This window comes from Leptopilina boulardi, unplaced genomic scaffold (assembly GCF_019393585.1).
Source record: "Leptopilina boulardi isolate dan_hultmark-lab unplaced genomic scaffold, ZJU_Lbou_2.1 LbouV2_188, whole genome shotgun sequence".
NCBI classification, from domain to species: Eukaryota; Metazoa; Arthropoda; class Insecta; order Hymenoptera; family Figitidae; genus Leptopilina; species Leptopilina boulardi.
In genome coordinates this window covers 176,821-248,909 of record NW_026137738.1, presented here as the reverse complement: position 1 = coordinate 248,909, position 72,089 = coordinate 176,821, and the positions used below count along the sequence as shown (strand labels likewise).

Below are 72,089 nucleotides of genomic sequence, written 5' to 3'. Positions count from 1 at the left end.
TATATATATATATATATATATGGGGCATTCTTTTTCAGTTTTACACCCATGCTGCCCACTTTATATTCAATCCAAAAAGGTTCAAATACCCCTTAAAATTTTCAGAAAAATGTAAGCTTTCGAATGATGTGTGGCAAAATTTTCGAATTTAATATTATCAACATCAAAATTCGAAAAAAATAAAAAAAATTGTCAAATGTTTAATCTTAGCAATTATTTATTGGGCTATATCTTCTTCTTTTTAACGCAGTATTGTCATTTATGTATTTTCACATTCTTTTATGATTAAAACCGTATTGTGAATAAAATATTTTATTTAAAAAATTATTAAATTAATCTAATTATCGGAATTTTGCAAAATTCAATTGAAATATTTTGTGTCACCAAAAAGAAATATGATGTACTCTACGGAGAATTAAAAATAGTTTTTAGAGATTTATTTGTGAATTTTTTGGACTTAAGTACATAAATTTTTTATATAAACCGGTAATAAAAAAGAAATCTTTATAAATTATCAAATATTAAAAATAATAATTGACACCTGTTGATTCTGTCGCAATAGACGATCTGACGATGATTGTCAATTTTTTAAACTTCAAAATTAATTTTCAAAACATTTTAGATCTATCAGAATCATATTCATATTTAGTTAGTTCCATAAAAGAGGGAATATTAATCATATTTTAAAAAATTAAAATAGAGAATCCAATATTTCGGACGACTTTTCAAAAATGCATTGGATTCATTTAAAACTTGTTACTCGGGAATTTAAAATGTCGCTGTTTAAACATTTAAAACTTCTTCAAAATTCCCGGGAATATTTCCACTTGGGTGGTATGACTTATATTGCAGAAATGACCATATAAAATCATGTTCTAAGGCTTATATTTTTAATGTTTCAACAAACCTCTATTATGGTTTTTTTCAAACTGCTTGTAATTACTGTCACCTGTAGAATATTTTAAAATTTACAATGAAGTACAATAGCATATATCTTATAATTAGGTCTGAAAATTTCTTCCATTTTCCATTGGAATTAGATATTTTTTGGATTGAAAATTCTGGAATTTTAATTTCTACATTTTGTGACGACCGTATTTATTGTGAATATGCCCAGCGTACATGGTGACAGATGCTGCTGTTACATCCCGAGCGAAAGGCGAGGTTAATTAATATGTATATTTAGAATATAATTATAAATTATAAGGGAGGCAAGGTAGGCTGATTACAGTCAGATTGGTAAGTTCTGACTATTTATTTTTATGTGAGATCGTTGTTATCTATCGATCCTATGGGGGTCGTCTTTATTAATTTATTTAACAATTGGTCAAACTTTATCCATTATTTATAGGATTTATGAGTTTTATGATTAATTTTTGAATGAAATGAAATAAAACGAAATTATAGTAATCTTTTGATTTATTTTAATAAATTATTTGAAAAGCAAATGATATGAAAAAGTACAGTTTTGATGTGATTACAGGTGTTAAAATTTAAATGAAAATGTAGAAGTTAACAAATAGATAATTGGTACTTTTATGAGGGCCGATAAAAAAGATGAGTCAAGTGGTTAACACTTGAGAATTTTACGCAGCGGCGTTCGTTCAACTGTTATACAAAATCGTTGTTTTAACACTGACTGTTCTTTTAGTTCATAACTTCCGAAATCTTACTTATTTTCAAAAGTTACACTAATTCGACGGTTAGATGCGAATTTTAATAATGTCTCACAATTGAATTTATAAGAGAACTTATTCTTTAAGAACACGAGTTTACTTAGTTTTAGAAATTTGCAAGTTTAAATTAAGTGCATTACCGAAGGGTCTCTCGACAGAACGTTAATTTCTGCACAAATGTCTCTATACGTATTTTGATATGATTTTGCAGATTTTTTGAGAATATACTCGCAAGCCGGGCGACCAAGAGAACTTATTCTTTTGAACACGAGTTTACTTGTACTGTTAGACTTGAAAGATTTTACAATTATCGAAAAGAGCAAATGGTTGACGTATTATTTGACATGAAGTGCGATCTTAGAACCGGAGAACTGACGACGCCCCATGCTAATTGCAGGGTTTTTATACTAGCAAAATCATCCTGCAGTGGGAGAAAATGAGCAGAGATCACGTCCTGATCGAATTATAATTTTAGAATCACGAAGACAATTTCTTGGATCTAATAGATATAGGTCGCTGGTCGGCATATGCATCTACAGTCTTTTCTATAGGGGTATTGTATTGCAACGCGAGGCGAAAGCTACCCTGTGGTCACGTAGCATAAGCTTATGTGCTTGCGCCTCGCGATGCAATATATGAGTCATATATTGACTTCAGTTGCGGATGCTACAATTTTCTAATAGTAATGGTGTGAAAATCATATCAAGTGGCATAGTATAGCTGTAAGAAGACTAAACATTTAGGTCTCTTACTACTAAGAGTATTGTTAAATGTACTTGCGACTTGATATGATGTAAACACATCGGTAGATATTAGCCTATGCAACAGCATAAGACTCATCGTGAGAAAGGAATTGAACAAAGAATCCTTTATTTCAAACTAAAATGCTTCCAAAACGACTCGTAGTAAACATGATTGCTTGCAAATATTAACAGAAGGAATGGGTGAGAACAATGAATTTTCTTATATACACCCGCCTTCTACTAATATTTGATAATTTATATTATTTTATGTATATACGTGTTCTTTATACTTTTAAGGAAAGATTTTTGTTACGGGATGTAACAGTCCTCCCTCCTTAAAAGTGTTCATTGTCCCAAATGAACTTAATATCTATGAATTGTGAGCTTGATTTTTATCAATTGCGTACTCTTTCATTCATCTCATTCATACTCATACATTGTAGTAAAGGTATTTATTTGAAACCACGTTTTGTTTATAAAAGTGAGGACTTTGCTTACTATAAAGGAGGTACGTGCTTACTCTCGATTATGTCTTTATAGTGTATGGTGTAATGTGATTTGTGTTATCAGTTGCGCCTTAGGAGCAGTGATCTCGTAAGTATTATTTCGTCTTCTTCATACGTTAATTGACTTCTAATACGTGCAAAAATCCTTCATCATTTGTTTTTATTAATGGGTTCTCTTCTCTTGAGTGACATAGTGGGGATCAAATCTTCATTAGTAATCGAATTGTCACCATGGAAAGTGGACGATCCTCTGCTGATACTTGGCAATATGACGACTTTTTAGCAGGTAATTTCGAACATTAATTTCTAAATACATTTAACTGGTCACCTTCACACATTGATTAACTATTACTAGAAATTAATAAATCGACACCACCACCACTACAAACAGCATCATCATTATGATGTAAAATTAATTTTAAAAAATCAAGCTAATTTCAACACAAAATACAAAAGTATCTTAATAATGGACATGGAAACAACAGATTGAAAATATAAAGGAATAACCGAAATATTCCTATTTGAAATACCAAAGAAAACATTAATCAATATGCACCAAAACTTACAACATGAAAAAACTTTTATAAAAAATTTTGTTCAATTCAAAAATGGATAACTCCTTCACTTATTGATTAACCAATTGACACTAATGGAACGATCACAGCTCCTAAGGCGACATGAGTGTAAGCGAAAAGAAAAATTTGCTCTTTTTCGCTTACACTCATAACCCCCCCACACCCTCACTCTCGATCTCTCTTTTTTAAGTTGATTCTGCATTAAGCGCGTCGGACGTGGACGCGAACGTGTACCTAATAAGCAAGAGAGGTACGGACATATACCTCTATACCCCTCTCTCGCTCTAAAGTTGGTTCTACAATAGGCGCGTCGGACGTGAACGTGTACCTAATGAGAGAGAGGGGTACGGATATATACATCTATACCCCTCTCTCTTATTAGGTAAACGTTCACGTCCACGTCCAACGCGCCTATTGTAAAACCAACTTCATTAGATACACGTTCACGTCGACGTCCAACACGCTTAAGGCGCTTGTATACCTTACCTATCCTAAGTATACTTGCGTCGTGTACCATTGGAGTAAAAGAGATGGAAATATCTTTTGTCTCTTTTACTCCAATAGTACACGACAGAAGTATACTCGAGATCGGTGAGGTATACAAGCGCCTTTATTGTAGAACCAACTTTAGTACACATTTATAAATTTTTTCCTTACATTTTGAATCGAAATGAAATAAAAAAATCGGACAAGTGCGAGTTACACTCGCATTAAAACCGAGGGTTCCGTACCCTTAAACCTAAAATTTAAGGGGTTAAAGTGTGAAGGCATGTGGAAAAATTCCAATTTTGCTTAATTTTTCCTGTAATGTGAGCATAAAAACACATAGATAGACACATAGTCACATATAACGAAAATTATCAGTTTTTTCTTAAAAACTCTATGATAATCAACTCTAATCGTTCTCGCTATATTTTTTTTGTAATCTACACGTAAAAATACGTAAAAATGTATAAATTTGAATTCCTTAGGATAAAATTTTCTTCTTTTTTTATTCGAAAAATCCATGATTTTTTCTAAAAATATGAGTTTTCCTTAAAAACAATATGATCATCAACTCCAATTGTGCTCGCTATATTTTTCCTGTAATCTACACGCAAAAATACGTAAGTATACCAAATATGAACTGTCTTGGTCAAATAGTGTGTGCGCTAGGTGGATTAAACGCTTTTTTTCAAAATTTTTGATTTTTCCTTGACAACGCTATGTAAATTGATCCGAATCATGTTCGCTATATTTTTCCTGTAATTTTCACGTAAAAATACATCAGTGTACCAAATTTGAGCTCTCTATGTAAAAAGATGTGGCAACCAGAGGGGGGGTACATAGTCATTTTCAGGGATTTTTCGTAAAAATTCATGGTTTTTCCTTGACAACGCTATGATAATCAATTCCTATGAGATTCGCTATATTTTTCCTGTAATCTACACGCCAAAATACATATGTATACCAAATTTCAGCCCTCTAGATAAATTCGTGTGGCCGCTAGGGGGGGGTACATGCCTTGCTTCACTAGTCTCATTAATAGGGTTCCCCCTTCGGGTACGGAACCCTAAAAAAAGAAATTAAATCATTTTTTTTAAATGAAATAAATAAAATGGAATATGAAAAATGAACAGAGGCAAAGAAAACAGCCGCTTGTGGTCGTCAGAGGTGCTAGTTTTAAAAATGTACCCTAAGTACACCGCTTTTCCGCTAGAAGCGTCATAATGGACGATAGGCAATTTTGGAACAATTAATGGTACGGTCACACTATCTCATATATGCGCAATGCATGCATAAAATAGTATGAACGTACCCTTCATTGTTCAGAAATAGGGCTATATTTTTAACAATAGTAAGTGCTTCTACTACTACTTCATAGTGAAAAAGGAATTTTTATTTCTCCGTTATTATTTTAAATTAATTTATTCAGAATAATTAAAGTAATTATTATTAATAATAGTATTATTAATTGATAATTGATTATAAGTGTTTTTGTGTACATAAGTCATCATGAGTTAATTATCTGTGTTTATGTACAAAATAACCTCTAAAGGTAAGATATTTATTTTTAAATGAAATAAATTTTGTTTCGTGTTATATTTACCATATATATATATATATATATATGTAGGTGGATTTTATTTGTAAAATATGTTTTCTTTTAATGTTCTCAATTATTATATCTAAACAATATCCTCAAAAAATACCTAATAATTTAACATGCGGACAATAATTTTACAACTAAAATGTAAATTTACTATGTTTATAATTGTAAAAATGTCACATGTTAGTAATTGTACAATCCGATGTTGAAATACAAATTCTGTTGTAATTCTACATACAGGTTGTTCATGTACTGCTGGTTTGTAATATCCACATACAGACAAGTCAAAACTAACCTAAAAAGTATCTCAAATAATGTTTTTTTTTATTTTATTGATATTTAATATTATCCGTTTATTATTAATTTATTTGTTTATTTTATTATTTATTTATTTTTTTCAATAATATTTTAATCAATTTATTTGAAAAATTAATTATTTAAAACATTTGCCAAAATTCAGAATGCAAATAATTTGCATGAATTAGATTTAAAAAAATTTTTGTTAAAAAAAATTACATAATTTAAAAAAAAATAAAATAAAATATTTTTTTTATTTTCAGATTCAACTTAATAAAAAAAAATAAATTTTTTTTAAATTATGATTTCCAAGACAACAGAAAATGAAAAAACAACAATAACGAAATCAATAGACGATATAAACCAAAATGATCATTCAAAAAATAAAGAAGAAAGTATAAAATTTTCATTTAAAGAAATAAATAATGAAAGTGATTTACTTTTCAAAAAAACTGACTTGGATTCGATTGTTTTAATATGCAATAATATAAAAGGATTTAAAATTGAAAGTTATTTAACAATTGCAACAAAAAAAAATTATTATTCATCACAATTATTACAAAAAAAAGCATTGAATTTTTAATAAATGAAGAAAAAAAAGAAAAAACATCAGATTTTAATTTCTATGAAACACTCGTCGGATATTTTGAAAATTATAGCGGAATACATTTAAAAAGTATATTAAAAATAAAAAAAAATGTTAAATTTGATACAACTCTTTTTAGTGAATTTTATAAAGAAGTTATTAGAAACAGTGCTATACAATTATTTACTGAAAGAGATGTTTCTCTTGAGACATCAAAGACAGCATATATCAAAACCAATTTTTCAAACGAAAACATTTCCAATAATGAAATTATTCAAATTCATTCCGATAAATGGAAGGAATACACAACAATATTTAATGACAAATTAACAACTTTTAAACAAGACAACCAAATCGACGAAATATTTTTCTACATTGCCCAACACGGAAATAGAACAGATGTCAGTTTACGTAAAGAAATGATTAACAAGTATATTGAAAATACTAATAATCTTACAGTAGCACAATTTCACATTGGTAATGAAATAATAGATGCTGATTATAAACAATCCTTTTCGGAAAATTCATCATCATCATCATCGTCAACAACAACGACACCACCACAGCTAACATCAACAATAGGAAACGATAAACATCAAAAAGAAAACAATAATGTAATGGGATCTACATTATTATTTAAATATAAAAATATTCCTATACAAAATAATGTAACTAAATATAAAGGATATTGTAATTTAAATAACTTTGGTAATTTTACATTAAAAATAAATAATACTTTTAAAAAAAAATTTACAACAAATAAATTTGAGTATTTAGAAAAAAGTAATCAAGACTGGAAATTTGACAACAGTATTTCATATATAATGTGCTACAACACACTACATAAAATAGTACCAAATATAACAGCCGAACCATTAGCATTTTCGTTCATTACAAATAATTTTGGTTACGTCGATAAACAACCATATTACAATGAATCTGATATTAAGTTATTCAACATAGTAGAAAATCAACAACAGAGACATGAAAAACCAATTAATGAAAAAGTATATTTACAGAATAATACACAGTGCTACAAAAATTATGAAGAATTATCAATGAATATGGAAGTATCAGAATTTATTAGAAAAAAATCACGTAGTAACAGAATGCAATATAATATAAAAGAAACAATTACGCATGCACCAAATTTAATAAACGAAAAAACAAATGCCAACGTTCACCATACACTAAAAGCATTTGCAACAAATTCTAATGCTCTTATACAACATTTAAATAATATAAAATCAAAAATTTTACATGATGCCACAACACCATCACAATCAACAAATACAATAATGGAAAAAGCAAACACCTTTAATACAATGAGATTCGAAATAGTATACAGTTTTACGAAAATTGAAAATTTGGAAAAATGGATTGAAGCTGATCCAACATTTGAAAAACAAAATTCGTCAGTAATAAAATTTTTATTATCGAAAGATTTAAATATTGATAATAATTGTACTATTACTAATGATGATAATAATGATGATTGTAACAACAAAGACAATGAGAATGAAGAAGAGGAAACAGAAAAGGAAGGTAATAACATAAAAAGAGAAACACGCCTATATGGGATAGGTGGAGAAAAAAGAACAGAAAAAACTAACAGCGAATGGACAAATTTCATAACCATAAACATTTTAGAACCAATCAATTTTTTAACATCAATAAATGAACAAATAATGAAAAATATTATCAACAAAAATTTACCAAATGTAAATGACGCAATTTTAATATACGTAAATCAAGAAAAACTGGAATATATAATAAAAGGAAAAGAAAAATGTAATGAAAGAATAATAAATAAATTATTAAGAGAAGAATCATTAAATGGTTCCAATGATGATGACAATATAACTTTCTGGAAAAACAATATTGAAAAATTAATTGAAAATAAAGAAATAACACTCTTCGACATTAAATATTCAAAATCCGGACTAATGACAATCAATAATTTCCAAAAAATTAATGCACAAATATTTTTAATTATTTTAAATTTACTCAAAAATGCTGAAATAGAAAACGTAAACACTTCAACAGAGGAAATGAAAATTCAACATTTTATAAATTATTTATTAAAAGGTCACATCTTAAATGCATTAAAAATTGCCAAATTAATTACAACTTTTTCACAAACTAATAACAAAACATTAAATTATTTAAACAAAACAGTTGAAAAATTATCATCAAAAAATTTTTTAATTGAACAAAAAAAAACAAAATTAAATAAAATTAAAAAAGAAACATCACTATCCGTTAATATAGAGTTTCACAAATATATAACTCCAACAACACTTGTGGAATTACTTGACAATCCACTAACATACCAGTCACAATTAATCCGATCAACATTCAGTTCACTTGTAGGTATGAATGGAACATCTGAAATGATGTCAGAAAATTTAAAAAAAGAATTATTTTATTTTATTAATAACAACATTGAATACTGGACATGTTTCTACGCATACAATAAAAAAGAATACAGAAATAAATTCTTTTTAATTAAAAAATGAAAAACACCTTCACCCATTGATTCACTATTACTAGAAAATAATAAATCACCACCACAACCAGCACCAACATTATCAACATCAACAACAACAACAGCAACACCAAGTACATCAAAAGGTGAAAAAAGGAAAATACCTTCATTAATAGAAACGCAAAATACTTTTTCACTGTTAAAAAAATATAATGAAGAATTAATAGAAAAAAATCAAGTCAATTTCAACACAAAGTACAAAAGTATCATAATAATGGACATGGAAACAACAGATTTAAAATATAAAGAAATAACCGAAATATATGCCTATTTGAAATACCAATGAAAACATTAAACATTATGCGCAAAAATTTACAAAATGAAAAAAACTTTTCTAAAAATCCGCTTAAATTTGAAGAAATTCAAGCATTAAGCAATATTCATAAACTACTTTTAATATTTAAACCAAAAAATGAAATAAGCGAAGAAGCAACACAAATTTCAATTATAAATAATACTTCAATAAAAAACTTTCAAATTATATCAGTAGAAAGTTGCTTAAAAATAACACAATTTATAAAATGCTGTCAACAACCGACAATATTAATAGGTTACAACACCGAAAATTTTGATATTCCAATATTACAAAGAACATTAAAAAATTTCAATCTACAAATTCCAATAAACTTAGAATCATTAGATTTGTTTCAAGTAATAAAAAAGAATTGTAAAAAAAATTTAAAATTAATCAATGGGAGCAAAATTGAATTATACAATAACAAAATGTCAACAATAACTAAAAAACTATTTCAATCTCATGATTCATTAATTCCAACATATGGTCAAAATCACACAGCAGAAAGTGACTGCATATACACATTTGCCATAATGACAATTTTAAATGATGAAATTTTCAAAAAATTTGAAGAAAATATAAAACCAATTAACATTTTAGCAACTCTACAGGAAGTACCATTTAAAAAACGAAAATTATCAAATGATAATAATGAGGAGAAAAATACATCAAATAATGAAAACTCTACAAATGTTATGTTTTTACAATTTGAAAAATACCATACAATAAACAATAAAAACAAGTACATTATATTAACAAAAGAAGATAGTCAACAGGAAAAAGGAATTGAAAAAAAAGAAGACAATGAAAAAGAAAAAAAAAGAAGAAGATGATGATGGAGAAATTGAAAAAATATTAAATATTAAATTAATTAAACAACAAATTTTAAATGAAGCATTAAATAATGTTACAAAGGATGATAAAAAAATTTTTACAGAAACAATAATTAACAGGACAATTGTTAATACATTGAAAGTAAATAGTGAATTAAAAAATGTAACATTCAATAATAACAATTTTTACAGCAGAATACCAAGGCTCATTGAAAAACTTACCATTTCAACAAAAAATTTTGGAACAAACATTAATGAAAATCATCAAAATGAAATAACGCAAGATGAAATTCGTAAATATAAAGTCAAAAAATAAATTATATATAAAAACTTTTTATTAATTATTATTACTTTATTATTATAATTATTTCAGAATTATTAAACAATTTTTTAAAGGAAAAAATGAAAACTCCAATAACAATAGTAACAAATTTGACAAGTTGGAAAAACTTTTTTCAACTTAAACTTGAAAGGAACTTAAAACTGGTAATTATTTTTAATTATATAAATATAACAAAAAAATTAAACAAAATACACTTTCTTGATATATTTCCATTTAAAAAAATTAATTCAAAATAAAATTTGAAATAAATCAACTTTATTTGCAAGATCTAATTGGTATTTGTCGCTAAACAAAATTCAACAAAGCCTTATGTGTATTTATTTCAATTCGATTGAATTAGTTTTTTTTAAACTGAATTTCTTTAATATTATTAAGTTAAATTTTTATGAATTTTTCAGGCCGGAGCAAAAATCCTATATATAGATAAAATAATGGACATCATAAACAACAAGAAATATCAAAACGAAAAAAATACAAATTATTTTAAAAAAGTTACAGCAGTTCACGAGAATATCTTAAGCGATACGACAATTGTAGAAGTATTTCTATTTTTAAGCTTAAACTATAAAAATGAAATTGAAAATAACATTGAAATTTTAAAATAAATGAACTATCGCCATATTGAAAAATCGACAGTGTTTTATACTTTTTTTATACACCTTTTTTTAACTTACACTTAAACATATATTTCTGTAATATAAAACAAATTAATATTATTTAAATCTTGCAATATTTTGTGGAATTTTAATAATTTTTTTTTTATTAATTTTAATGGCCACATTTTCAGTCTGTAACACAGCTGGATCATCAACATTGTTAGGCATAATTGAATTTAATAATCTTTCAGCATCATCCTTTGCTGAATCCAATTCTTGTTCCGCCATCCTTTTTCGTTGATTCTTGCGGATTTTGTTGGAATTTTTTTTGCTGCATATCAATGTATATAGATAAATACTGCATTCTTAGAAAATTGAATTTTGTGAAAAATTCATATCCAAATAAAATTTTGGCAATATTGCAATTCGCAGCAACTATTACTGGCAATTGTCGACTGATAAAATCTTGTATTTTCTTTGCATTTAATTCAAAATACTGAAAGATGGGAATTTATATTAACAATTAATTAAATATTATTTTATACATTTTAAAGTTAAAGAAATATTTGATATAATTACCCCTGTCCCTGCCAATTGACTACAATACTCCATTGTATTATGTAAATAAAGTGATCTGAAATCCAATAAAAGAATTCTGCTTATTTTAAAAAAATCAGTAAATTCATTAGCCTCTATTGTAGGTATTCCCAAGTCATTTTGATTTTCGTTTTCATTATTTACTAAGTTTGAAAATTTCGTATGAAATCATGCGACGCAAGATAATATTTGTCAAATATTGTTTCATTTGAAAATAAGCATTTAAATACGTCCAAACACGAACCCAAAACATCTATCGAAAAGTTGCATAAAAAAATAGATCTCCTACTTTTCTCTTTGACGCAACTCCAGGAATATGAATCATCAGAGGTTATTAAAACAATTTTATTTACTTCCAAGACATCAAATGTGATGTCCAAATTAACATTTAATTTATTTAATAATGCTGTACCAACAACAACAAAGTATTCGTTTATATTTATTCCTCTGTTGAAATCAAAAACCTCCTCAAGGCATCTTCTGATTAAATAATTATTTACGCTGTTGACAGTTTCCTTGCTGTTATTTAAAATCAGTGTTTCTACATTTAATGCGGAATACACAATATCATTGTTATCTTTTTTTTTGCATTCCCAGTATCTTTTAAAATTTTCAATTTCCTTATCAATGTAAATTGCAAAATTTTCTTCAGATGTTGCAATTTTTTTTTATGTACAATAATTGTTCTTCTGTAAATTCTTTATATTTTTTAAAAATAATATTTTGAAATTTCAAAGCACGGCAAGGATTTCCACATGCATTTGACAAGCATTCGTTATTAATTAAAAAATTTTCTTTTAATTCAGCCGAATAATCCATCAAATTTTGTCGCCGTAGAGTATTACCAATAAACATTAAATAATTCTGGTTAAAGAAATATTTATGAGAATTGGATGCACAAATCGGAAATAATTCATAATTGGTAATTTCCTCGACAATTTGATTCTCATCACCATTATGATTACCAAAATCATTAGTTGGAATTTGACAAGTTTCTTAATTAAATTAATAAATCATCTTATAATAAAAATTTTATAGAATATAATAAAAATATTTAATTCTTAATTAAAAAAAGGAATTTTTAAAATAATAATTATTATCTCACGTTTGGACAATCTGCTTCTCCTGTAAAATGTTCTAATTTGATATTAGATTTTATTGTTGGTACATTTATAAAGGTTGTACCAATTACTTTATAATTTTCACCTTCGCCAATCTCTATAACGTCAATTTCCATCATTTGATTATCCGTTTTCTCTAAAACAATAAAAAAAATACAAATTAAAAAATTTACATAAAATTCATACCCAAGTGGAACGAAATATTGATTGAATGTCACAGTGATATCAAGTGGGAATATTCCTGTAACATTCAGGCGATATCATAATGACCTTGACATTCAAGCAATATTCCGTCCTACTTGGGTAAAGCAAAATTTAAAGAAAGTTGCATAAACTTGCATTAATTAACATTCAAAAATTAATTAAATTTATATAATTTTTTTATGAAACTTTTCGAAGAAAATTTTATACAAACTAAAAGAGAAAAATTGAAAAGGGTAAAATTAAACTATTTGGCACAAATTTTTTGCAAATACCTAATGCAAATATATTTTTTAAAAATTGATTGTGGCTCTACAACACTCCTGTACTCTCAGCTTTCACTCGAGCAAAGCAATACCATTTATTATCTTTAATTTTGCCTGAGCCACAATCACATGCTTTACATACATATTAACAAAAAGAATGTTTATATTAATTAATGAAAAATAAAAGTTTAAATTACCTATGATTCCTAAATTTGTTAATGTCACTTTATAAGGTTGTGACTAACAAATTTTATTCCTTAAATTGTGTATTTCCTTAATTTCTCTTATTTTTCTAAAAATTTAATATAAATAATAACCAAAATAATCCCGAGATATTGGATGAGAATCCAGGCTCAAAATTGATTAAAGAAGTTTTAATGATAATAATAATAATAATAATAGACATTTTATATAATTTTCTATTATATTTTATTATAATTTATTTATTGTTAAAATTTTCTTATTAAAATATTAATTATGTTGCATTACGTAACAATGGTATATCAGGAATTTCCCAAACACCCTTAAAATTTCATTTTACGGGCAAAAACCCGGTTTTTAGTGTTTTTATGTAAAAAATTACTCATAACTTTTTCAATTCTTGACCGATTTGCAAAATTATTTTGTGGTTTAAAAGGGGGAAAACACACCTTTTAACCGTGCCTTGCTTGTTTTTTCAAAATGAAAACTGTTGAGCCTGCAAGTAAAAGAATATGCGATTTTTTATTTTTTTCCGGTATAGTCAACTTTGACAAAGTTTTTCAATTATTATTCGTCACCGGAGATTTTTTTCAAAACAACAGTTTGAAAGTACATTTCATTTCGCGTAAAATAAGCTATTGTGGAATAAAATTGGCCAAAATTAACGGAATTGTATGAATTTTAAGATTTGAGAATTTTTTCGCTAAATTTGTATGTACAGTAGAACCTATTAATGCCTTGTACTTGAAGTTTCTGCTGAAAATTGAAAGTTTGTGGTGAAACTAGTCTTCTGAATTTCTATGCTTAAAGAACTGTCAAATGAATGGTGTCATCGTTGGTCATCATTATGAAAGTTGTTTACAAATATTAACCTTTTAGATTAATGTTTAATTAAAGTGAAAAATAATTGTAAATCGAATAATTTATCGAAAGGACATGTGCGAAGCAAGAAAAATATAATCCAAGTGCTGAAAATGTCGATTGTTTTGGGAATTACACGTTAAAGATAAGTATATAAACATAACGATATTTCGAATTAAATAATTTATAATAATAAAAAAACATGAAAATTGATTTCTTTTTAAACACGTAAATAGGTTAATTTATTTTTTATATTAAACATTTAATTCTTTCTCTCATAAAAAGAAAAGTTCCATAACTGTTTATTAAATTTGGAGGTTATAAGAATAAAAACAATAAAAAAAGTTTTCCTTCTAATTAATAAAATTTCATAATATTTTTTTCAATAAAATAAATTAATTTTAATTTAATTTTTAATTAATAAAATCTTTACAAATATTTAGTTTCGTTTTTTTCAAAATGTTTTTATTTCGTTTCGTCTGACATTTATGTTATTAAACTTAAAAACTGTTAACCTTTTCAGAAGAAAAATTATAAATAAAGGCGGATAAGTAAACCAATTTACGTCGAGAGTGCTTTAAAAAAAAAAAAAATTTTATTTTCGATAATTGAAAAACATGGCTCTGAAAACAGATGGGAAGGCAGAGAAAAAGTCGGGGAAAGCGCAGAGATATTTTCGAGCGCATCGCTGTACTACTTTTATATTCTCTTCATTACTCGACAGTTCTAATGGATTTTCATCGAGTGCATCGAAAATTGGAGAAGATCTTTCCACGGTATTTTCATTTCTCATGGGTATGACTATCGTTTCAAAATCATTTGGCATTTTGGGAGAAAAGTTTTCATTTTGCTCTCACTCTAAAATTGATTTAATTTATATATTTTTAAATTTATTTAAATTTAACTTTTTTATATTCGAATTTAAAATTAAAAAAATTCATTTAAATAATAAATTCAAGAAACATAAACTTGACTTTAAAAAATTGCACAGAAAATTATTGAAAATATAAATTTAATTTCAGTTATGGCCACTCAACCGGGAGAATCGGGAGAAAGCCGGGAAAAAGCCGGGACAAAAATTTTACACCAGGAGATTTTTTAAATTCTCACGTTTCAAACAAGCTTAAGACTTTTTTCTTAAGTATAAAAGTATTTTTGCGACTAGTAAGAATATTAGGCAAACTTTTTTAGAATAATAAAAATAAATAAATAATAATAAAACTTCTTGTTTAAATAATTAGATTATAAAAAATTTTATTATCGTCTTTTACCTTTTTTGAAACAGAAAGTTGTTTGTTTTACTTTTTATTGTAATGAATAAAATAAATAGTTATAGTGATGACAAAATTATTTTCAAAGCTCCCAAGAAGAAAATCTGATTCGACAATTCTAATTTCGGATTCGGAATAGTGTAGTGTTTCGAATAAAAAAAATGTTTTCTGTGCATGTGTTATAAAGCTTTTTTGATTTATTTTTTAAAGTACTTTTTTAATTATTAATTCTGTTTAATACGTTATTATGGTCCAATTCAGAGGACAAATCATTCAGCCAAGTATCAACAAAATCACGGAACTTTAAATCCACAAGACTTTGCTAAGAACCTTCTATACTAATCATGTGAAAACGACCAAACAGAGTTGTTTTTTGATACCTCGGTTGGCCCGACGTTTGGGAAAACTTCGCAAAATGCAGTTTCGACGACTTTAAAATTATGGTTGGCCTAACTACGGGCCACCGTTGGCCCGAGGGTTAGCAAAATATTAAATAAAATCAAAAAATTATTGTTTAAAATTTCTTTCTCAAAGTTGAGATCAGTCAATTACTCCAGGTTAAACAATCATTAAACAATTATTTACATTATATTATTGAATTATAAATGATCTATATTAACCCTTAAATTAATTTTCATACAACTATGAATTTATATTACACTCTCTAAATTTGAATTAGCGAAAATTTCACTGTTTGAATCAGCGAATAAAGTTTTCACTGCAAATCAGCGGTTACAGCTAATAAAATAGCGAAACACGAATCGGCGAACGTCGGTCATTTTCGTCGGAAGATAAATTTATTTTAAAATGGAGTATTCCGCTGATTGAAATAGTTGTTAGTCGCTGATTCGCAGCTGCATACTTATAGCTTTTTCAATCAGCGACTATTCGCTGCCAATCAGCGGATTTTAGCTGATTCATATTTAGAGAGCAGATTGTTTTATTAAGAATGTTGTTAATATTATTGATTATTAATAATTTATCATAAATAATTTATACAAATTATTGCAAAAAATTTAATTCGCTGTCCTAAGTTTTTCAATAATCACTCCTGAAAATACATCGTTTTTTCTTCAATAATGACTATTGATAGTCACTCCGCAAATATTATCAATAATATATCTATAATTTTTTCACTTGGGAAATGTCTAAAAAATTGTTGGTTGTAGAGGCGGATCTAGACAAGGTTTTTGGAGTTGGCATTTTATGAGAAAGAAAGAGATAGCATGATGATGTTGTCTCTTTCTCTCTCATGCAAATCTAAGGTTTTCGAGGGGGGGGCATGTCGCTGTGGCCCCCCTCTGGATCCGCGCCTAGTTGGTTGGCCAAACTACGGGCCACGGTTGGCACGTCAGTTGTCAATATGTAAGGGAAAAATCATAACTGTTTAAATAATAATAATGTAAACTACTTTTTCATCTTCATATTTAATTTTTAGTGGATTTTTCTTAACTGCTTGCCAGCCGTAAATAATGAGAATAAGTTACAAATTAAACTATAAAAATTTATTTATTTATAACAATTTATCAATTATTTATTGTATGAATAATTTGGTTTACAATATTGTTATTCATGTATTGATAATTAACTCTGTTTGCCAACGTTAAAGTGAAATTTACTGAGTCGCAACTTATTAAATCATTTTTCTATTTATACTAACATGTAGGTTTAGCTTAGTGGTTAGCGTATAAGTCTGCGGAGCGTTAAGTTAGGGGTTCGATCCCAGCGAGCGATAGATATTTTCTAAAATGTATTTCGGCGATAGCGTTTAATAATAGTAGTTTGAGGTGTAGGTAATGTCTCCGATAATAATAATGTGTTAATTGTTTAAATAATTTAATTTTTAAATTATTTTTTGTGTTGGCAATACTACTGATTTCAAGTTGGGCCAACTGTGGGATGAGTTGTCGGGCCAAACTTTCAAAATTGTGGTTGGCACAACATACGCATTTTAAGTCGGACCAACGTTGGCATCAGTTGTTGGGCCAACCTATGATGCCAATGGTTGGCGGACCGTTATCACTTGTTTGGTTTGCCCAACCTTTGGCATGCGAAGAAGGGCCAACCATAGGATTAGTTGGCCCAACTTTGGCCGACCAAAAATTCGCAACTGGGTGGTTTTGAATTTTTTTCAATAGTTGCGAATGTTTCACCAAAATATTGTTAAATTTTGCACATTTATTAATTCTATTTTTTTTCTTGATAAACAATTATTTGGTTATAGTTTTACAATATTTTGTTCCTGCTATAGATGATTTCGCTAACGATTATCGACATTTCACCAGTGGTTGTCAATTTTTTGACAATACTTGTCAATACTTCGCCCATGGTTAAGAATATTTCGCCCACAGTTGTCAATATTTCTGCCATAGTTGAGGAAGAATTTGAGGATCAAATTTAGAACCAATTTGAGCACAAATTTAAGGATTAAATTCAGAACTGAATTGAGAACGAATTTAAGAATCAAATTCAGTACTAAAATTACGACAAATTTGACTATTAAATTAAGAACCAATTTGAAGACCAATTTAAGGACCAATTTTAGAACCAAATTGAGGACAAATTTGAGGATCAAATTAAGTACCAATTTGAGGACGAATTTGTGGATAAAATTCAGAACCAAATTGAAGACGAATTTGAGGATCAAATTTAGAACCAATTTGAGCACGAATTTGAGGATTAAATTCAGAACTGAATTGAGAACGAATTTGAAGATCAAATTCAGAACAAAGATTATGACAAATTTGACTAAAAAATTGAGAACCAATTTGAGGACCAATTTGAGGCCCAATTTTAGAATCAAACTGAGGACAAATTTTAGGATCAAATTTAGTACCAATTTGAAGACGAATTTGTGGATAAAATTCAGAACCAAATTGAGGACGAATTTGACGATCAAATTTAGAACCAAATTGAAGACGAATTTAGAACCAATTTGAGCACGAATTTGAGAATTAAATTCATAACTGAATTGAGGACCAATTTGAGGACCAATTTTAGAACCAAATTGAGGACAAATTTGAGGATCAAATTTAGTACCAATTTGAGGACGAATTTCTGGATGAAATTCAGAACTAAATTGAGGACGAATTTGAGGATCAAATTTAGTACCAATTTGAGGACGAATTTGAGGATCAAATTAAAAACCAAATTGAGGACAAATTTGAGGACGAATTTATGGATGAAATTCAGAACCAAATTAAGGACTAATTTGAATATCAAATTTAGAACCAAGGGGTCATCTATAAACTACGTAGCTCAAATTTTTGAACTTTTCGACCCCCCCACCCCACGTAGCTTAATATAACATATTGCAGACCTCCCTCCCCCCAACCTAATGGAACGTAGCTTTTTTTTAATGTATTAAAATTTAAGAATAAAATCTTTTTTGTAAAAATAATCAATAAAATTCGATTTTAAATTTTATTAAATCATTTTAATGAAACTACAAGTTTCTTTGGTAACTACTCACTATCGTAAAATCTTTTTTAATACTTGTTAGATAAATTGAAATAAAAATGCAAAGCTACGTTGCTCGGGCTAAAACTCCTCCCTCCCCCATGTGGTCTAACGTAGCATTTTACCGAACCCCCTCCCCCCAAACAGACCACGTAGTTTATATATGACCCCCAATTTGAAGACGAATTTGAGGTTCAAATTTCTTACCAAATTAAGGACGAATTTGAGTATTAAATTGAGTATTAATTTGGGGACGAAATTGAGGATCACATTGAAGACGAATTTGAGGATCAAATTTAGAACCAATTTGAGGACAAATTTAAGGATCAAATTCAGAACTGAAGTGAGGACGAATTTGAGGATCAAATCCACAACTAGATTTACGACAAATTTTTCTATCAAATTCAGAATTAAATTCAGGACAAATTTGAGTATCAAATTGAGAACTAAATTGATGACGAATTTGGAGATCAAATTTAGAACCCATTTGAAGATCAATTTGACTATGAAATTGAGAACCCATTTGAGAACCAATTTGAGGACTAATTTTAGAACCAAATTGAGGACAAATTTGAGTATCAAATTTAGTAACAATTTGAGGACGAATTTGAGGATCAAATTCAAAACCAAATTGAGGACGAATTTTAGGATCAAATTTAGTACCAATTTGAGGACGAATTTGAGGATCAATTTCAGAACCAAATTGAGGACGAATTTGATGATCAAATTTTAGAACCAATTTGAGCACGAATTTGAGGATTAACTTCATAACTGAATTGAGAACGAATTTGAGGATCAAATGCAGAACTAAGATTACGACAAATTTGTGAATCAAATTCAGAATTAAATTGAAGACAAATATGAGTATCAAATTAAGAACCAAATTGAAGACGAATATGAGGTTTAAATTTAGAACCAAATTGAGGACGAATTTGAGGATCAAATTTATTACCAATTTGAGGACGGATTTGAGGATCAAATTTAGAATTAATTTGAGGACAAATTTGAGAATCAAATTCAGAACTGAATTGAGGACGAATTTAAGGATCAAATGCACAACTAGATTTACGACAAATTTGTCTATTAAATTCAGAATTAAATTTAGGATATGTTTAAGTATCAAATTGAGAACCAAATTGAGGTCGAATTTGGGGATCAAATTTAGAACCAATTTGAGGTCCAATTTGAGGACCAATTTTAGAACCAAATTGAGGTCAAATTTGAGGATCAAATTTAGTACCAATTTGAGGACGAATTTGAGGATAAAATTCAGAACCAAATTGAGGACGAATTTGAGGATCAAATTCAGAACCAAAATTACGACAAATTTGAGTATTAAATTCAGTACTTAATTAAAGACAAATTGGAGTATCAAATTGAGAACCAAATTGAAGACGAATATAAGGTTTAAATTTAGTACCAAATTAAGGACGAATTTGAGGATCAAATTTAGAACCAAATTGAGGACGAATTTGAGCACCAATTTGAGGACGAATTTGAGGATCAAATTTAGAACCAATTTGAGCACGAATTTAAGTATTAAATTCAGAACTAAAATTAAGAACGAATTTGAGGATCAAATTCAGCACTAAGATTACAACAAATTTGACTATTAAATTGAGAACCAATTTGAGGACCAATTTTAGAACCAAATTGAGGACAAATTTGAGGATCAAATTTAGTACCAATTTGAGGACGAATTTCTGGATGAAATTCAGAACTAAATTGAGGACGAATTTGAGGATCGAATTTAGTACCAATTTGAGGACGAATTTGAGGATAAAATTCAGAACCAAATTGAGGACGAATTTGAGGATCCAATTTAGAACCAATTTTAACACGAATTTAAAGATTAAATTCAGAACTGAATTTAGAACGAATTTGAGGATCAAATTTAGAACCAATTTGAGGACAAATTTAAGGATCAAATTCAGAACTGAATTGAGGACGAATTTGAGGAACAAATGCACAACTACAGGGTGATCGAGGAATCGTGTACAATTTTTTGTCAACGGGTTCGGGACGGTGTGTAGAGGAGGACTATTTTTTTTTGCGAAATTCTTGATAGCATTCGAAAAAATTGCAATTGCAAATTGCAAAAAATGACAATGGTCTGTAATTGTTGAGACGCCATTTTAGTTGTTTAACATTTTTTTTTGCTTGTGAATGAAAGTAGAGTGAAAAAAACAAAAAACTGTCTTCCGGACGAAATATGATTGGTTGATTAAAAGAGAATGACAGTTAGTTACGTTTTTACGTAATATTGTAAACAAATATTGAAAATAAAAATAAACACAAGTTTTACAAAATAATTTAAAATGTGAAGTGACTTTGTGAAAATAATTTAAAAAAAAAGTGCTGTGACAATGAATCCAGAAAAAATTGAGGCATCTTCAATTTAAAAGTAAGTAACTACAAAAAAAATTAAAATAAAATTGTTTGAAAAATAAGGTTAAATTAGGTTAAAAATTGAAGAATAGTAGGTATTAAAAAAACATTATAAATTAACTTTTTTTAAATTGACTTTATACATAATTAAACAATATGTTTAAAAATAGTAAAATTAAAAAAAATAATAATAATTTTTATAAACAAATTTGAAAAAATATTTTTTTTTTAATTAGAAAAAATGTATTATTAACATTAAGTGAAATTATTCTCAACACATCGTTTATTTTATAAATTTAACATGAAAATAATATGAATAAATAATTAAAATTTTAGAATTGAAGTTCAAAATATTTTTTAAGAAAAACAAAAAATTATTTAATTAATTGAATTTATAAAAATTTTATGAAAACGATGAATAGGGTCAGTCGGGGTAAATCCGAACGGGGGGTAAATCCGAACGCTAATTATTTCAGCTTAATTAAAATTTTTAAAAATAAGTTCGATATGAGAATTTTTACCTCAGATCCTCTTGAAGAGATTCTAAGTATTATCCCATTTTTTGTTTGTTAATTAGCAACAGCATAAACAAAGATAACAAGTATTGCAAAATAGATTGAAAATCAAAGATGACACTCTTTCAGTATTTTGTCTTGTATTTGAAGAAAAAGAAGCTAAAAATTCATTTTATTATTTATAATTGTTTGTTATGAATACTAGAACAGAAACTATATTTGATTTTTGCCTTCTGTAAAATTTTATTAATAATATCAGACCGTTCGTATTTACCCAAGAAAATTGGAAAACTGGGGTAAATCCGAACGGTATTTTTAATAATTTTTTTTTACATCAAAGCCACACAAAATTGTTTTTATTTGATTACACTATTATTTTAACATTATAAAAGTACATAGAAAAAAGTTTTTCTTTCTATACGTATCCTCGTTAGTAATTAATAAGCAGAAACTTAATCTCTGTTCTCTCGAAGGAGTGTTTCAATTTTTTTGCCAAATGGTTTGTTGAAAAAAGTTTTTCAGGATCTTAATAAAATTTGGTATTCTACGGTTTTTGGGGTCGTTAATTACCAATTTGAAGTCAGTTTTTCAAAATTCAAAATGGCGGACGAGAATTAAAAAATTCATTGGATTCGCTCGAAAATTGTTACTCGGGGGGTTTCAGGGTTAGCAAATTTGATCATTTTTAAAAATAAGTTTTAGGAAAGTACGCCATTTTGAATTTAAAAAATTTGACTTTTATTTTTGTATTTACATTCAATCACTCCAAAATACTTTCTGTAGCATGTTTTGCAAAAATCCGTTATGATTTGATAAAGTTATTGAAGGTTTTAATTGTGTAATGCATTTTAATTTTTAACCTGTTTGATTTTTGTATTTATATATGATGCATTATTACATAATAGGTTTATTATCGTATTTTTTTGAGTTTTTATATAAGTTTAACAATTGCAATACTTTAAATTTATTTTCCCTAAGATTTTTCTGAAATACAGTGGCGTTCGTATTTACCCCCATATTTTAGGAAAGTTGCAAAGTATCGAGGTAAATACGAACGCTAAGTTTCCTGCGATTGTAATTTATCAAAAATTTTTTCTACCCCATAAAATTGTTCTATGGAAGTAAAGTAACAACTTCATGCACCAGAATACCGGAAGTATTTTTTTTTAAAGAAAAAACTTATGTTATTGTTAAAACTTACTAAAAGCGTTCGGATTTACCCCGGTTGACCCTACTTAAAAAAATAAAAACACTAATTTCATTTTTCAAAAGAAGAAGAATTTTTTATTAGATAATAAGAGAATAATTTAAATCTTGAACAATTTTTTTGGAAAAAAAACTTGATTAATGCTGCCATCTGTCGGCAAATTTCATCCCACAGTTCACTGCTTTTTTTTTCTTTATCAATTTTGTTCAATTTTTCAATTTGATTAATTCTTTATGCAGAAACTTAACCTCACTTTTAATTCCATCTATTGAAATGAGAAAAAGAAATTAATCCTAAAATCAATCGTGGTATTCATTTTAGGATTAATATTTTTTTTAAAACTCAATTTTTACTGTACCCTAAATACAATCTAATAAAACTTTCTAACATCTTGATTAGATGGACCAACGGTAATACACTAGACTGTTAATCTAGATGCCCGGTTTCAACTCCTAATGTTTTCTTTTTTTTTAGTGAAATGTTGAATTTCTAAATTTAACAAATAAATATTTGTAATTTGATAAAAAAATAATGTTTCACTTTCGTAAAAGCATATGAAAAAAATTTTTTTTAAAGGAATTTTATATTCTTTCAAGTTTTTTTAATTATAAAAAAAAATTTCTCAATTTCGTATTAGATGTAAAAAAAACTTTTGAATCTTGAGCGTTTTTTTAAAAAAAGTCTTGATTGAACCTGCCATCTGTCGGCGAATTTCATCGCACAGTTCACTGCTTTTCTTTCTTTCTTCATCAATTTTGTGCAATTTTTCAATTTGATTAATTCTTTATGCAGAAACTTAACCTTACTTTTAATTCCATCTATTGAAATGAGAAAAAGAAATTAATCCTAAAATCAATCGTGGTATTGATTTTAGGATTAATATTTTTTTTAAAACTCAATTTTTACTTTACCTTAAACACAATCTAATAAAACTTTCTAACATCTTGATTAGATGGACCAACGGTAATACACTAGACTGTTAATCTAGATGCCCGGTTTCAACTCCTAATGTTTTCCTTTTTTTTAGTGAAATGTTAAATTTCTAAATTTACAAATAAATATTTGTAATTGGATAAAAAAATAATGTTTCAATTTCGTAAAAGCATAGGAAAAAAATTTTTTTTCAAGGAATTTTATATTTTTTCAATTTTTTTTTAATTATAAAAAAAATATTTCTCAATTTCGTATTAGATGTAAAAAAAAACTTTTGAATCTTGAACGTTTTTTTAAAAAAAGTCTTGATTGAACCTGCCATCTGTCGGCGAATTTCATCGCACAGTTCACTGCTTTTCTTTCCTTCTTCATCAATTTTGTGCAATTTTTCAATTTGATTAATTCTTTATGCAGAAATTTAACCTCACTTTTAATTCCATCTATTGAAATGAGAAAAAGAAATTAATCCTAAAATCAATCGTGGTATTGATTTTAGGATTAATATTTTTTTTAAAACTCAATTTTTACTTTACCTTAAATACAATCTAATAAAACTTTCTAACATCTTGATTAGATGGACCAACGGTAATACACTAGACTGTTAATCTAGATGCCCGGTTTCAACTCCTAATGTTTTTTTTTTTTTAGTGAAATGTTGAATTTCTAAATTTAATAAATAAATATTTGTAATTTTAAAAAAAATAATGTTTCAATTTCGTAAAAGCATATGAAAATTTTTTTTTTAAGAATTTTATATTCTTTCAAGTTTTTTTTAATTATAAAAAAAAAATTTTCAATTTCGTATTAGATGTTAAAAAAAAATTTTTGACTCATAAAAGTTTTTTTGGAAAAAAGTCTTTATTGATGCTGCCATCTGTCGTCGAATTTCATCGCACAGTTCACTGCTTTTTTTTTCTTCATCAATTTTGTTTAATTTTTCAATTTGAAGTATTTTCTATGCAGAATCTTAACCTCACTTTTAATTCCATCTATTAAAATAAGAAAAAGAAATTAATGATGAAATCAATCGTGGTATTAATTTTAGGATTAATTTTTTTTTAAAACTCAATTTTTACTGTACCGTAAATACAATCTAATAAAACTTTTTTAACATCTTGATTAGATGGACTAACGGTAGTACATTAGACTGCTTATCCAGATGCCCGGGTTTAAATCTCTTTTTTTTTTTTTTTTAATGAAATGTTGAATTTATAAATTTAACAAATTAATAATTGGAATTTGATAAAAAACTTATATTTCAATTTGTAAAAGGATATGAAAAAAAATTTTTTTCACGGAATATTATATCCTTTCAAGTTTTTTTTTAATTATAAAAAAAAATTTCTCAATTTCGTATTAGATGTTAAAAAAAAATTTTTGACTCATGAAAGTTTTTTTGGAAAAAAGTCTTTATTGATGCTGCCATCTGTCGTCGAATTTCATCGCACAGTTCACTGCTTTTTTTTTCTTCATCAATTTTGTTTAATTTTTCAATTTGAAGTATTTTCTATGCAGAATCTTAACCTCACTTTTAATTCCATCTATTGAAATGAGAAAAAGAAATTAATCCTAAAATCAATCGTGGTATTGATTTTAGGATTAATATTTTTTTTAAAACTCAATTTTTACTGTCCCTTAAATACTATCTAATAAAACTTTCTAACATCTTGAATAGATGGGCCAACGGTAATACAGTAGACTGCTAATCTAGATGCCCGGGTTCAACTCCCAATGTTTTTTTGTATCATTAATTGGATTTGAATTTTGTAAGGAAATTTTAATTTTTTTTATCATGATTTTTAGTGAAATGTTGAATTTATACTTTTAAAAAGTAAATATTAGTAATTTAATAAAAAAATTATGTTTCAATTTCGTAAAAGGATATGAAAAAAATTTTTTCACGGTATTTTATATTCTTTCAATTTTTTTTGTTCATTATAAAAAAATAATTTTCAATTTCGTATTAGATGTTAAAAAAAAATTTTTGACTCATGAAAGTTTTTTTTGGAAAAAAGTCATTATTGATGCAGCCATCTGTCGTCGAATTTCATCGCACAGTTCACTGCCTTTCTTTTTTTCTTCAACAATTTTTTGCAATTTGATTAATTCTTTATGCAGATACTATGGGCGAACTATTGCGAACATTCTTGAACTATGGGCACAGTAAAAGTCTAATTTTTACAAAAGTTAACTATAAAAAAGTGAAAGAATATGTTCTATATGCGAACTATGGGCGAACTCTCTTGAATTATGAACAAACTTAAAGTCTATTTTTTATACAAGTTAATTTGAATAATTGAAATAATCCGTAATATGTACAAACTATGGCGAACTCTTTTGAACTATGGGCAAAGTAAAAGTTTAATTATCACACAAGTAAACTATCAAAATTTAAAATTTTGTAAACCATGGGCGAACTATGATAAACTCTGTTGAACTATGGGCAAAGTATAGTTTAATTTTTACACAAGTTAACTTTTAAAAATTGAAAGAATCCGTTCTATGGGCGAACTCTCTTGAACTTTGGGCAAAGTGACAGTCTAATCTTTACACAAAATAATTCTAAAAAATTGAAAGAATCTGTTCTATGGGCGAACGATGGCGAACTTGCATTCTGTCCAAATGAGCGGCAAAGAACTAGAAACTTCAGTGTATACCTAATAATTAGTGATCCGATTAGTAAAGAATCAGCCGAATGGCAGAGTCATAAGTGAATTTTCGCGATTTCTATTTAGAGAAAAATTTTTTTTTGTTTTAGTGCAATCAGTACTTTGCAATTTTATTTTTCATTTTTGTAGGGATTTTAGTCCAAGGTTAAAAAAAATGTTTTAGAGATTTTATAAAGCGTCGAATGTTGCCAAAAACGGCATTTTTCGCCCTTTGTGGTTAGAATATCTCAAAATGTTGACGTGATAGAGCAATTTTGTTGACATTTTTTGATTCAGCGTGACAAATTACATCGAAAATGACTATTACGGTTTCTGGGTCTGACAAAATATTAAATTTTATAGATTACATGAAAACAGAAATTCGAGAAAAACATATAAAAAAATATAAGATATTTTAACAACTTTGTAAAAAAATTCATATAAACAAAATTTTTTAAAAATTGAATAATTTTAATTTAAATAAGTAAAAAAAAATTTGATTTAATATTAATTATATGCAACAAGGACATAATTTAGTAAATAGTTTAATTTAATAAATAAATAATCTACAAATCGCAAAAAATGAATAGCAATTCATTTAATACAGATTAAATAATATAATTTTAAAAAAATTTAAATATATAACAATAATAATTAAATGTTGTTATAGAGATGTTAAACAAATTTATTGTTATAAATTCTTATGAGTTACAAAATAATTAACATGGACAAGTACGCTCTTTTTGCTCTCGTTTATACACTAGAAAAGGAATTAAATTTTATATATATTTTGTAGTTTTTTATATGAATGTTTGATTTACCCTAAATTCACATTGTGGACTTTCCATAAATACAACCAACATTTTTAATATAGATAACGCGATTTTCATTTGTTTATATTGAACTTTTTGTCAGGTTCGTTAGTAAAGTTGTATTTTACAATTTATAAAAGTAAGTATTAAATTACCAACTATTATCTTATAAAAAAAGAAAATTATCAAACTTTAAACTGAAATATTCTAATACCTTTTCTAGTATGCAACGAGGAGAGAAAAAACCGTTACAAACCGATAAACATTAGTCACAAAATAAGGCTGGTGCGATGTGTTGAATTTAACCCTACCTTATTAATGACTAGATCGTACTACGGTTTTAGGAGTGTTAACAACTCTAGGGATTGGAATAATCTCAAGATTATCTTAGATGCTGTGGACTACTCCTGCGAGAGGAGTGCTGAGAAATGGCGAAAGGTATATAAACGTACATAGACGGACTATAATTTTCCTTTTTAATAATAATAACTTAAAAATAATTAAATTTTCACTTTTTACTAATTTTTATTAAAAAGAAATTAAATTTGTAGAAATAATAATAAACAAGTTGTTCATTTAATGAGCATTTAGCTTCCTCATTACAATAAAGAAATTTCTTCTTAAAAAAGCAAAAAATGTTCATGACATTAATATAATTTTCAAATTGATTTCGTATCATTGTTTAAATTTAAACTTTATATATGCCAATCGCTTCATTTTTTATTGTAGAATAATTATTTCAAAGTGTTGAGATAAGTTTTGAGAAAATACGAAATTTGAATTTTTTGTTACAATTATAAATAGCGATTAATTTTATGAATATTGGTAAAATGTATACTTCATATACATCAATCGATTCGTTTTCGTGTTAGAAATATAATTTTGACAAGAATTAATTTAAATTTCTACGTAGGGAAAAATTATGCCAGAAAATCCAAAAAACGATTTTTTCAAAAATTCAAAAAAAGGATTTAATCTCTGGATTTTAGTATAATGTCAACTTTATATAGATTAATTGATTCGTTTTAATGCAAGAAATGAGTTTTGTTAAAAACAAACTTAAATTTATAGTAAAATTATGGTTTGTCAGAAAAAACTTTTGTGTTTATATTTTTGGAAATCCTTGTGTCAGATTTGAGGTATTAATGGCTGCGATAAGCCTACAAAATTTTAGGACAATATTTTTTTTTAAATTCAAAATCGTCACGAATGCAAAGCTTTCTCGTTAGGAAGCAAAAATAATAAAATTAATAAAAGTAATAAAAATAATAATAGTAATTTAATTTTAATCATTATTTTATAGACTTTGCTGTCATGGTTGTGGAGGACGCACTGGAAGGAGGTTAGAAGTGTTCCTCTCAATACATTGGAGCAAAGATTGCTGATTGTATATTATAATCAAAAAATGAAAAACATCTTGGATTCAAGAATTTGAAGTTTCAATTGTTATCACAATTAAATATTTGTTTTCTTCTTAACTAAGCCACCTTTGCCTTGGTCTCAATTTTATTTTCCGCTAGCATCTCTTCTTTTCTGTTCAACATGTCAGTGCGAGCTATCGCATTAAAAATTATTAGATTACACCTGCAATGCGTACTTGTCAAATAACGAAATTCACATCATGTCGTCGCAAATACAAAACAATACTTTTGAATACAATATTATTTTACAGGGTACTTGTGAAATTCAAAGATTTTTTTTGCCAATTTCTGGTTAATTCACTGAAGAAGTTGTCTAGGAATGACATAAACATTGTTTCAGTAATTGTTAAACTCAAAGATATATACTTTTTAACAATTTAAGGTTAACTTCCCTAAAGAAGTTGTCTAGAATTGACATGATAATCAATTTAGTACTTTAAACTTCAAAGATATTTATTTTGACCATTTCAGGTTAACTTCTCTGAACTAGTTTCGCTGACTATATATGTAAGACTTGCATATAAAAATAAATCAGATAAATGTATTGCTTTGGGATTAGGACGTCTTAGCAAAACTCTTAAGTTGATTAGGGTAAGTCTGGGGGAAATGGCCATAGTTTTTTTAAAGGATTGTAAGAACTAAAAAAAATAGAATTTTGTCCAAACTTTTATTGGTAATTGAACATTGAAAAATTACTTTGAAGTAATCATAATTAAAATGAAATATTTCTATTTTAACAAACTTAAAATTTATAATTAAAATTATAAATTTATTAACAATTATAAATAATAATAAATTTAATTATATGAAAATTTTATTAAATAAATATTATTCAATTGAATATTGAATTTAATTATATTAAATTATAAATTAATAATTATAAATTTTTAAATGTTTAAATTTCTTAATATGAAAAAAATTATATTCAATTCTTGTGCAGTTCAAAAGAGCATATGTTTGAAAATTCCAATTTCGCGAATAAAAATAGTAGATTCTATCTATTAAAGCGAATAATTTGACAATTTCTTCTTCTATATCTATTTTTCCATGAAGTTGGAAATGCAACTTGGTATTTGCCAAAAAAAAACCCGAATTTTATTCAATATCCTTGGCATTCAAGTGAGCTTTGGTTAAAAATTCCAATTTCGCGAATAAAAATAGCAGATTCCTTCTATTCCAGCGAATAATTTGTCAATTCTTTCTTTTATATATATTTTTCCATGAAGATGGAAATGCAACTTGGTATTTGCCACCAAAAAAAAACGAATTATATCTTATTTCCGTGGAGTTCAATTGAGCTACAGTTAAGAATTTTTATTTTTTGAATAAAAATAGCAGATTCCTTTCATTTCGGCGAATAATTTGTCAATTCTTTCTTCTATATCTTGTTTTCCATAAAGTTGGAAATGCAACTTGGTATTTGCCAAAAAAAAACCCGAATTTTATTCAATATCCTTGGCATTCAAGTGAGCTTTGGTTAAAAATTCCAATTTCGCGAATAAAAATAGCAGATTCCTTCTATTCCAGCGAATAATTTGTCAATTCTTTCTTTTATATATATTTTTCCATGAAGATGGAAATGCAACTTGGTATTTGCCACCAAAAAAAAACGAATTATATCTTATTTCCGTGGAGTTCAATTGAGCTACAGTTAAGAATTTTTATTTTTTGAATAAAAATAGCAGATTCCTTCCATTTCAGCGAATAATTTGTCAATTCTTTCTTCTATATCTTGTTTTCCATAAAGTTGGAAATGCAACTTGGCATTTGCCAGAAAAAAACCCGAATTTTATTCAACATCGTTGGCGTTCAAGTGAGCTTAGGTTAAAAATTCCAATTTCGCGAAAAAAACGCAGATTCCTTCTATTTTAGCGAATAATTTGTCAATTCTTTCTTTTATATCTATATTTCCATGAAGATGGAAATGCAACTTGGTATTTGCCACCAAAAAAAGCGAATTATATCTTCTTTCCGTGGAGTTCAATTGAGCTACAGTTGAGAATTTTTATTTTTTGAATAAAAATAGCAGATTCCTTCTACTCAAGCGATTAATTTGTAAACTTTCCCTTCTATATCTATTTTTCCATGAAGATGGAAATGCAACTTTGTATTTGCCACCAAAAAAACGAATTTTATTCAATATCCTTGGCGTTCAAGTGAGCTTAGGTTAAAAATTCCAATTTCGCGAATAAAATAGCAGATACCTTCTATTCCAGCGAATAATTTGTCAATTCTTTCTTTTATATATATTTTTCCATGAAGATGGAAATGCAACTTGGTATTTGCCACCAAAAAAAACGAATTATATCTTATTTCCGTGGAGTTCAATTGAGCTACAGTTAAGAATTTTTATTTTTTGAATAAAAATAGCAGATTCCTTTCATTTCGGCGAATAATTTGTCAATTCTTTCTTCTATATCTTGTTTTCCATAAAGTTGGAAATGCAACTTGGCATTTGCCAGAAAAAAACCCGAATTTTATTCAACATCGTTGGCGTTCAAGTGAGCTTAGGTTAAAAATTCCAATTTCGCGAAAAAAAACGCAGATTCCTTCTATTTTAGCGAATAATTTGTCAATTCTTTCTTTTATATATATTTTTCCATGAAGATGGAAATGCAACTTGGTATTTGCCACCAAAAAAAGTGAATTATATCTTCTTTCCGTGGAGTTCAATTGAGCTACAGTTGAGAATTTTTATTTTTTGAATAAAAATAGCAGATTCCTTCTACTCAAGCGATTAATTTGTAAACTTTCCCTTCTATATCTATTTTTCCATGAAGTTGGAAATGCCACTTGGCATTTGCCACAAAAAAAACCAAATTTTATTCAATAACCTTGGCGATCAAGTGAGCTTAGGGTGAAAATTCCAATTTCGCGATTAAAAATAGCAGATTCCTTCTATTTCAGCGAATAATTTGTCAATTTTTTCTTCTATATCTTGTTTTCAATGAAGTTGGAAATGCAACTTGGCATTTGCCAGAAAAAAACCCGAATTTTATTCAATATCCTTGGCGTTCAAGTGAGCTCAGGGTGAAAATTCCAATTTCGCGAATAAAACTAGTAGATTCCTTCTATTCAAGCGAATAATTTGTAAACTTTCCCTTCTATATCTATTTTTCCATGAAGTTGGAAATGCAACTTGGTATTTGCCACCACAAAAAACAAATTATATCTTCTTTCCGTGGAGTTCAATTGAGCTACAGTTGAGAATTTTTATTTTTTGAATAAAAATAGCAGATTCCTTCTACTCAAGCGATTAATTTGTAAACTTTCCCTTCTATATCTATTTTTCCATGAAGTTGGAAATGCCACTTGGCATTTGCCACAAAAAAAACCAAATTTTATTCAATAACCTTGGCGATCAAGTGAGCTTAGGGTGAAAATTCCAATTTCGCGATTAAAAATAGCAGATTCCTTCTATTTCAGCGAATAATTTGTCAATTTTTTCTTCTATATCTTGTTTTCAATGAAGTTGGAAATGCAACTTGGCATTTGCCAGAAAAAAACCCGAATTTTATTCAATATCCTTGGCGTTCAAGTGAGCTCAGGGTGAAAATTCCAATTTCGCGAATAAAACTAGTAGATTCCTTCTATTCAAGCGAATAATTTGTAAACTTTCCCTTCTATATCTATTTTTCCATGAAGTTGGAAATGCAACTTGGTATTTGCCACCACAAAAAACAAATTATATCTTATTTCCGTGGAGTTCAATTGAGCTACAGTTGAGAATTTTTATTTTTTGAATCAAAATAGCAGATTCCTTCTATTCAAGCGATTAATTTGTAAACTTTCCCTTCTATATCTATTTTTCCATGAAGTTGGAAATGCAACTTGGCATTTGCCACAAAAAAATCAAATTTTATTCAATAACCTTGGAGATCAAGTGAGTTTAGGGTGAAAATTCTAATTTCGCGAATAAAAATAGCAGATTCCTTCTATTCAAGCGAGTAATTTGTAAATTTTCCCTTCTACATCTATTTTTCCATGAAGTTGGAAATGCAACTTGGCATTTGCCAGAAAAAAACCCGAATTTTATTCAATATCCTTGGCGTTCAAGTGAGCTCAGTGTGAAAATTCCAATTTCGCGAATAAAAATAGTAGATTCCTTCTATTCAAGCGAATAATTTGTAAACTTTCCCTTCTATATCTATTTTTCCATGAAGTTGGAAATGCAACTTGGTATTTGCCACCACAAAAAACAAATTATATCTTATTTCCGTGGAGTTCAATTAAGCTACAGTGGAGAATTTTTACTTTTTGAATAAAAATAGCAGATTCCTTCTATTCAAGCGACTAATTTGTAAACTTTCCCTTCTATATCTATTTTTCCATGAAGTTGGAAATGCAACTTGGTATTTGCCACCAAAAAAAACAAATTATATCTTATTTCCGTGGAGTTCAATTAAGCTACAGTGGAGAATTTTTACTTTTTGAATAAAAATAGCAGATTCCTTCTATTCAAGCGATTAATTTGTAAACTTTCCCTTCTATATCTATTTTTCCATGAAGTTGGAAATGCAACTTGGTATTTGCCACCAAAAAAACAAATTATATCTTATTTCCGTGGAGTTCAATTGAGCTACAGTTGAGAATTTTTATTTTTTGAATAAAAATAGCAGATTCCTTCTATTCAAGCGAGTATTTTGTAAATTTTCCCTTCTACATCTATTTTTCCATGAAATTGGAAATGCAACTTGGCATTTGCCACAAAAAAACCAAGTTTTATTCAATATCCTTGGAGATCAAGTGAGCTTAGGGTGAAAATTCTAATTTCGCGAATAAAAATAGCAGATTCCTTCTATTCAAGCGAGTAATTTGTAAAATTACCCTTCTACATCTATTTTTCCATGAAGTTGGAAATGCAACTTGGTATTTGCCACCAAAAAAAACGAATTTTATTCAATATCCATGGAGATCAAGTGAGCTTAGGGTGAAAATTCCAATTTCGCGAATAAAAATAGGAGATTCCTTCTATTCAAGCGAATAATTTGTAAACTTTCCCTTTTATATCTATCTTTCCATAAAGTTACAAATGCAACTTGGCATTTGCCACAAAAAAAACCAAATTTTATTTAATAACCTTGGCGTTCAAGTGAGCTTAGGTTAAAAATTCCAATTTCGCGAATAAAATAGCAGATACCTTCTATTCCAGCGAATAATTTGTCAATTCTTTCTTTTATATATATTTTTCCATGAAGATGGAAATGCAACTTGGTATTTGCCACCAAAAAAAAACGAATTATATCTTATTTCCGTGGAGTTCAATTGAGCTACAGTTAAGAATTTTTATTTTTTGAATAAAAATAGCAGATTCCTTTCATTTCGGCGAATAATTTGTCAATTCTTTCTTCTATATCCTGTTTTCCATAAAGTTGGAAATGCAACTTGGCATTTGCCAGAAAAAAACCCGAATTTTATTCAACATCGTTGGCGTTCAAGTGAGCTTAGGTTAAAAATTCCAATTTCGCGAAAAAAAACGCAGATTCCTTCTATTTTAGCGAATAATTTGTCAATTCTTTCTTTTATATATATTTTTCCATGAAGATGGAAATGCAACTTGGTATTTGCCACCAAAAAAAGCGAATTATATCTTCTTTCCGTGGAGTTCAATTGAGCTACAGTTGAGAATTTTTATTTTTTGAATAAAAATAGCAGATTCCTTCTACTCAAGCGATTAATTTGTAAACTTTCCCTTCTATATCTATTTTTCCATGAAGTTGGAAATGCCACTTGGCATTTGCCACAAAAAAAACCAAATTTTATTCAATAACCTTGGCGATCAAGTGAGCTTAGGGTGAAAATTCCAATTTCGCGATTAAAAATAGCAGATTCCTTCTATTTCAGCGAATAATTTGTCAATTTTTTCTTCTATATCTTGTTTTCCATGAAGTTGGAAATGCAACTTGGCATTTGCCAGAAAAAAACCCGAATTTTATTCAATATCCTTGGCGTTCAAGTGAGCTCAGTGTGAAAATTCCAATTTCGCGAATAAAAATAGTAGATTCCTTCTATTCAAGCGAATAATTTGTAAACTTTCCCTTCTATATCTATTTTTCCATGAAGTTGGAAATGCAACTTGGTATTTGCCACCACAAAAAACAAATTATATTTTATTTCCGTGGAGTTCAATTAAGCTACAGTGGAGAATTTTTACTTTTTGAATAAAAATAGCAGATTCCTTCTATTCAAGCGACTAATTTGTAAACTTTCCCTTCTATATCTATTTTTCCATGAAGTTGGAAATGCAACTTGGTATTTGCCACCAAAAAAAACAAATTATATCTTATTTCCGTGGAGTTCAATTAAGCTACAGTGGAGAATTTTTACTTTTTGAATAAAAATAGCAGATTCCTTCTATTCAAGCGATTAATTTGTAAACTTTCCCTTCTATATCTATTTTTCCATGAAGTTGGAAATGCAACTTGGTATTTGCCACCAAAAAAACAAATTATATCTTATTTCCGTGGAGTTCAATTGAGCTACAGTTGAGAATTTTTATTTTTTGAATAAAAATAGCAGATTCCTTCTATTCAAGCGAGTATTTTGTAAATTTTCCCTTCTACATCTATTTTTCCATGAAGTTGGAAATGCAACTTGGTATTTGCCACCAAAAAAAACGAATTTTATTCAATATCCATGGAGATCAAGTGAGCTTAGGGTGAAAATTCTAATTTCGCGAATAAAAATAGCAGATTCCTTCTATTCAAGCGAGTAATTTGTAAAATTTCCCTTCTACATCTATTTTTCCATGAAGTTGGAAATGCAACTTGGTATTTGCCACCAAAAAAAACGAATTTTATTCAATATCCATGGAGATCAAGTGAGCTTAGGGTGAAAATTCCAATTTCGCGAATAAAAATAGGAGATTCCTTCTATTCAAGCGAATAATTTGTAAACTTTCCCTTTTATATCTATCTTTCCATAAAGTTAGAAATGCAAATTGGCATTTGCCACAAAAAAAACCAAATTTTATTTAATAACCTAGGCGTTCCAGTGAGCTTAGGTTGAAAATTCCAATTTCGCGAATAAAAATAGCAGATTCCTTCTATTCAAGCGAATAATTTGTCAATTTTCCCTTCTATATCTATTTTTCCATGAAGTTGGAAATGCAACTTGGCATTTGCCACAAAAAAAACCCGAATTTTATTCAATATCCTTGGAGATCAAGTGAGCTTAGGGTGAAAATTCTAATTTCGCGAATAAAAATAGCAGATTCCTTCTATTCAAGCGAGTAATTTGTAAATTTTCCCTTCTACATCTATTTTTCCATGAAGTTGGAAATGCAACTTGGTATTTGCCACCACAAAAAACAAATTATATCTTATTTCCGTGGAGTTCAATTAAGCTACAGTGGAGAATTTTTACTTTTTGAATAAAAATAGCAGATTCCTTCTATTCAAGCGACTAATTTGTAAACTTTCCCTTCTACATCTATTTTTCCATGAAATTGGAAATGCAACTTGGCATTTGCCACAAAAAAAACCAAATTTTATTCAATATCCTTGGCGTTCAAGTGAGCTCAGGGTGAAAATTCCAATTTCGCGAATAAAAATAGCAGTTTCCTTCTATTCAAGCGAATAATTTGTAAACTTTCCCTTCTATATCTATTTTTCCATGAAGTTGGAAATGCAACTTGGTATTTGCCACCAAAAAAAACAAATTATATCTTATTTCCGTGGAGTTCAATTGAGCTACAGTTGAGAATTTTTATTTTTTGAATAAAAATAGCAGATTCCTTCTATTCAAGCGATTAATTTGTAAACTTTCCCTTCTATATCTATTTTTCCATGAAGTTGGAAATGCCACTTGGCATTTGCCACAAAAAAAACCAAATTTTATTCAATAACCTTGGCGATCAAGTGAGCTTAGGGTGAAAATTCCAATTTCGCGATTAAAAATAGCAGATTCCTTCTATTTCAGCGAATAATTTGTCAATTTTTTCTTCTATATCTTGTTTTCAATGAAGTTGGAAATGCAACTTGGCATTTGCCAGAAAAAAACCCGAATTTTATTCAATATCCTTGGCGTTCAAGTGAGCTCAGGGTGAAAATTCCAATTTCGCGAATAAAACTAGTAGATTCCTTCTATTCAAGCGAATAATTTGTAAACTTTCCCTTCTATATCTATTTTTCCATGAAGTTGGAAATGCAACTTGGTATTTGCCACCACAAAAAACAAATTATATCTTATTTCCGTGGAGTTCAATTAAGCTACAGTGGAGAATTTTTACTTTTTGAATAAAAATAGCAGATTCCTTCTATTCAAGCGACTAATTTGTAAACTTTCCCTTCTATATCTATTTTTCCATGAAGTTGGAAATGCAACTTGGTATTTGCCACCAAAAAAAACAAATTAAATCTTATTTCCGTGGAGTTCAATTAAGCTACAGTGGAGAATTTTTACTTTTTGAATAAAAATAGCAGATTCCTTCTATTCAAGCGATTAATTTGTAAACTTTCCCTTCTATATCTATTTTTCCATGAAGTTGGAAATGCAACTTGGTATTTGCCACCAAAAAAACAAATTATATCTTATTTCCGTAGAGTTCAATTGAGCTACAGTTGAGAATTTTTATTTTTTGAATAAAAATAGCAGATTCCTTCTATTCAAGCGAGTAATTTGTAAATTTTCCCTTCTACATCTATTTTTCCATGAAATTGGAAATGCAACTTGGCATTTGCCACAAAAAAACCAAGTTTTATTCAATATCCTTGGAGATCAAGTGAGCTTAGGGTGAAAATTCTAATTTCGCGAATAAAAATAGCAGATTCCTTCTATTCAAGCGAGTAATTTGTAAAATTTCCCTTCTACATCTATTTTTCCATGAAGTTGGAAATGCAACTTGGTATTTGCCACCAAAAAAAACGAATTTTATTCAATATCCATGGAGATCAAGTGAGCTTAGGGTGAAAATTCCAATTTCGCGAATAAAAATAGGAGATTCCTTCTATTCAAGCGAATAATTTGTAAACTTTCCCTTTTATATCTATCTTTCCATAAAGTTAGAAATGCAAATTGGCATTTGCCACAAAAAAAACCAAATTTTATTTAATAACCTAGGCGTTCCAGTGAGCTTAGGTTGAAAATTCCAATTTCGCGAATAAAAATAGCAGATTCCTTCTATTCAAGCGAATAATTTGTCAATTTTCCCTTCTATATCTATTTTTCCATGAAGTTGGAAATGCAACTTGGCATTTGCCACAAAAAAAACCCGAATTTTATTCAATATCCTTGGAGATCAAGTGAGCTTAGGGTGAAAATTCTAATTTCGCGAATAAAAATAGCAGATTCCTTCTATTCAAGCGAGTAATTTGTAAATTTTCCCTTCTACATCTATTTTTCCATGAAGTTGGAAATGCAACTTGGTATTTGCCACCACAAAAAACAAATTATATCTTATTTCCGTGGAGTTCAATTAAGCTACAGTGGAGAATTTTTACTTTTTGAATAAAAATAGCAGATTCCTTCTATTCAAGCGACTAATTTGTAAACTTTCCCTTCTACATCTATTTTTCCATGAAATTGGAAATGCAACTTGGCATTTGCCACAAAAAAAACCAAATTTTATTCAATATCCTTGGCGTTCAAGTGAGCTCAGGGTGAAAATTCCAATTTCGCGAATAAAAATAGCAGTTTCCTTCTATTCAAGCGAATAATTTGTAAACTTTCCCTTCTATATCTATTTTTCCATGAAGTTGGAAATGCAACTTGGTATTTGCCACCAAAAAAAACAAATTATATCTTATTTCCGTGGAGTTCAATTGAGCTACAGTTGAGAATTTTTATTTTTTGAATAAAAATAGCAGATTCCTTCTATTCAAGCGATTAATTTGTAAATTTTCCCTTCTACATCTATTTTTCCAGGAAGTTGGAAATGCAACTTAATATTTGCCACCAAGAAAAACGAATTATATCTTATTTCCGTGAAGTTCAATTGAGCTACAGTTGAGAATTTTTATTTTTTGAATAAAAATAGCAGATTACTTCTATTCAAGCGAATAATTTGTAAACTTTCCCTTCTATATCTATTTTTCCATGAAGTTGGAAATGCAACTTGGCATTTGCCACAAAAAAAACCGAATTTTATTCAATAACCTTGAAGATCAAGTGAACTTAGGGTGAAAATTCTAATTTTGCGAATAAAAATAGCAGATTTCTTCTATTCAAGCGAGTAATTTGTAAATTTTCCCTTCTACATCTATTTTTCCATGAAGTTGGAAATGCAACTTGGTATTTGCCACAAAAAAAACCAAATTTTATTCAATATCCTTGGCGTTCAAGTGAGCTCAGGGTGAAAATTCCAATTTCGCGAATAAAAATAGCAGATTCCTTCTATTCAAGCGAATAATTTGTAAACTTTCCCTTCTATATCTAATTTTCCATGAAGTTGGAAATGCAACTTGGCATTTGCCACAAAAAAAACCAAATTTTATTCAATATCCTTGGAGATCAAGTGAGCTTAGGGTGAAAATTCTAATTTCGCGAATAAAAATAGCAGATTCCTTCTATTCAAGCGAGTAATTTGTAAATTTTCCCTTCTACATCTATTTTTCCATGAAGTTGGAAATGCAACTTGGTATTTGCCACCAAAAAAAACGAATTATATCTTATTTCCGTGGAGTTCAATTGAGCTACAGTTGAGAATTTTTATTTTTTGAATAAAAATTGCAGATTCCTTCTATTCAAGCAATTAATTTGTAAACTTTCCCTTCTATATCTATTTTTCCATGAAATTGGAAATGCAACTTGGCATTTGCCAGAAAAAAACCCGAATTTTATTCAATATCCTTAGAGATCAAGTGAGCTTAGGGTGAATATTCCAATTTCGCGATTAAAAATAGCAGATTCCTTCTATTTCAGCGAATAATTTCTCAATTTTTTCTTCTATATCTTGTTTTCCATGAAGTTGGAAATGCAACTTGGCATTTGCCAGAAAAAAACCCGAATTTTATTCAATATCCTTGGCGTTCAAGTGAGCTCAGTGTGAAAATTCCAATTTCGCGAATAAAAATAGTAGATTCCTTCTATTCAAGCGAATAATTTGTAAACTTTCCCTTCTATATCTATTTTTCCATGAAGTTGGAAATGCAACTTGGTATTTGCCACCAAAAAAAACGAATTTTATTCAATATCCTTAGAGATCAAGTGAGCTTAGGGTGAATATTCCAATTTCGCGATTAAAAATAGCAGATTCCTTCTATTTCAGCGAATAATTTGTCAATTTTTTCTTCTATATCTTGTTTTCCATGAAGTTGGAAATGCAACTTGGCATTTGCCAGAAAAAAACCCGAATTTTATTCAATATCCTTGGCGTTCAAGTGAGCTCAGTGTGAAAATTCCAATTTCGCGAATAAAAATAGTAGATTCCTTCTATTCAAGTGAATAATTTGTAAACTTTCCCTTCTATATCTATTTTTCCATGAAGTTGGAAATGCAACTTGGTATTTGCCACCAAAAAAAACAAATTATATCTTATTTCCGTGGAGTTCAATTGAGCTACAGTTGAGAATTTTTATTTTTTGAATAAAAATAGCAGATTCCTTCTATTCAAGCAATTAATTTGTAAACTTTCCCTTCTATATCTATTTTTCCATGAAATTGGAAATGCAACTTGGCATTTGCCACAAAAAAACCAAGTTTTATTCAATATCCTTGGAGATCAAGTGAGCTTAGGGTGAAAATTCTAATTTCGCGAATAAAAATAGCAGATTCCTTCTATTCAAGCGAGTAATTTGTAAATTTTCCCTTCTACATCTATTTTTCCATGAAGTTGGAAATGCAACTTGGTATTTGCCACCAAAAAAAACGAATTTTATTCAATATCCTTGGAGATCAAGTGAGCTTAGGGTGAAAATTCCAATTTCGCGAATAAAAATAGGAGATTCCTTCTATTCAAGCGAATAATTTGTAAATTTTCCCTTCTACATCTATTTTTCAATGAAGTTGGAAATGCAACTTGGTATTTGCCACAAAAAAAACCAAATTTTATTCAATATCCTTGGCGTTCAAGTGAGCTCAGGGTGAAAATTCCAATTTCGCGAATAAAAATAGCAGATTCCTTCTATTCAAGCGAATAATTTGTAAACTTTCCCTTCTATATCTATTTTTCCATGAAGTTGGAAATGCAACTTGGTATTTGCCACCAAAAAAAACAAATTATATCTTATTTCCGTGGAGTTCAATTGAGCTACAGTTAAGAATTTTTATTTTTTGAATAAAAATAGCAGATTCCTTCTATTCAAGCGATTAATTTGTAAATTTTCCCTTCTACATCTAATTTTCCAGGAAGTTGGAAATGCAACTTGGTATTTGCCACAAAAAAAACCAAATTTTATTCAATATCCTTGGCGTTCAAGTGAGCTCAGAGTGAAAATTCCAATTTCGCGAATAAAAATAGCAGATTCCTTCTATTTAAGCGAATAATTTGTAAACTTTCCCTTCAGTAGTATAGCAACACGGGTTCTAGCGCAGTTACCGACCGAGGTCGGTAAAGTAGGAATCTGTTTTACCGACATTTTTTACCTGCGTTGCAATGTGGTGTAGTTCTAATTTTCACCGCTAGATGGCGCCACTTTATTTTGGCGGCCAATTTAAACTGGCTTGCAATGTGGTAATTTTTTTTTCTCACACATTTTTACCTGCGTTGCAATGTGGTGTAGTTCTAATTTTCACCGCTAGATGGCGCCACTTTATTTTGGCGGCCAATTTAAACTGGCTTGCAATGTGGTAATTTTTTTTTCTCACACATTTTTACCTGCGTTGCAATACTGTGTTCTTCTTTACCGATCGTTTTAATTCTCGTTGCCACCGCTAGATGGCGCCACTTTTTTTGGCGGCCAATTTAAAATTGCTTCGAATTTGGTAATTTTTTTCTCACCCATTTTTACCTGCCTTGCAATATTGTGTTCTTTTATACCGGCCGTCTTAATTCTCATTGTCACCGGTAGATGGCACCACTTTATTTTTTAAAATAATTTTCAATGTCTAGGAAGTTGTTATTTTTAAATATCTCGCAAATTTTACCTACCGAATTATTACCTGTTGCCGTCAATAGATGGCCTCACTTAAAAATTATAAACTTAAAAAGGTGTATTGGAAGTGGGGCGTTTTAAATTTTAGCGCCAATGATGGCGTCTTTATTTAAATTTGCTTGGAAGTAGTTGCACCCTGATCTATCAACACTTCATTTCATTCGGTTAGTTCGGGGAATCCCCAGGCTTTACGCGCCTGTCAGCGGAGCGCGCAGGGATGGGTGTGTTTAGTTGCGCGCGGCTGTTAGGTAGTGGGGAGCGGTTGAGGTGGGGTGCGCCATAGTGGGGAACAGGGTATAAGGCGGGCAGCGCAAGCCACCAGCAGCATTATCTTGTGTTCACAGGTACAGCATAGATCGTCTATAGAGAAGAGTAGCAGTTCAAGAAGATTTTTCCACACTTTTTAATACTTTTATTTCAGTTTTTTTCTTCTGTTTTATTTTGTCTGTTTCAGTTTTTTTTTCTTATTTTTTTTGTTTCAGATTTTCTTCTGTTTCAGGTTTGTTCTTTTGTTTCAGGTTTGTTCTTTTGTTTCAGGTTTGTTCTTTTGTTTTAGGTTTAAGTGTATATATTGTATCTCTTTTTTTTCTTAGTCTTAGGGTTTTCGTTATACGTTTTAAGGTTTAGAATTAAGATTCTTCGTTTGTAAAAAAAAAAAATGCCAAAGGTTAATTCTCCAAAAAAATCACGGAAACGAATTCAGGTAAATGAATTCAATGAAGTTTGCCAAGAATGTGACAATTTTATAAAAATCGCGGAAAATCAACTCATCTCCACTATGGGAAAGACTGGAGATGATAGATTTGTTAACGCATTTGAATGGCAAAACAAGTGTCAACGTTATAAAAATGTAATGAGAACATTTTCGCGTAAATTTGATTTTTTCCCACATCAAAAATCGAGATATCTAAATTTATGCCAAAAGCTTGAATACTTGCGTTGCAATTTTGATGCGTTAATGAAGCGTGGTGCAGGAGTGCAAATGAATGACAGAATAAAGTGGGTGAATTTTGATGAGGCTTTTGAGGGTCGATTACAAAGTAGTGCTATCATTAATGTAGATTACAAGGACATTAATGAGTTCCTTGATGATGCTTTTGTTTTATTTCAGATTAATATTGAAAAAGCTTTAAACAAATTTGGTCCAATAAAAGTATATACCGTGTTAGGTGCAAAATTCAAAAAAGATTCAATAGATGGTAGAGAAGAAATATCTGATTTAAAAACATTTACCGCAAAAACTGCTGAAATCTTAAATACAACCCCGTTAGATGACTGGTATAATGTTAATGTTAAACAAGTTACTTTGAGAAGAATTGAAGAGTTCCAAGAGAAAGATTCTAATTGGAAACTTGATTCGATTCAAAGATTAGAGGTTAACATTAACAAGTACAACCCTATGCGCGCAAGTTCTTACATTGACTTACCACTTCCAATAAAACGTAAAAAAGCCTGTATTAATGTGCAAAACATAGATAATCAGTGTTTTAAATGGGCAATACTATCAGCTTTATACCCACCTTTGAGAGATGCTGACCGCGTTTCAAAATACAGACAGTATGAAGAAACGCTTAATTTTACTGGAATTAAATTTCCTGTCGCACTTAAAGATATTTCTAAATTTGAGGCTCTGAACAACATTTCAGTAAATGTATACGGTCTTAGCAAAAGAGATAAAAAGTTTACCGTTTCACCTCTACATCTTTCATCTCAAAAAAAGTTTACTCATGTAAATATGTTACTAATTGAAGACCACTACATAGATGAAAATCTTATTGATGATGAAGAGAGGGAGTCTGATAATGTAACTATCATTTCATTCAACTACCATTATGTCTGGATAAAGGACTTATCGAGACTAGTAAGTTCGGATTTATCAAAGCAGAAAAATAAAAAGTACATATGTGATCGCTGTTTACACTATTTTCTTAATGAACAAAAGCTTACAAGCCATGAAGAAAATTGTAGAAAAATGAACGAGACAAGAATTAGGCTACCGGAAGAAGGAAAAAATTTTGTTGAATTTAAAAATTTCCAGAACAAGGAGCGTGTTCCTTTTATTATTTATGCGGATTGTGAGAGTTTATTAATTCCTGCTGATATACCACAAGAGATCAATAATACTGAGGTTTTCCAAAATCATAAAACGCTCAGTATTGGTTACTACTTGAAGTGTGGTTTTGATGACTCATTGTCCATGTACAAAGCATCTCCAATAGATGAGGAGAATCCTGCAAAGTGGTTTTCAAAGGAGTTAAAGAATTTATCAGATAATCTTAATATGAGATTTAAAAACCCTATTCCAATGAAAGTGCTAAGTCGACAAGAACTGGTTGATTTTAGAAATGTAAATACATGTCATATTTGTAGAAAGAAAATCAAGTATGGGGATGTAAAAGTAAGAGACCACTGTCATCTAACAGGGAAGTATCGTGGGCCCGCGCATCAAGAGTGCAACATTAATTATCACGAATCACAGGTTATACCTGTTGTTTTTCATAACCTGAGTGGTTATGACGCGCATTTCATAATTGAATCTATTGCTACGGAATTTGAAGGCAAAGTTGATCTGCTTCCCATAAATAAAGAGAAGTATATCAGTTTTACAAAAAATATTAAGGATAGTGTTATAAAATTTCGCTTTATTGATTCATTTAAATTTATGGCATCATCATTGGACAAATTAGCGTCCTACCTCGATGAATACAAAATTGTAAGTTCAGTATTTTTTAATTACAGCAACGATAAAATTAAATTGTTAACTCGTAAAGGAGTTTTTCCTTACGAATATATTGATTCACGGGAAAAACTTGAAGAGACTCAATTACCACCAAAAGAAAAATTTTATAGTACGTTAAATGATTCAAATGTTTCCGACGAAGATTATGCACATGCGCAGAAAGTGTGGACCGAATTCAATTGTCAAAATCTCGGCGACTACGTGTATTTGTATATGCAAACAGATGTACTGTTACTTGCAGATATTTTCGAAAATTTCCGAAATCAGTGTTTACTCGCATACGGTCTTGATGCAGCGCATTATTATACAACACCAGGTTTAACATGGGATGCTATGTTAAAGTATACGAATATAAAATTGGAACTCCTCACAGACATTGATATGGTGATGTTTGTTGAACGTGGAATTAGAGGTGGAATAAGTCAATGTACCAATCGGTACGCAAAAGCAAATAATCCTTACATGGAAGAATATAATGAAAATGAGGAAACATCTTACATCGTATACTTTGACGCAAATAACTTGTATGGTTGGGCCATGATTCAATCACTTCCATATGGTGGCTTTGAGTGGGAAGAAAATATTGACAATTCTTTTGATTTTAACGTTCCAGATGATGGGCCAATAGGTTACATTTTGGAAGTCGACTTAGATTATCCGGAAGAACTTCATGAAAAACATAGTGATTTTCCGTTTTGTCCTGAACGCTCAAAGCCACCAGGGTCAAAAGAGCCGAAGCTTCTAACTACCCTTCTACCGAAGCGAAAGCATGTTCTCCATTACCGTGCTTTGAAGCAAGCTGTAGCCAACGGCCTAGTATTAATTCAAATTCATCGCGTTTTAAAATTTCAGCAAGCCATGTGGTTAAAAAATTACATTGATTTTAATACAACTCAACGAACTAATGCTAATAATGAGTTTGAAAAAAACTTGTTTAAATTAATGAACAACGCGGTATTTGGCAAAACAATGGAGAACGTGCGAAAACATGTTGATATAAAACTTGTGACAAAGTGGCAGGGTAGATATGGAGCTGAAGCATTCATTGCGAAACCTAATTTCCACAGCAGGGCCATTTTTAACGAGAACTTGGTTGCTGTGGAGCTTAGAAAAATGGAAGTTTTGATGAACAAACCACTTTATGTTGGTTTGACTGTTTTGGATGTGTCAAAAACTTTAATTTACAACTTTCATTACGATTACATGCTAAAAAAGTATGATGGAAAAAATTTAAAACTGTTGTACACCGACACCGATAGCCTTATTTATGAAATCAAATGCTCTAATATTTATAGAGACATGAAAGAAGATATTCACAAATTCGATACTTCGGATTATCCAGTAAATAATGTGTACAATATTCCGCAAGCCAACAAAAAAATTTTAGGACTTATGAAAGATGAGTGCAGCGGGAAAATTGTAACTGAATTTGTTGGCTTGCGGAGTAAAATGTACAGTGTGCGAGTGGAAGATCAAGATTTTATTAAAAAAGCAAAAGGTGTGAAATCCGCAGTTGTAAAGAAAACTATTACCTTTGATGACTACACGTATTGTTTACGAAATGTTAAAATGCAATCGCGAACTCAATATTGTATCAGATCGAAACTTCACAATGTTCAAACTTTAAAACAAACAAAAGTAGCTTTAAGTCCTTACGATGATAAAAGATTTTTGTTAGATAATAGTTCAGATACCCTTGCATGGGGACATTGTAAAATTAGACAAATTAACGATGAAGCTATGGAATTGTAAATAGATGATAATGATGATGATTTGGGAAGATAAAGGTGTTTTAATAAAAGATACTGTACATTTTATATTATGTTTATTTATTAGAACCTTAATCTAGTTACATTTTTAACTTTATTTTAACTATTTTTAACTTTATTTTAACTATTTTTAACTTTTTTTAACTATATTTAACTTTATTTTAACTATATTTAACTTTATTTTAACTATTTTTAACTTATCTTTAACTATTTTTAACTTTTTTTAACTATATTTAACTTTATTTTAACTTATCTTTAACTATTTTTAACTTTATTTTAACTTTATTTTAACTATTTTTATATATATATTACATATCAGATTTTTTTATCCAACTATTGTGTGAGTTGTCAAATCCAAGCCATTTTACATATACATTGTTGCCACGGCTTTTAAGGACTTTCTCGACGAGGTAAACATCTGGATATTTAACTTTTAATAGTTCTTCTTCGTAGAAACCACCTTCGATTGGCTGATTTTCATAATCTGAAAGTTTGTATGTAACTGGTTTTGTTCGTTTTACTTGATCTACAGTGAATATTTCCGTTGTCCAGTTGGGGGTGTATCCTTTTTCAAAGATGTTTTTATGTTTGCTGACTCGAACTCTATCTCCAACTTTAAATTTTTGTCTTCTCATTAGAATTTTTCTTAATTTACGGATACGTCTCATCAGTTCTCTTGTATCTTCTACGGTGACATCTTTAGGTTTCATACCAATCGTACGATGTTTTTTATTATTGTACTTTGATATGAGAATTGGTAAAAGATTAAACCATTTGTAATTGCCTTGTAAGTTGAATTCAGGCCACATCATATTTTTTAGAGTGCGGTTAAACCATTCAACAATTGATGCTTTTAAATTACTATAAGTCGAATAGAGATTAATATTGAATTCTTGCATTAAACTCTGAAATTCAGAGTTATAAAATTCCTTGCCTCTATCAGTGTGTAAATTTTTTGGAATACGACCTTCTTTTAATATTAATTTCATGGCTGAAGAAATATCTTTTCCATTTTTACTTTTTACAGGTACAGCCCAGGCATATTTGGAAAATATGTCTATTACTGTGAGCATGTATTTGAAACCTTTATTGGAATAGGAGTAAGGTATCATTTCTACCAAATCTGCTTGCCAGGTTTCATCTATGCCACGCATTTGAACTTTACGACGAGGATAATTCCTTCTCGCTTGTTTATGCAGTTCAGTTACAACTGTTAACTTTTTATCATTCATCATTTGGAATAAATGTAGTTTCCTTGATAATAATATTTTGTTGTAATTTAATTTGTTTTAGTTTTTCGTTAACTCTATCTTCAACAACTTGTACTAAAATATTCAAATCATCAATGGCTGATCTTAATGAAGATGTAATTTGAAAGATAGTTTTTATCTCGATTCGGATAATTTGTTGTACAAGTCGTAAATTTACTGCATCATGCAGCTCTTCAGCATCTTGAACGTTACAAAGTCTTTTGCCTTCAATATTGTAATCTCCACTTGGAGTAACTTTAAATCCAATACCAGAAGGTCCAGGCAGTCCACGACTTGCAGAGGCAACACGTCGTGTTAAAGAATGTCCGAACACATCAATGCTCATTGTAATACTAAGCACTTCTTCTTTATGCTCTCTCTTAATATATAATTCGAGCTTCACGAAGTTCTTCGATAATTGACATAATCTCATTATTATGACTTGGATTACCAGCTTGCTGTGATCCTATGAGTAGTCGTAAACGGTCAACGAGTTCATTTGGATCATCCCAATAGATGTAGTCTGGATTAAATTGTCTTTTTGCAATCATAAATTGTGGTAATATATTTTTATGCTTCTTTAAAGAACCACCACCACCACTTTTCTTTGGTGTACTTTTGATAAGTTTTGCAATAACATCAGTGTACTTGGAAGTTCTACTTATGTTGACAGATTCACTTGGACTATAATTTTTTCGATGTGCATTCGTAGCAATGAGAATTTCTTTGTAATTTAAAAAATCATCTGAACTTATTAAAGCTTCTTTTGGTTTTTGTTTAAATAATAGTTCGAGTAACCCAGCAGTTTTTAAATAATTTTTCTTTCCAACAAGCTTAATATGTGAACCTTCAAATTCAATAGGTGTATCACCAATCATAAAAGAACCGTTGGCAAGTTTACGTACTCCATAAACCGTATCTAAAAACAGTTTTCTATTTTTATCTAACATAAAAATAAATTTATTTGTAATTTTTTCATAATCTTCTTCTTTTTCAAAGTTATTACTCTTATCAAGAAAAGTTGAATTTAGTAAAGTTTTATCAAATTCTTCATCATCGTCAACAGCAGTTGAAAAAGAGAAATCATTAATATCTTTCTTGAATTTTTCAATTTTAACATTTTTGAAAGGAGTTTCAGTTACATTTGCCAACTTTTGAAGAGGTGTAACTATTGGTTGCAGAGTTTCTTTTAACAATGTCTCTGCAGCCTCTTTACCCATTTTAAGTAAGCGATGTTTTCGTCTAATAGCGTCGCTTGCTTTTGCTATTTGACGCAATGTTTCTTGCTCTTTTCGATACATGTTTTCGTCTTGATAACATAAACTATACTAATTTAAAATGAAATAAAGTCCTTATATTTATAGTGTAATAAAGCAATCAAATCCCTTTCTATATCTTCCCTCATTAAAATTCCTATCTTTATCAATAACGACAAATCCATATTTATCAGATTTCCAACATTCTGAACATAAATCACGAAATTGAGTATAAGACATGTCTGTATTTACATGATCTTCGTAGACATGTTTTAAATTTTTTTCATCTTGTCTAAAAAGCACCAGTAAATTTACATTATCTCGGACTAGATGTTTTGGAATACGAGCATATGTTTGACACAAGTAGAAACTGTCAACATTTACATGTCTACCCATACAAAAGAAAGCTCTAACATTGTCTTGCTTTTCACAAGCAATATCATCAAAGATGAATATTGAGTTTGGTTTAGCATCTTTTGGAGATACTACTTCTTCATGCTCACTAAATGGAAAGTATTCAATTCCATCCACGTCATGAATTACATTTTTCAAAAATTGATATTTTGGCTGCTGCAGAGATTTAGAGTATAGGTAAATATTTTCAAAACTTAAACCATTTGGATGTATAATTAAAGAGAGAAGAGCGTTTGTTTTACCACAATTTGAGGGACCACAAAAGACAGCTCGGATGCTATCTGAAAACAAGCTACCATGACGTTGAATTTTTTTCTCACTACTTTCAACGTCAATACTTGTGATTGGGAGTGCTACAGGTTGTTTCGTGAACTGCATCTTGACAGTAACTGCTCTGTAAACTATAAATACTCGGCTTTTATAGTCTTACAGTCAGTTGCATATCAAACTTCATAGAGTGTAGAATGATTTTACATCGAAGTGATAAAAAACATCTTTGTCGTGGTAGAGGATTAGTTAACCGTATTATCAATAGTTTACCTTTTGAATTACATTTACCTGGATACCAATTCTGTGGACCCGGTACAAAGTTGACAAAAAGATTGGCACGTGGTGATAAAGGTGTTAACCCATTAGACGCTGCATGTAAAGCACATGACATTGCATATTCACAAAATAGAGAAAACATTGAAGCAAGAAACGTTGCAGACCAAGAGCTAGCTGAAAAGGCGTGGCAACGTGTTACAGCTAAGGATTCTAGTATCAGTGAAAAGGCAGCAGCTTTAGCGATATCTGGAACGATGAAAGCTAAATCAACGTTAGGTATGGGAATGAAAAGAAAGAAAAAGTCTTTAATTAGGAAGAAAAAAAGGAAAACCATGTGTAAGAAAAAGCGACTAGCATTAAGAAGAGTTGTTGATGCTGCTAGAAAAAGTATGCTACCCGATCATAATTCTGGAGAATCAATTCAAGCTGCTCTGATTGGTGCAAAAGAAGCAATAAAGAATGCTGGTGGTAAATCAAAAATTTTGTCACCGCGAATTCTACCTGTACCTTCTAAAGTTGGTGGTATTTTACCACTAGTTCCAATTTTTGCTGGACTTAGTGCTTTAGGAGCTCTTGCTGGTGGAGCTTCAGGTATAGTGAAAGCTGTAAATAAGGCTAAAACTGCCAAGGAACAACTTGTTGAAGCTCAACGACATAATAAAGTAATGGAAGCAATATCGCTTGGAAAAGGATTACATCTCAAACCCTACCGACAAGGACTTGGTCTTCATATTAAACCATACATTCAGGGGAAAGGATTAAAAAAGAAGAAGAAACCAACATAAAGGAAGAAAAAAAACTTGTATTGAAGCTACCTCACCGTCCTCTAACTGATTTTGATCTGTTGAAATATGCTAAAACTATGAAAATACCACATTTTCGTGGAGTTTTCATGCGAAATGAACTATCTTTAAAAGGACCTTATCGATATGAGTCAGGAATTATTAACTTAGATAACAAAGAAGGCCCAGGAACACATTGGGTGGCATATAAAAAATGTAATAACGAAATAATGTATTTTGATAGTTTTGGCAACCTTCCTCCACCAACAGATCTAATCATATACTTGGGTGATGGTAGCTTAATAAAATATAATCATGAAAGATATCAGAATTATGATACTTATGTGTGTGGACATTTATGTTTAAAATTTTTATGTAAACAACTTAATGTTAAGAGCAGCTTTAGTCTATATAAGAACGTGTAACTTTGTAATCTTTTAGTATATGAACAACTTAATGTTAAGAGCAGCTTTAGTGTATATAAGAACGTGTAACTTTTGTAATCTTTTAGTATATAAACTGACAGCATCATGAGTGATTCGTTTACTTTAACACTAAGTGGAAACAGTTCAGTTCTTGAATCTGAATATTTCCCACCAATAGAACTTAATCCAAATAAAAATTATGTCCTCGGTCTTGTTGAATTACTGACTTTTAATTCTATTCCCAATATTGATCAAGGTAACAATAAATTTTACATTGGTAATCATATAATTGATATACCAACTGGGAGTTATGAAATCACAGATATTGAAACATGTATAAAAAATTCAGTGAAACTTGGAACTGTTATTAGTATAAAACCTAATAACAATACATTGCGCAGTTTAGTTGAATCAAATTTACCAATTGATTTTAAACATAAAGATTCAATTGGTAAATTATTAGGATTTACACCCCGGAAATTATCACCTAATCAAACGCACATCTCTGATTTACCTGTAGCCATTCTCAAGGTAAATTCAGTCAGAGTTGAGTGTAGTATTACATCTGGAGCATATATAAATAATCAAAAAGCCCACACTATCCATGAATTCTTCCCTAGCGTTCCACCAGGATATAAGATTGTGGAAGTGCCAGCACACGTCATTTACCTTCCGATTGTTGTCAAGACAATACATAATATTCAACTCCGCATTGTCGATCAGGACGGTGATTTGATTAATTTTCGAGGAGAAACTATAACTACCCGATTGCACATAAAGTCAATGTAATGGGAATTGTATATAATCAAAAAGTTGGTGGAAACTATAAAAGTCAGCCAACATGCCAAAGACAAATCAGTTTAAATTTGTCTCACAAGGTGTTAACACCTCAGAATCACCTGTTCCTGAAAAAACTAGGTCTAAAAGTTATACCTCAAGGAAAACGCCAAGACAAATAATTTATATATTTTTTGGGTGTTGTTGCAACAAAAATGGACGAAATTCTCAACATTCCAGCAGCAGTGAATTTTGATGAGTCCATAGCTCATTATGAAATTCATGCTCATCAACCGTATGCTTCATCCTCTTTTAACAATAGTGATGAAATTCGAATTGCAGTTCAACATCAAGATTTATGTATTCTACCGAGTAAAAGTTCATTGCACATATTTGGGAAATTGACTAAAAATGATGGTATTGCTGTTACAGAAAACGTGCACTTAAGTAGCAATGCAATATGTTTTTTATTTGATGAAATTCGCTATGAATTAAATGGTATCGAGATTGATCGATGCAAATACGTTGGACATACAACTATTATGAAAAATTTAGTATCTCTGACTCCACCTCAATTAAATCTAATTGAAAATGCAGGGTTTTCAAAAATTACAGCTGATGCAAGAATTTCTTTAGAAAATGGATACTTTGATATTACAATACCACTTGGCATGATTTTTGGTTTTGCTGAGGATTATAAGAAAATTCTTATGAACGCTAAACATGAACTTATTTTAACAAGAGCACGTAATGACACTAATGCTATAATTCAAACAGGTCAAGGAGCTGATGAAGAATTTAAAATTTTCATCAATAAACTAGAATGGATGGTACCATACGTTTTACCAGCTGATAATAATAAAATAAAATTATTGAAATTTATTGAAAAAGATCCTTTAATTTCAATAAGTTTTCGATCATGGGAAATGTACGAGTATCCGTTACTTCCAACAAGTTCAAAAGTCCTATGGCAAATAAAAACATCAACACAATTGGAGAAACCACGATATGTAATTGTAGGATTTCAAACAGCAAGAAAAGATAAACGAAAAAAATATGCCTGTCATTTTGATCATTGTAACATTACAAATGTTAAACTATTTTTAAATTCACAATATTACCCTTATGGAAATTTAAATCTAAACTTTGATCAAAATCAGTATGCTCTGCTTTATGAAATGTATGCTAATTTTCAAAGTTCTTACTATGGAAAAGACTCAGAACCTATTTTAACAAGGGCTATTTTTAAACAACTATTTCCTCTAATTGTTATTGATTGTTCAAAACAAAATGAGTTTCTTAAACAAGCATCAGTAGATGTACGTTTAGAATTTGAATCAGGAAATAATATGCCGGCTGAGACCACTGCATATTGCCTCATTATTCATGACCGCGTTGTACAATATAAACCAATCAGCGGCGTCGTCAAGAAGCTGCTGTAGAGGAGAGGGGATAAAGTGGAGGGAGTATGATTGAGTATAAATGCAGTAGTTTTCAGCCAAAAAATTCATTTCTGGTTCAACATGGAGTTCATTGTAGACGTCCAAGGATTTAAAAGACCCTACAACGATTTTATTTTCAAAGAGTTGGCAATACTTCCTCTTCAACCAGATGCTCAACCACTTGTCTACCTATTTGAATCACCTTGTACGTGGAATTCATTGCCAGGACGCTATAAAAGTGAAAATCGCTGGTTAACACACAACTACCATGGAATCCATTGGGCAGCTGGAGATGTCTCATATGATGAACTTCGTCCTATTCTACGAGAAATACTTCAAGGCGCTAGCGTAATTTACGTTAAAGGATTAGAAAAGAAAACATGGTTAGAGAAATATGTGTAGAATGTACAAAATTTAGAAGATTTCGAATGTCCTTCTTTAAAAAAACTTAAGACTGATTTGTTAACAATATGTACGCATCATACTCTTTATACTGAAAATTGTGCTGTCAGAAATGTTAAAATTCTTCGCGACTGGTTTTTGGATCCTCCAAACAAATATGTAAGTGCTGCTACAAAAGGCTTTGATGAAGTTGATTCTACTAGTTTTAAATGTTTTTACGAAAATTGTGAATCTTTTTTTTGTAAATAGTTTAATATGTTTTTTCAAATAAAATATTAATAATTTCAATTTAATACTTTGTTCGTTAATTTTTAAAACCTTTAATGTTAATGTTTAATGAAAATAAACTTATATAGGGTGAAGAAAATAATTTTAAAACCAATTTACAATTAAATTTTTTTTTTATTTTTAACAGTTATTTTATATGTATACATTTTGTTTTAACATAACTTTTATTTCTTAAATTAATTTTTTTCTTTTTTTTTCATTTTAATAATTTAAATTCAACGATGTTGTATGGTCCTCCAAGGTACTTCAATTGTAGGTTCTTTAGGGCTGCAGCTTCTTGCATCATTTTTAAAGTGTTAGGCTCATCATCTTCGAAATGTTTAGCGAATCTGGTTGGAAGATATGTGATAAAGTCTGCGTCGAGTTCTACGATGATTCTGGGTCCGTATTTCGTCTGCACCTTTTTGATTTTTGTCACAAAGTATCGGCCATTTGTCACTAATTCCGATAGCGGCTTTGTTGGCAGAAAACCCTCCAATCGTCCAACTGCATTGACTTTTTCTAAATCCATATTTTTTTTTTGTTAAAAAAAGATCTGTAACAGAAAAATAGAAAATATTCTGAAACATTTTTAAAAAAAACATAGAACTGAAACATAAAATTAAAAGAAGAAACCTGAAACATAAAAAGGAAACTGAAAAAAAGAAACTTGAAACATTTTTATGTTTCAAGTTCAACAAAGCTAAAACAAAAACCTGAAACAAAAAAAAATTTAAGAATAAACCTGAAACATAAAGATAGAACTGAAACAGAAAATTGAAAGGAGAAATCTGTAACAGAAAAATAAGCTGAAAGAGAATAAAAAGAAAAACTTGTAACTGAAAAAAAATCAAAGGAAACCTGAAACAAAAAAAAAATTTAAGAAAAAACCTGAAACATAAAAATAGAACTGAAACAGAAAATTAAAAGGAGAAATCTGTAACAGAAAAATAAGCTGAAAGAGAATAAAAAGAAAAACTTGTAACTGAAAAAAAATCAAAGGGAACTGAAACAAAAAAAAATTTAAGAAAAAACCTGAAACATAAAAATAGAACTGAAACAGAAAATTAAAAGGAGAAATCTGTAACAGAAAAATAAGCTGAAAGAAGGAATCCATACTTACTGTTTTAATGTTGCAAATAGTCCCGGAATGCTGAAACATAAATGAGCTGCCTTTCTTTGCACACCGGTTTAAATCACCAAGTCCCCACTTTCTCTTTACCCCCACTTTCTCTTTACCCCCACTTTCTCTTTCCCCCTCTCACAACATGCGCACGCATCATTTGAATGTGACTAGCATGAGGTAATATTTTAAAAAAATATTTAATGATTTTATTTTGTATAAAAAAATATTTAATTATTAAATTTTTTTTTTTTTTTTAATAAGTATTTTAATCAGAATTGTCATGACGTTAAGGTGAAGATTTGCAGGATGTGTCATCGCTTAGAGTGGGTGGTGTTTCTGGAGGAATTAATTCATGTAATTCCGACATCTATAAAAAAAAAATTATAAGTTTTTAGTAAAACAATTTTATAAAAAGTATGTTAATAGTCATGTTTTATTCCAAGAAGTTTACCTCATCTTCACTAATATTAATTTCTAATACGTCACTGTTCGGACTCTCTGGTAGAATCATGCCGTATTCATCCAATATTTGATTAATATCAGGCAAAGATTCGAACATGTTGTATGCATTCAACATTTGATCAATGTCAGGGACGCATTCTAATAATTCTGACAACTATAAAAGAAAAGCCATAAAATTTTTTTTTTATAAGAAAAGAATAATTATAATTTAATCTATTAAAAAAAAGAAAAAAATACCTCTTCTTCACCAAAGTTAATATCAAATATATTAATATCATTATTATTATCATTTGTGTCTTCATCATCGCTGCTAAGAATGATGGTTGAACCCTGACTATCATATATTTCAACCTCATTATCATCGGAGTTCTCATCCGAATCCTCATAAGAATTATAATAATATTCATCAAATATAACATATTCTATGTCCTCTTCCCCGCTACAGAGTTGATTAGAGTTTGGTAAGAAATTTGACATTTTTACTTTGAAACTGCAAAAAAAAAAAAAAAAACATGTTTGAAAAAGCGCCTAGATAAGGAAGAGAAAGGAAACTGAAAATAAAATGTACCGTTCTACTACAGTTTCTACTGCTGCTTCTGATGTTGCTGCAACTGAAAAAGAAATAATGACTCTTCGAGCTCGTGCGCTAACTTTTATGCCTCTTCAACGCTCCCCACTACAGTCACATGACATCCAACACCCTCCGCGGCAAACTGATGAACTAACACTCATTGGCGCGATGTTTTAAAATACGACATAAATTAAATATTTTATTTAAATCAAATTCAATTTTAAGTAAGTTAGGTTACACTTACTTTTACTAGAACAATTTTGTGAATTTCATTTAATTTTAGTTATTTCAGGATAATTTGATATAGCAAAAATTATTTGTACTCACCTTAGATGTGTTTGAAAATTATTTTACCTAATTTACTTTTTCTTTTAATTTAATTTAATGCAATTCGTATTATATAAGAATTTTTACAAAATTAAAACTAAAAAAAGTATATGGAAAACATTTAATTATATGAAGTTCTCGTAAAACACTAAGATGTACGTTAATTTTTAAAAAAATGTAATTTTTATAGAATAAAATCAAAAAAAGTATATCACAAAAAAACAAAAAAGTTCTTCACAAAACTATAAAATAGAACGCTTCAAGTAATTTTTCACTGAAAAAAAAAAATTTTTTTTATTAAAAGTCAAGAAATTTTTTTTCAAGACAATAAACACATACAATATAAAAAAAACAAATAAATTCACTTCGTGCAAGAAATATTTTTTATTTTTAGCAATACTTGCAAAACTTTTTAAAAAATAAACACAAATTATAAAAAATAAAATAAACACAAATTAGAAAAAAATAAAGGCCATACAAAAAAAAAAACTTCACACAAAATAAAAGAAAATTTCACACAAGATAAAAAAAAATAAACACAAATCATAAAAATAAAATAAACACAAATTAGAAAAAAAATAAAGGCCATACAAAAAAAAACTTCACACAAAATAAAAGAAAATTTCACACAAGATAAAAACAAAAAAATAAACACAAATTATAAAAATAAAATAAACACACATTTGAAAAAACAAAAGGCCATACAAAAAAAAACTTCACACAAAATAAAAGAAAATTTCCCACAAGATATAAAAAAATAAACACAAATCATAAAAATAAAATAAACACAAATTAGAAAAAAAATAAAGGCCATACAAAAAAAAGAAAAAAAAAAACTTCACACAAAATAAAAGAAAATTTCACACAAGATAAAAAATTAAACACAAATTATATATAAAAAAATAAAATAAACACATTTAAAAAGAAAACAAAAGGCCATACAAAAAAAACTTCACACAAAATAAAAGAGAATTTCATACAAGATAAAAAAAAACTTTATACAAAAAAAAAAAAAATGAAGGCGATGACAGTAACATCTAATAGATTAACTTTTTCTGGACTTTTTACATGACCTCTTGTCCATTTTTTTCCTTCTTTTTTTATTGCTTAAAGTTGAGCCTGTCGATAAAGATGAATCTGAAGTTGAGCCTGACGATGATGATGAGCCTGACGATGATGATGAGCCTGATGATGAAGATGATCCTGATGATGAAGAGGAGCCTGATGTAGAAGATGAGCTTGACGATGAAAATGGGATTTTTTTCTGATTATCATCATCTTTATCTTCCTCGTTCACGGCCTCGATATTTTCATTTACCTCAGAGGGTGCATCTGAGTCGACGTTTGCAAAATTCTCTGGGTTCTCTTCCGGTTCCGACTCCTCAAATGAATCTTCTTCGGAAAAACTCAAGTTTTGATTTGGAATTTTAGCACTTTTAGTTGGAATAGATGCTGCCTGCAATGGTAGATGTGCTTCTTCACTGTTTATTGGTGGCTGGATTGCAATGAGGTTTGTAGAGGGCAAAATATCCCATCTAGATACTTTGCACCGTTTTTTTGTTTCTTGTTGTCTTCTCTCTTTTAAAATATTTAATTTTAATTGTACATTTCGTACTCGTTCCGCAAGGTCAACCTTGACAACGGATTCGTCTTTCTGCTGACACTAGAAATATCAATTAATTTCATTAATTTAAGTGTGTGTAAATCATGGAAAGTTTTATTCTTATTTTTCTTATATAGGGCAGAGTCGGGTAGCCCCGTCACCTTAACGTTTTCAGGTTATTATATAAAAATAATATAATATATAAAATATAAAAATAATGGATAAATAAGTCAGCGCAACTTTAGTAAATTGACTTGTTTTGAAGGCAAAATTTTTAGACAAGGTTTTTTACTCTTTTAGGGTGACCATTTGTTCAAATAATTTTAAATTTACATTATGAGAACATCTCAAATAAAAAAAAAACAATTTACTATTATCGTAAATATAATAATAATAATAATAATAATTTATTAATTACCGTGTGTGGCCACGGCTACCCCATGGCCATGGTTACCCAACTCTCCCTTATAGAAGCTAATTATTTTTGCATTTGACTTGTGAAAAAATAGTCACAAAAATATTTATTTAGATTAATATGTAAATAAAAAAATATTTTTAAAAATCGTTTACCTTTGGAATTGAAGTCAAAGAAAAATGTGGCACAGGCAGTGTTATTGTTGTTCTTGTTCTTTGCTTTTTTTTTAATCGAGGATCATTTGGATAAACTAGTTGACATGCTTCACAGGAACAATAAACGCTTTCCTTCGGTGGACCTGGTGCATACGACCTTAAATAAAACGGATCTGTCGTTCGGAAAAAACGACAACTCTCGCAATCGCATCCTTTTCTTTGTTCATCAACCTAGAAAATATTTGTTCTTTTTCTTATAACAATATATATAAACATAACATATATATGTACATTAATTTTACACTTACCATCGTTATATCCAGCTGTTTTTCATCAATGGCGGCCATTTGCATTCACGGCCAGAGTAGAGAAGGTTAGTATACTACAGTAAAACCAAGGTTTATGAATTAAGGATGCTTTCAGCAGCTGTCTAACTTCTGATTGGCTGCTCTTATTTTCTCTATTAGAAATAGCCAATCAGCGTGTTTTTAATTAAAATCGATACAAACATTTATATTTAACATTTATATTTAACATTTAATATAAATAGCTTATGATTATTATATGAAAAATTATTATTGTTTAATATACTATAATTATATACTAATACTAATTAGATAAAAATAATTAAAACACATTATTATTATTACCTAGTACCACCATGCCTAAGGACTTTAAGTTGTTTTAAAAAATTACTTAACGCCGATCCATTTCAAATTGACTGTGAAAATAAGTGGTGTCATCTAACCGTGGCAGCCAGTAATAATTGGGAGGGAAATTTAAAAATCCCCTATGCCAAGGAACTTTAAATTATTATTTTTAAAATTACAAAACGCCAAGCCATTTTGAATTGGCCGCGAAAATAAAGTGGCCCCTTCTAATAGTGACGCTGGTAATAATTTTATCGTTAAATTTGGTGGGGAATTTAAAAATCCCCTATGCCAAGGCACTTTAATTTAACCGGTAATAAAAATTATACAAATTCCAAGCAATTTTAAATTGGCTGCCAAAATAAAGTGGTGCCATCTACCGGTGACAATGAGAATTAAGACGGCCGGTATAAAAGAACACAATATTGCAAGGCAGGTAAAAATGGGTGAGAAAAAAATTACCAAATTCGAAGCAATTTTAAATTGGCCGCCAAAAAAAGTGGCGCCATCTAGCGGTGGCAACGAGAATTAAAACGATCGGTAAAGAAGAACACAGTATTGCAACGCAGGTAAAAATGTGTGAGAAAAAAAAATTACCACATTGCAAGCCAGTTTAAATTGGCCGCCAAAATAAAGTGGCGCCATCTAGCGGTGAAAATTAGAACTACACCACATTGCAACGCAGGTAAAAATGTGTGAGAAAAAAAAATTACCACATTGCAAGCCAGTTTAAATTGGCCGCCAAAATAAAGTGGCGCCATCTAGCGGTGAAAATTAGAACTACACCACATTGCAACGCAGGTAAAAAATGTCGGTAAAACAGATTCCTACTTTACCGACCTCGGTCGATAACTGCGCTAGAACCCGTGTTGCTATACTACTCCCTTCTATGTCTATTTTTCCATGAAGTTGGAAATGCAACTTGGCATTTGCCACAAAAAAAACCAAATTTTATTCAATATCCTTGGAGATCAAGTGAGCTTAGGGTGAAAATTCTAATTTCGCGAATAAAAATAGCAGATTCCTTCTATTCAAGCGAGTAATTTGTAAATTTTCCCTTCTACATCTATTTTTCCATGAAGTTGGAAATGCAACTTGGTATTTGCCACCAAAAAAAACGAATTTTATTCAATATCCTTGGCGTTCAAGTGAGCTTAGGGTGAAAATTCCAATTTCGCGAATAAAAATAGCAGATTCCTTCTATTCTAGCGAATAATTTGTAAATTTTCCCTTCTACATCTATTTTTCCATGAAGTTGGAAATGCAACTTGGTATTTGCCACCAAAAAAAACGAATTATATCTTATTTCCATGGAGTTCAATTGAGCTACAGTTGAGAGTTTTTATTTTTTGAATAAAAATAGGAGATTCCTTGTATTCAAGCGAATAATTTGTAAACTTTCCCTTTTATATCTATCTTTCCATAAAGTTAGAAATGCAACTTGGCATTTGCCACAAAAAAAACCAAATTTTATTTAATAACCTAGGCGTTCAAGTGAGCTCAGGGTGAAAATTCCAATTTCGCGAATAAAAATAGCAGATTCCTTCTATTCAAGGGAATAATTTGTAAACTTTCCCTTCTATATCTATTTTTCCATGAAGTTGGAAATGCAACTTGGCATTTGCCACAAAAAAAAACCCGAATTTTATTCAATATCCTTGGAGATCAAGTGAGCTTAGAGTGAAAATTCTAATTTCGCGAATAAAAATAGCAGATTCCTTCTATTCAAGCGAGTAATTTGTAAATTTTCCCTTCTACATCTATTTTTCCATGAAGTTGGAAATGCAACTTGGTATTTGCCACAAAAAAAACCAAATTTTATTCAATATCCTTGGCGTTCAAGTGAGCTCAGGGTGAAAATTCCAATTTCGCGAATAAAAATAGCAGATTCCTTCTATTCAAGCGAATAATTTGTAAACTTTCCCTTCTATGTCTATTTTTCCATGAAGTTGGAAATGCAACTTGGCATTTGCCACCAAAAAAAACGAATTATATCTTATTTCCATGGAGTTCAATTGAGCTACAGTTGAGAATTTTTATTTTTTGAACAAAAATAGGAGATTCCTTCTATTCAAGCGAATAATTTGTAAATTTTCCCTTCTACATCTATTTTTCCATGAAGTTGGAAATGCAACTTGGTATTTGCCACCAAAAAAAACGAATTTTATTCAATATCCTTGGCGTTCAAGTGAGCTTAGGGTGAAAATTCCAATTTCGCGAATAAAAATAGCAGATTCCTTCTATTCTAGCGAATAATTTGTAAATTTTCCCTTCTACATCTATTTTTCCATGAAGTTGGAAATGCAACTTGGTATTTGCCACCAAAAAAAACGAATTATATCTTATTTCCATGGAGTTCAATTGAGCTACAGTTGAGAGTTTTTATTTTTTGAATAAAAATAGGAGATTCCTTCTATTCAAGCGAATAATTTGTAAACTTTCCCTTTTATATCTATCTTTCCATAAAGTTAGAAATGCAACTTGGCATTTGCCACAAAAAAAACCAAATTTTATTTAATAACCTAGGCGTTCAAGTGAGCTCAGGGTGAAAATTCCAATTTCGCGAATAAAAATAGCAGATTCCTTCTATTCAAGGGAATAATTTGTAAACTTTCCCTTCTATATCTATTTTTCCATGAAGTTGGAAATGCAACTTGGCATTTGCCACAAAAAAAAACCCGAATTTTATTCAATATCCTTGGAGATCAAGTGAGCTTAGAGTGAAAATTCTAATTTCGCGAATAAAAATAGCAGATTCCTTCTATTCAAGCGAGTAATTTGTAAATTTTCCCTTCTACATCTATTTTTCCATGAAGTTGGAAATGCAACTTGGTATTTGCCACAAAAAAAACCAAATTTTATTCAATATCCTTGGCGTTCAAGTGAGCTCAGGGTGAAAATTCCAATTTCGCGAATAAAAATAGCAGTTTCCTTCTATTCAAGCGAATAATTTGTAAACTTTCCCTTTTATATCTATCTTTCCATAAAGTTAGAAATGCAACTTGGCATTTGCCACAAAAAAAACCAAATTTTATTTAATAACCTAGGCGTTCAAGTGAGCTCAGGGTGAAAATTCCAATTTCGCGAATAAAAATAGCAGATTCCTTCTATTCAAGGGAATAATTTGTAAACTTTCCCTTCTATATCTATTTTTCCATGAAGTTGGAAATGCAACTTGGCATTTGCCACAAAAAAAACCCGAATTTTATTCAATATCCTTGGAGATCAAGTGAGCTTAGAGTGAAAATTCTAATTTCGCGAATAAAAATAGCAGATTCCTTCTATTCAAGCGAGTAATTTGTAAATTTTCCCTTCTACATCTATTTTTCCATGAAGTTGGAAATGCAACTTGGTATTTGCCACAAAAAAAACCAAATTTTATTCAATATCCTTGGCGTTCAAGTGAGCTCAGGGTGAAAATTCCAATTTCGCGAATAAAAATAGCAGTTTCCTTCTATTCAAGCGAATAATTTGTAAACTTTCCCTTCTATATCTATTTTTCCATGAAGTTGGAAATGCAACTTGGTATTTGCCACCAAAAAAAACAAATTATATCTTATTTCCGTGGAGTTCAATTGAGCTACAGTTGAGAATTTTTATTTTTTGAATAAAAATAGCAGATTCCTTCTATTCAAGCGATTAATTTGTAAATTTTCCCTTCTACATCTATTTTTCCAGGAAGTTGAAAAGGCAACTTAATATTTGCCACCAAGAAAAACGAATTATATCTTATTTCCGTGAAGTTCAATTGAGCTACAGTTGAGAATTTTTATTTTTTGAATAAAAATAGCAGATTACTTCTATTCAAGCGAATAATTTGTAAACTTTCCCTTCTATATCTATTTTTGCATGAAGTTGGAAATGCAACTTGGCATTTGTTACAAAAAAAACCGAATTTTATTCAATAACCTTGAAGATCAAGTGAACTTAGGGTGAAAATTCTAATTTCGCGAATAAAAATAGCAGATTCCTTCTATTCAAGCGAGTAATTTCTAAATTTTCCCTTCTACATCTATTTTTCCATGAAGTTGGAAATGCAACTTGGTATTTGCCACAAAAAAAACCAAATTTTATTCAACATCCTTGGCGTTCAAGTGAGCTCAGGGTGAAAATTCCAATTTCGCGAATAAAAATAGCAGATTCCTTCTATTCAAGCGAATAATTTGTAAACTTTCCCTTCTATGTCTATTTTTCCATGAAGTTGGAAATGCAACTTGGCATTTGCCACAAAAAAAACCAAATTTTATTCAATATCCTTGGAGATCAAGTGAGCTTAGGGTGAAAATTCTAATTTCGCGAATAAAAATAGCAGATTCCTTCTATTCAAGCGATTAATTTGTAAACTTTCCCTTCTATATCTATTTTTCCATGAAGTTGGAAATGCAACTTGGCATTTGCCAGAAAAAAACCCGAATTTTATTCAATACCCTTGGAGATCAAGTGAGCTTAGGGTGAAAATTCCAATTTCGCGAATAAAAATAGTAGATTCCTTCTATTCAAGCGAATAATTTGTAAACTTTCCCTTCTATATCTATTTTTCCATGAAGTTGGAAATGCAACTTGGTATTTGCCACCACAAAAAACAAATTATATCGTATTTCCGTGGAGTTCAATTAAGCTACAGTGGAGAATTTTTACTTTTTGAATAAAAATAGCAGATTCCTTCTATTCAAGCGATTAATTTGTAAACTTTCCCTTCTATATCTATTTTTCCATGAAGTTGGAAATGCAACTTGGTATTTGCCACCAAAAAAAACAAATTATATCTTATTTCCGTGGAGTTCAATTGAGCTACAGTTGAGAATTTTTATTTTTTGAATAAAAATAGCAGATTCCTTCTATTCAAGCGAGTAATTTGTAAATTTTCCCTTCTACATCTATTTTTCCATGAAGTTGGAAATGCAACTTGGTATTTGCCACAAAAAAAACCAAATTTTATTCAATATCCTTGGCGTTCAAGTGAGCTCAGAGTGAAAATTCCAATTTCGCGAATAAAAATAGCAGATTCCTTCTATTCAAGCGAATAATTTGTAAACTTTCCCTTCTATGTCTCTTTTTCCAGGAAGTTGGAAATGCAACTTGGCATTTGCCACAAAAAAAACCAAATTTTATTCAATATCCTTGGAGATCAAGTGAGCTTAGGGTGAAAATTCTAATTTCGCGAATAAAAATAGCAGATTCCTTCTATTCAAGCGAGTAATTTGTAAATTTTCCCTTCTACATCTATTTTTCCATGAAGTTGGAAATGCAACTTGGTATTTGCCACCAAAAAAAACGAATTTTATTCAATATCCTTGGCGTTCAAGTGAGCTTAGGGTGAAAATTCCAATATCGCGAATAAAAATAGCAGATTCCTTCTATTCAAGCGAGTAATTTGTAAATTTTCCCTTCTACATCTATTTTTCCATGAAGTTGGAAATGCAACTTGGTATTTGCCACCAAAAAAAACGAATTTTATTCAATATCCTTGGCGTTCAAGTGAGCTTAGGGTGAAAATTCCAATTTCGCGAATAAAAATAGCAGATTCCTTCTATTCAAGCGATTAATTTGTAAATTTTCCCTTCTACATCTATTTTTCCATGAAGTTGGAAATGCAACTTGGTATTTGCCACCAAAAAAAACGAATTATATCTTATTTCCATGGAGTTCAATTGAGCTACAGTTGAGAATTTTTATTTTTTGAATAAAAATAGGAGATTCCTTCAATTCAAGCGAATAATTTGTAAATTTTCCCTTCTACATCTATTTTTCCATAAAGTTGGAAATGCAACTTGGTATTTGCCACCAAAAAAAACGAATTATATCTTATTTCCATGGAGTTCAATTGAGCTACAGTTGAGAATTTTTATTTTTTGAACAAAAATAGGAGATTCCTTCTATTCAAGCGAATAATTTGTAAATTTTCCCTTCTACATCTATTTTTCCAGGAAGTTGGAAATGCAACTTAATATTTGCCACCAAGAAAAACGAATTATATCTTATTTCCGTGGAGTTCAATTGAGCTACAGTTGAGAATTTTTATTTTTTAAATAAAAATAGCAGATTCCTTCTATTCAAGCGAATAATTTGTAAACTTTCCCTTCTATGTCTATTTTTCCATGAAGTTGGAAATGCAACTTGGCATTTGCCACAAAAAAAACCAAATTTTATTCAATATCCTTGGAGATCAAGTGAGCTTAGGGTGAAAATTCTAATTTCGCGAATAAAAATAGCAGATTCCTTCTATTCAAGCGATTAATTTGTAAACTTTCCCTTCTATATCTATTTTTCCATGAAGTTGGAAATGCAACTTGGCATTTGCCAGAAAAAAAACCGAATTTTATTCAATACCCTTGGAGATCAAGTGAGCTTAGGGTGAAAATTCCAATTTCGCGAATAAAAATAGTAGATTCCTTCTATTCAAGCGAATAATTTGTAAACTTTCCCTTCTATATCTATTTTTCCATGAAGTTGGAAATGCAACTTGGTATTTGCCACCACAAAAAACAAATTATATCTTATTTCCGTGGAGTTCAATTAAGCTACAGTGGAGAATTTTTACTTTTTGAATAAAAATAGCAGATTCCTTCTATTCAAGCGATTAATTTGTAAACTTTCCCTTCTATATCTATTTTTCCATGAAGTTGGAAATGCAACTTGGTATTTGCCACCAAAAAAAACAAATTATATCTTATTTCCGTGGAGTTCAATTGAGCTACAGTTGAGAATTTTTATTTTTTGAATAAAAATAGCAGATTCCTTCTATTCAAGCGAGTAATTTGTAAATTTTCCCTTCTACATCTATTTTTCCATGAAGTTGGAAATGCAACTTGGTATTTGCCACAAAAAAAACCAAATTTTATTCAATATCCTTGGCGTTCAAGTGAGCTCAGAGTGAAAATTCCAATTTCGCGAATAAAAATAGCAGATTCCTTCTATTCAAGCGAATAATTTGTAAACTTTCCCTTCTATGTCTCTTTTTCCAGGAAGTTGGAAATGCAACTTGGCATTTGCCACAAAAAAAACCAAATTTTATTCAATATCCTTGGAGATCAAGTGAGCTTAGGGTGAAAATTCTAATTTCGCGAATAAAAATAGCAGATTCCTTCTATTCAAGCGAGTAATTTGTAAATTTTCCCTTCTACATCTATTTTTCCATGAAGTTGGAAATGCAACTTGGTATTTGCCACCAAAAAAAACGAATTTTATTCAATATCCTTGGCGTTCAAGTGAGCTTAGGGTGAAAATTCCAATATCGCGAATAAAAATAGCAGATTCCTTCTATTCAAGCGAGTAATTTGTAAATTTTCCCTTCTACATCTATTTTTCCATGAAGTTGGAAATGCAACTTGGTATTTGCCACCAAAAAAAACGAATTTTATTCAATATCCTTGGCGTTCAAGTGAGCTTAGGGTGAAAATTCCAATTTCGCGAATAAAAATAGCAGATTCCTTCTATTCAAGCGAATAATTTGTAAATTTTCCCTTCTACATCTATTTTTCCAGGAAGTTGGAAATGCAACTTAATATTTGCCACCAAGAAAAACGAATTATATCTTATTTCCGTGGAGTTCAATTGAGCTACAGTTGAGAATTTTTATTTTTTGAATAAAAATAGCAGATTACTTCTATTCAAGCGAATAATTTGTAAACTTTCCCTTCTATATCTATTTTTCCATGAAGTTGGAAATGCAACTTGGCATTTGCCACAAAAAAAACCGAATTTTATTCAATAACCTTGAAGATCAAGTGAACTTAGGGTGAAAATTCTAATTTCGCGAATAAAAATAGCAGATTCCTTCTATTCAAGCGAGTAATTTGTAAATTTTCCCTTCTACATCTATTTTTCCATGAAGTTGGAAATGCATCTTGGTATTTGCCACAAAAAAAACCAAATTTTATTCAATATCCTTGGCGTTCAAGTGAGCTCAGGGTGAAAATTCCAATTTCGCGAATAAAAATAGCAGATTCCTTCTATTCAAGGGAATAATTTGTAAACTTTCCCTTCTATATCTATTTTTCCATGAAGTTGGAAATGCAACTTGGCATTTGCCACAAAAAAAACCCGAATTTTATTCAATATCCTTGGAGATCAAGTGAGCTTAGAGTGAAAATTCTAATTTCGCGAATAAAAATAGCAGATTCCTTCTATTCAAGCGAGTAATTTGTAAATTTTCCCTTCTACATCTATTTTTCCATGAAGTTGGAAATGCAACTTGGTATTTGCCACAAAAAAAACCAAATTTTATTCAATATCCTTGGCGTTCAAGTGAGCTCAGGGTGAAAATTCCAATTTCGCGAATAAAAATAGCAGTTTCCTTCTATTCAAGCGAATAATTTGTAAACTTTCCCTTCTATATCTATTTTTCCATGAAGTTGGAAATGCAACTTGGTATTTGCCACCAAAAAAAACAAATTATATCTTATTTCCGTGGAGTTCAATTGAGCTACAGTTGAGAATTTTTATTTTTTGAATAAAAATAGCAGATTCCTTCTATTCAAGCGATTAATTTGTAAATTTTCCCTTCTACATCTATTTTTCCAGGAAGTTGAAAAGGCAACTTAATATTTGCCACCAAGAAAAACGAATTATATCTTATTTCCGTGAAGTTCAATTGAGCTACAGTTGAGAATTTTTATTTTTTGAATAAAAATAGCAGATTACTTCTATTCAAGCGAATAATTTGTAAACTTTCCCTTCTATATCTATTTTTGCATGAAGTTGGAAATGCAACTTGGCATTTGTTACAAAAAAAACCGAATTTTATTCAATAACCTTGAAGATCAAGTGAACTTAGGGTGAAAATTCTAATTTCGCGAATAAAAATAGCAGATTCCTTCTATTCAAGCGAGTAATTTCTAAATTTTCCCTTCTACATCTATTTTTCCATGAAGTTGGAAATGCAACTTGGTATTTGCCACAAAAAAAACCAAATTTTATTCAACATCCTTGGCGTTCAAGTGAGCTCAGGGTGAAAATTCCAATTTCGCGAATAAAAATAGCAGATTCCTTCTATTCAAGCGAATAATTTGTAAACTTTCCCTTCTATGTCTATTTTTCCATGAAGTTGGAAATGCAACTTGGCATTTGCCAGAAAAAAACCCGAATTTTATTCAATACCCTTGGAGATCAAGTGAGCTTAGGGTGAAAATTCCAATTTCGCGAATAAAAATAGTAGATTCCTTCTATTCAAGCGAATAATTTGTAAACTTTCCCTTCTATATCTATTTTTCCATGAAGTTGGAAATGCAACTTGGTATTTGCCACCACAAAAAACAAATTATATCTTATTTCCGTGGAGTTCAATTAAGCTACAATGGAGAATTTTTACTTTTTGAATAAAAATAGCAGATTCCTTCTATTCAAGCGATTAATTTGTAAACTTTCCCTTCTATATCTATTTTTCCATGAAGTTGGAAATGCAACTTGGTATTTGCCACCAAAAAAAACAAATTATATCTTATTTCCGTGGAGTTCAATTGAGCTACAGTTGAGAATTTTTATTTTTTGAATAAAAATAGCAGATTCCTTCTATTCAAGCGAGTAATTTGTAAATTTTCCCTTCTACATCTATTTTTCCATGAAGTTGGAAATGCAACTTGGTATTTGCCACAAAAAAAACCAAATTTTATTCAATATCCTTGGCGTTCAAGTGAGCTCAGAGTGAAAATTCCAATTTCGCGAATAAAAATAGCAGATTCCTTCTATTCAAGCGAATAATTTGTAAACTTTCCCTTCTATGTCTCTTTTTCCAGGAAGTTGGAAATGCAACTTGGCATTTGCCACAAAAAAAACCAAATTTTATTCAATATCCTTGGAGATCAAGTGAGCTTAGGGTGAAAATTCTAATTTCGCGAATAAAAATAGCAGATTCCTTCTATTCAAGCGAGTAATTTGTAAATTTTCCCTTCTACATCTATTTTTCCATGAAGTTGGAAATGCAACTTGGTATTTGCCACCAAAAAAAACGAATTTTATTCAATATCCTTGGCGTTCAAGTGAGCTTAGGGTGAAAATTCCAATATCGCGAATAAAAATAGCAGATTCCTTCTATTCAAGCGAGTAATTTGTAAATTTTCCCTTCTACATCTATTTTTCCATGAAGTTGGAAATGCAACTTGGTATTTGCCACCAAAAAAAACGAATTTTATTCAATATCCTTGGCGTTCAAGTGAGCTTAGGGTGAAAATTCCAATTTCGCGAATAAAAATAGCAGATTCCTTCAATTCAAGCGAATAATTTGTAAATTTTCCCTTCTACATCTATTTTTCCATAAAGTTGGAAATGCAACTTGGTATTTGCCACCAAAAAAAACGAATTATATCTTATTTCCATGGAGTTCAATTGAGCTACAGTTGAGAATTTTTATTTTTTGAACAAAAATAGGAGATTCCTTCTATTCAAGCGAATAATTTGTAAATTTTCCCTTCTACATCTATTTTTCCAGGAAGTTGGAAATGCAACTTAATATTTGCCACCAAGAAAAACGAATTATATCTTATTTCCGTGGAGTTCAATTGAGCTACAGTTGAGAATTTTTATTTTTTGAATAAAAATAGCAGATTCCTTCTATTCAAGCGAATAATTTGTAAACTTTCCCTTCTATGTCTATTTTTCCATGAAGTTGGAAATGCAACTTGGCATTTGCCACAAAAAAAACCAAATTTTATTCAATATCCTTGGAGATCAAGTGAGCTTAGGGTGAAAATTCTAATTTCGCGAATAAAAATAGCAGATTCCTTCTATTCAAGCGATTAATTTGTAAACTTTCCCTTCTATATCTATTTTTCCATGAAGTTGGAAATGCAACTTGGCATTTGCCAGAAAAAAACCCGAATTTTATTCAATACCCTTGGAGATCAAGTGAGCTTAGGGTGAAAATTCCAATTTCGCGAATAAAAATAGTAGATTCCTTCTATTCAAGCGAATAATTTGTAAACTTTCCCTTCTATATCTATTTTTCCATGAAGTTGGAAATGCAACTTGGTATTTGCCACCACAAAAAACAAATTATATCTTATTTCCGTGGAGTTCAATTAAGCTACAGTGGAGAATTTTTACTTTTTGAATAAAAATAGCAGATTCCTTCTATTCAAGCGATTAATTTGTAAACTTTCCCTTCTATATCTATTTTTCCATGAAGTTGGAAATGCAACTTGGTATTTGCCACCAAAAAAAACAAATTATATCTTATTTCCGTGGAGTTCAATTGAGCTACAGTTGAGAATTTTTATTTTTTGAATAAAAATAGCAGATTCCTTCTATTCAAGCGAGTAATTTGTAAATTTTCCCTTCTACATCTATTTTTCCATGAAGTTGGAAATGCAACTTGGTATTTGCCACAAAAAAAACCAAATTTTATTCAATATCCTTGGCGTTCAAGTGAGCTCAGAGTGAAAATTCCAATTTCGCGAACAAAAATAGCAGATTCCTTCTATTCAAGCGAATAATTTGTAAACTTTCCCTTCTATGTCTCTTTTTCCAGGAAGTTGGAAATGCAACTTGGCATTTGCCACAAAAAAAACCAAATTTTATTCAATATCCTTGGAGATCAAGTGAGCTTAGGGTGAAAATTCTAATTTCGCGAATAAAAATAGCAGATTCCTTCTATTCAAGCGAGTAATTTGTAAATTTTCCCTTCTACATCTATTTTTCCATGAAGTTGGAAATGCAACTTGGTATTTGCCACCAAAAAAAACGAATTTTATTCAATATCCTTGGCGTTCAAGTGAGCTTAGGGTGAAAATTCCAATATCGCGAATAAAAATAGCAGATTCCTTCTATTCAAGCGAGTAATTTGTAAATTTTCCCTTCTACATCTATTTTTCCATGAAGTTGGAAATGCAACTTGGTATTTGCCACCAAAAAAAACGAATTTTATTCAATATCCTTGGCGTTCAAGTGAGCTTAGGGTGAAAATTCCAATTTCGCGAATAAAAATAGCAGATTCCTTCTATTCAAGCGATTAATTTGTAAATTTTCCCTTCTACATCTATTTTTCCATGAAGTTGGAAATGCAACTTGGTATTTGCCACCAAAAAAAACGAATTATATCTTATTTCCATGGAGTTCAATTGAGCTACAGTTGAGAATTTTTATTTTTTGAATAAAAATAGGAGATTCCTTCAATTCAAGCGAATAATTTGTAAATTTTCCCTTCTACATCTATTTTTCCATAAAGTTGGAAATGCAACTTGGTATTTGCCACCAAAAAAAACGAATTATATCTTATTTCCATGGAGTTCAATTGAGCTACAGTTGAGAATTTTTATTTTTTGAACAAAAATAGGAGATTCCTTCTATTCAAGCGAATAATTTGTAAATTTTCCCTTCTACATCTATTTTTCCAGGAAGTTGGAAATGCAACTTAATATTTGCCACCAAGAAAAACGAATTATATCTTATTTCCGTGGAGTTCAATTGAGCTACAGTTGAGAATTTTTATTTTTTGAATAAAAATAGCAGATTACTTCTATTCAAGCGAATAATTTGTAAACTTTCCCTTCTATATCTATTTTTCCATGAAGTTGGAAATGCAACTTGGCATTTGCCACAAAAAAAACCGAATTTTATTCAATAACCTTGAAGATCAAGTGAACTTAGGGTGAAAATTCTAATTTCGCGAATAAAAATAGCAGATTCCTTCTATTCAAGCGAGTAATTTGTAAATTTTCCCTTCTACATCTATTTTTCCATGAAGTTGGAAATGCAA

The 72,089-nt window shown here is 29.6% G+C and overlaps 4 protein-coding genes across 4 annotated transcripts; 2 read left to right on the top strand and 2 right to left on the bottom strand.

The window, feature by feature from the left end:
• The first annotated feature begins 42,977 nt into the window (after positions 1–42,977).
• On the top strand, positions 42,978–46,511 carry LOC127277868 (uncharacterized). The gene has a single exon (XM_051299264.1). It carries the CDS (start codon positions 42,978–42,980, stop codon positions 46,509–46,511), a length of 3,534 nt encoding a protein of 1,177 aa, XP_051155221.1.
• Positions 46,512–48,158: 1,647 nt separating this feature from the next.
• LOC127277867 (uncharacterized) lies at positions 48,159–49,079 on the bottom strand. Its single transcript, XM_051299261.1, has 2 exons — positions 48,785–49,079; positions 48,159–48,697 (listed from the first exon to the last, which is right to left on the bottom strand). Exons 1-2 carry the CDS (start codon positions 49,077–49,079, stop codon positions 48,159–48,161), a joined length of 834 nt encoding a protein of 277 aa, XP_051155218.1.
• Positions 49,080–52,193: 3,114 nt separating this feature from the next.
• LOC127277866 (uncharacterized) lies at positions 52,194–53,420 on the top strand. Its single transcript, XM_051299260.1, has 3 exons — positions 52,194–52,755; positions 52,870–53,040; positions 53,287–53,420. Exons 1-3 carry the CDS (start codon positions 52,194–52,196, stop codon positions 53,418–53,420), a joined length of 867 nt encoding a protein of 288 aa, XP_051155217.1.
• A 2,081-nt stretch (positions 53,421–55,501) lies between these two features.
• Positions 55,502–56,574, bottom strand: LOC127277863 (uncharacterized). Its single transcript, XM_051299256.1, has 4 exons — positions 56,246–56,574; positions 55,915–56,167; positions 55,667–55,831; positions 55,502–55,582 (listed from the first exon to the last, which is right to left on the bottom strand). The coding sequence occupies exons 2-4, from the start codon at positions 56,152–56,154 to the stop codon at positions 55,502–55,504; spliced, it is 486 nt and encodes a 161-aa protein (XP_051155213.1). The 5' UTR covers positions 56,155–56,167; positions 56,246–56,574.
• Positions 56,575–72,089: the final 15,515 nt, after the last annotated feature.

Bases quoted from the DNA above. Each gene is read 5' to 3' on its own strand.
- LOC127277866 (XM_051299260.1), top strand. From the start codon at position 52,194: ATGGACGAAATTCTCAACATTCCAGCAGCAGTGAATTTTGATGAGTCC. The intron at 52,756-52,869 runs GTCAAGGAGCTG...TTATTGAAAAAG, and splicing joins TAATGCTATAATTCAAACAG to ATCCTTTAATTTCAATAAGT. The intron at 53,041-53,286 runs GTCATTTTGATC...TTCTTAAACAAG, and splicing joins TAAACGAAAAAAATATGCCT to CATCAGTAGATGTACGTTTA.
- LOC127277868 (XM_051299264.1), top strand. From the start codon at position 42,978: ATGAAGCGTGGTGCAGGAGTGCAAATGAATGACAGAATAAAGTGGGTG.
- LOC127277867 (XM_051299261.1), bottom strand. From the start codon at position 49,079: ATGTATCGAAAAGAGCAAGAAACATTGCGTCAAATAGCAAAAGCAAGC. The intron at 48,698-48,784 runs GTAATAACTTTG...AACTGTTTTTAG, and splicing joins TTCAACTTTTCTTGATAAGA to ATACGGTTTATGGAGTACGT.
- LOC127277863 (XM_051299256.1), bottom strand. From the start codon at position 56,154: ATGTCAAATTTCTTACCAAACTCTAATCAACTCTGTAGCGGGGAAGAG. The intron at 55,832-55,914 runs GTATTTTTTTCT...TTTCTTTTATAG, and splicing joins TTAACTTTGGTGAAGAAGAG to TTGTCAGAATTATTAGAATG. The intron at 55,583-55,666 runs GTAAACTTCTTG...TTTTTTTTATAG, and splicing joins TTAATATTAGTGAAGATGAG to ATGTCGGAATTACATGAATT.